Here is a 72,089-nt window from a genome sequence, read left to right as displayed (position 1 = left end):
GGCACCCCCTTTGTTGGAACAACGAAGGAGTTTCTTGAAAAACAGCTGAACTGTCTACGTATCAGATGCAAGGATCTAGATGCAGCTTTACTAGATAAAACACGGGAGCTGGAATCATTTAAAAAGCAGTACAATGACATGGTAAAGTCTTCCGAGTACGCTTTATTCCGACAAAGAGAGGAGCTCATTGGACCAGTGAACCAGATTATCCAAAAGGCTGCCAATGAAGAAAAAGAGATAGGTCATCTAAAATCTAGAGTGAAAGACGCTCAACTCCAGCTTAAATTAGAAAAACAGAAAGGACAAAAGCTGGCATCGTTGGACCATAGAAGCATGATGGGGAGATGTTCTGAGGAGACTCCGTCTCAGATTAATCCTCGTCCACTTCCAGGGAAAACTACATTTATTCAGGTACGTCCAAGACACCCTGGCAGAAGTGCAGGTATGGCTTCCCCAGTGAATCCTCCTGTAGAGTCTCCATCAACACCACCTTTCCTCAATTCTGATGATGGATTACCACCAGTTGATTGTTAAAAATTAACTGCTAAAATAGGCCATTAGAAGTATACTTCATCTTGTCTCCCTATATCATGGGTGGGCATTCTCAGTCCACGAGGGCCGGTGTCCCTGCAGGTTTTAGATCTCACCTTGGCTCAACACACCTGAATCACATGATTAGTTCGTTACCAGGCCTCTGGAGAACTTCAGGACATGTTGAGGAGCTAATTTAGCCGTTTAAATCAGCTGTGTTGGTTCGAGGACACATCTAAAACCTGCAGGGACACCGGCCCTCGTGGACTGAGATTGCCCACCCACCCCCAACCGGTCGCAGCAGATGGCCGCCCCTTCTTGAGCCTGGTTCTGCCGGAGGTTTCTTCCTAAAGGGAGTTTTTCCTCCCCACTGTCGCCCAGTGCTTGCTCAAAGGGGATCATTGGATTGTTGGGGTTTTCTGGCTTTTACTGTAGTGTTTTTACCTTACAGTATAAAGCAGCTTGAGGAGACTGTTGTTTTGCCATGATGCAATATAGTATTAAATATGACTACATTTTAAAAACATCTATTATAGCATCAAAGTAAAACAAAAAAACTAAATGAAATGAATCAAAATGTCTAATCTGGCAAAACAAGAAAAGAAAAAAGGTTTCACCTTTAAATAAAAATCCAAATCACAAACACATTCTGATTTTTGTTGTGTGTTTTTTTTGTGTGTGTTTTTTTGTGTATGTTGTCACGTATAAAATCTTTGCACTCTGTCTCGGTGTCTGCCCGGCCGGCTCCGCAAGGCTACATATGTTTATTGTGTTGCTGCTTTCTTCCACTCGTCATTCTGCCTGGGCGGAGCTCAGGCCCACGCACCTGTCTGCAATTACGCTGCAACGTGTCCTGTCTGTATGGAGACTGAGAGCTGCCAGAGTAATAATGTAGATACAGGCCTCTTTCTCCTTCTGTTCATGCTTTTATTCCATTGATGTTGCTATCATTTGTAAATATATTTATTTGCTCTTATTTTATCAATTTACTGTCGTTCATGTATTTAATCTTCTTTGTATTTAAATATGATTTTTTTTAAGTAATGCCGCGAGATGGACAGTTAAATAAAGGTTTCATTGAATTAAAAAAAAGATTTAAAGATGACTGGTGGCGGAAGCAGAGCACAGACTGTCTGTGAGAATCTATCGCCATCGTGTGGTGCAGAGATATATTGCCATTGAATTTAGACAACGAAAGCTTGGCTCACAGAGCAGCTGCAACATGAACAAAAAACATTAAATAGCAACATGATATATTATATTATATTATATTATATTATATTATATTATATTATATTTATAGCTGTCGAAATTAACGCGTTAATTGCGATAATTAAATTTTGGAATTAATTACGTTAGAATATATAACTATTTAGCGCAACACGCAGATAAGTCGCTCCCATAATTCCACTTGATTTGTTTACCGCGCCACTGAAAATGGAGAAGCAGGAAGCGGATGGCCTTCTGGATGGGGAATTTAAATACAAGAAGAACATAGATGGGACAATAAACAAACGCGTTGTAATTTGCACTCACTGTAGTAAAGAGTTTCAATTTCACCGTTCAAATTCGACCTTAAAATACCACCTTAATGCCAAACACGCGTTTGTCGGGGCAGCAGCTTCACCCGGCCTGCGTCAGACCACTCTTAGTGAACGCAGGCCACTCGGTAAGTCTTCTTTGGACAAACTGACCGACAATATAGCCAAATGGATAGCAAAGGACTGCAGACCGCTAAGCATTGTGGAGGACAAGGGCTTTGCGGATGTTTTAAAGGTTGCATCTCAGGACGCGTCCTACAAGCCCCCAGCGAGAAGCACAATAACAATTCGAATCCACGAACTGTATGAAACGGAGAAAAAGAAAAAAGAAGAGGCTTTAGTTCACACAGAATGCGTGGCTCTGACAGGAGACCACTGGACATCATTGAGTAATGACAATTACCTGGGAGTTACTGCGCATTTAATCACTGAAGCCTGGGGTCTGACATCCTTTGCGCTGACTATAATGAAAACGGAAGAGCGGCACTTTGCGGAGGCTTGTGCAGAGCAGTTCCAGACTGTTGCTCGCAGGTGGAGAATTGAGGAGAAGGTGACAACAGTAGGCACGGACAGTGCGCGCAATATGATCGCCGCGGCTCGCATCATGCCATTCAATCACATGCCGTGTACCGCGCACATTCTACAGAGATGCATCACAGTGAGTCTCGCAGACAGTGGCTTTGTCACTGCGCTGGCCAAATGCCGCAAAATTGTTGGCCATTTTAAGCACAGCCCAGCAAACACAGCAGAGCTGAACGCAGAGCAGGTGTCACTGGGGCGCAAGCAGGAGCCGTTGGCCCAGGACGTGCCTACGCGCTGGAACTCCACGCTGGAGATGGTGAAGCGCTTGATCCGCAACCAAACTGCAGTAACCGCGACTCTGGATAAACAAAAGCATAAACTTGTCCTCCTGACGCCTCCAGAGTGGGACAAACTCCAGAGACTGGAGACACTTCTAGAGCCCTGCAGGTGAGCCTGTCATTGTGACCATAATTGTAGGTTTAGATTAAATGTATCAAACATACATCTTAAATCAGTTTTGTTATTATGAAAATGTCTTATTTAAAAAATAAATGAAATCAAATATTTTATTAATATTACCTAGTATTAAAAAGCTTTTTTTAATTTGCTGTCTTATCTGTGTGTGTGTGTGTGTGTAAATGGCCTGCATTTGTATAGCGCTTTTCTAGTCCATAGGACCCCAAAGCGCTTTACACTACATTCAGTCATTCACCCATTCACGCACACATTCACACACTGGCGATGGCAAGCTACATTGTAGCCACAGCTGCCCTGGGGCGCACTGACAGAGGCGAGGCTGCCGGACACAGGCGCCACCGGGCCCTCTGACCACCACCAGTAGGCAAACACGGGGTTAGTATCTTGCCCAAGGATATTTGGCATGCAGCCAGGAGGCAGCCTGGGATCGAACCACCGACCTTCTGATTAGTGGCTGACCTGCTCTGCCACCTGAGCTACAGCCACCCCATGTGTGTATGTGTGTATTCCACTGCAGATATGTGACTGAACTGCTGGGAGGAGAGGCCTACGTCTCCTGCTCTGTAGTTCTACCAGCCTTCTGCCACCTGCGCCGTGTCATGGAAGTAACTGATGAGGACCCTGCATATGTGGTGAGGTTTAAAGAGAAGTTTAAGGAAGACCTTGCTTCCCGCCAGGAACATACCAACTATGCATGGCTCCAGATCGCAACTGCACTGGACCCACGTTTTAAAGACCTACGCAGTGTGCCCAAGACTGACAGAGAAGCAGTGTGGACCACACTGGCAGGCATGCTGCATGAAGACTCTCCTAGAAGATCACACACTGCAGAAGAAGGTCCAGCCAAGAAGAGGCTGAGCCTGCTGCAGATGGACTCTGACTCTGAGTCAGAGGAGGAGGTACAGCAGGACAGAGCCATACAGCGCTACAGAGCAGAGCCCTGCACTGCCTTAGAGGACTGTCCCTTACAGTGGTGGGCAGCTCATGCAGGAGCCCACAGCCAGCTGGCCCGCCTTGCTCGCAGATACCTGGCCACTCCTGCCTCCACATTTTGCCTGTTGAATTAGGCCTATGTTCTGTGAACTTGAAGATGTATATGGATAAAACAATGTGCTAGATTTAAACGGGTGGAAAACATTCAGTAAAAATCCCTCACAATTATTTGAAGCCCTGTTCTGCTTGTACTGCTTGTACTCACAATTAATAATAAATAAAACAAACAAGTGTGTTAAAAACCACTATCTGTCCCGATTTTTACACATATATACACACATATACACATATATTTCGAGTTGCGATTAATACATTTTTAGGCTGTGATTAATTCGCTTCCAGCACAACACCCAGCCTACGTCAGACCACGCTGAGTGAACGCAGGCCACTCAGCGTGGTCTTAGCATTAAATAACACTAACAAGTGTGTAAAAATCCGCTATCTGTCCGTATGTTTGCACACATTTTGGTCATATTTCGAGTTGTGATTAATCATGATTAATTAATTTTTAGGCTGTGATTAATCTGATTAAAAATTTTAATCATTTGACAGCCCTAATTATATTATATTATATTATATTATATTATATTATATTATATTATATTATAGTGCAAACAGTGCAGGCTTCAGCTCTGGGGAACAAGCTGTTCCTCAGTTTGGGTGGATTCCGTCACTCACAGCGTTGTTAGCCCTCTTGTGCGCGCAGACTGCAACCCCCCCACTGTGCTTTGCCCTGATATCTGCAGTGTGAGGTTGGATCGCTCATTCTCATCCTCACACTGATGCCACTTATTTCGGTCTTTGTTTGACATAAAAGGGCATATTTGTCACTTTATTGCAACTATATTTGCACTCTTGAGCTCCTTCATTCACTGACTGATCATAAAGTTATTACTTGCGTTATGTATTCATCCGTTTGAACATAATTAATGAAGCCACATGTAATCACTAAAATTTGTATTTTGGGTACAATAAGAGAGTTTCAGATGGAATGCTGTTTTGTTTTGTTTAAATTTCACCAACTTGCTGATGCCCACGGTTGTGAGTGCGGCTTCTTGCTGTACATGGGTGGATGGTTGTAAATCACATCACAGATGCCAAAAACCTCTCAAACCAAGCCCCCTTGCCGGTGATGCTGTGCGCAACCTCGTGACGGAGTCAAGCATATTCAAAACACCCCCTCACCTCCCGTGTCAAACTCAAATGTCAGCCTATTTCATGTGTCACTTTTGGAGCAGTTGCCATCCCGACGAGCCATGGAGAAGTTCGTGTTTGTGTTATTTTACTTATTTGGTGTTCTGGTGTGTTTGGGCACCGGTCAGCACCATCGTGTTGAGCACGTGTTGGACCGTGGACACACCGGATTCAGTGGGAGAATAACGGTCAGGTGTACAGTTTACTGAGCACTGGGACTCAGTATCGTTTACCAGCACAGACACGGAGACGCGCTCAGCTTCTATTGAGAGCAAACAACCAAGTGAACCCTCCGGCTGCGTCCAGTAGACGAGACACACCGTCTGGGCCGGGAGCTTTCCGAGCATTCAGACTCTTAAACTGCTTCCTCGCATCTGCTTCATGAATATGAAGGGTTGTGGTGGGAGGAGGTGGTGTGAAATCCTCTTTTGTGTGGGGTGAGGAGGGGGGTGTTGTAAAAGTCCCCAAGAGCAATGATGAGAGAGTCCGGGAATGTCCGCTCCATGTGCAGTATCTGCTCCGCGAGTGCGCACTGAGCTGCCTGCGCATCCGCATCTGGCGGGATGTAAACAGCGGCCAAGATGAATGAAGCAAACTCCCGCGGAGAATAAAACGGTTTGCAGTGAATAAAAAGGTATTCCAGAGAGGAAGAGCAGTGCTGAGCAATCACTGTTACATCTGTGCACCAGCCACTATTAATGTAGAAGCAGACACGTCCACCTGTGGTCTTACCAGAGAGAGAGGCCTGCCGGTCCGCGCGCAGCAGATGAAAGCCCTCCAGCTTGAGCGCGCTGTCCGGGATGTCCTCACAGAGCCACGACTCCGTAAAACACAAGACACAGGAGGAGGCAACGTCTCTGTTCATGCTTCTCATCAGGGCCAGCTCGTCCATCTCATTCCTGAGTGAGCGTACGTTGGAAAGGAAGATCCCAGGAAGAGCAGTTCGCAGTCCGCGTCTCCTCAGACGCACGAGTGCGCCGGCTCGCTTTCCTCGCTTTCGGCGTCTCACTTTCCTGATCAGAGTCTGCAGTAAATCTGCCGCAGATGCGACAAATATTGGAAGTAAATCCACAGGTGTTGTAGTCCTGTAGTTAAGAAGCTCTTCTCTAGTGTAAGAATATCCAGAGGAGTGCCCAGACACAGAAGTTATGCACAAAAACAAAACAGAAGTAACGCACTGAAGCACCGGGGCATCCATACGCGGCGGCGCCATCTTGGAACAAGGGACTTGTCTTTGAAAGGTAGAGTGTTAATTACTAAAGCTGAAGGGATATCCCGATGAACATATGCTGCTCTCTCCTTACATCTGGATAAGAAAAGTAGTAAAGATATTGACCGTATGCTCTTTAATTTTATATGGAAAAACCGTACGCACTATATTAGAAAAACTGTTGTGATGAATAAGTACGAATCAGGTGGGCTTAACGTCTTAGACTTTTCTACTTTAAATAACACTTTCAAAATTAATTGGGCCAAACATTTTCTTAAAACCCTACCTCTATCTGGAACTTTATACCATACCACATTTTCTCTCGTTTTGGTGGCTTTACTTTTATTTGAAATTGTAATTACAATGTTGAGAAAGTCCCTGTAAAGCTTTCATCCTTCCATAAGCAGGTCCTCTTAGCGTGGACCCTCATTTATAAACACAACTTCTCACCTCACAAATACCTTATCTGGAACAACAGAGATATTTTATAGAAAAATAAATCACTTTTCCTGGAAACTTGGCTCCAAAATGGGATCCTATTGGTGGCTCAGCTGGTTAGTAAAGAGGGACAACTACTTACTTACAACGACTTTATTGCACTATATAATTTTCCAATCAGTGTTCCAGATATCAAGCGGAAGACAGTCTGGATGGTCCCCCATAAATATTTGATTGTAAATAAGGTGAAAGAAGTCTCTTTTAAAATTCGACATACATGTTATCCAGCCAGTCACTACATGGTCAAATTCAAAAGGGACATAAATACTAATTGTACTTTCTGTGGGGATCATCCAGAAACGGTGACACATCTTTTTTGGTACTGTTCTTTTACACAGAGATTCTGGAAGGAATTTAGCAGCTTTGTTATTGTCCATATTTTAAGGGAGTTTTCTTTACGATGGGAAAATGTTTTATTCTGTTTCTTTAAGTTCCCCAAGAAGTATGAGAAATGTTTTTTATGATAAATTTCTTAATACTTTTAGCTAAATTTTTTATCCATAAATGTAAGTTTACTAACAAAACACCATATTTCTGTCATTATTTTAAGGATGTGCACATGCACATACAATCAATATCAGACTGCACCAACAAAAAGGCTCTCACAACAATATATGTATGTGAATTTTTGCGTGTATTCTTATAATTGTTACCTTTTTCTTTCACCCTTGGCTTTTTGTGTTCATGTTCTGTTGTATACTTCATCTGTTCGTATGTTGTATACGCATTGTTTGTTTGCATTTGGCCAGCGCAGTGACAAAGCCACTGTCTGCGAGACTCACTGTGATGCATCTCTGTAGAATGTGCGCGGTACACGGCATGTGATTGAATGGCATGATGCGAGCCGCGGCGATCATATTGCGCGCACTGTCCGTGCCTACTGTTGTCACCTTCTCCTCAATTCTCCACCTGCGAGCAACAGTCTGGAACTGCTCTGCACAAGCCTCCGCAAAGTGCCGCTCTTCCGTTTTCATTATAGTCAGCGCAAAGGATGTCAGACCCCAGGCTTCAGTGATTAAATGCGCAGTAACTCCCAGGTAATTGTCATTACTCAATGATGTCCAGTGGTCTCCTGTCAGAGCCACGCATTCTGTGTGAACTAAAGCCTCTTCTTTTTTCTTTTTCTCCGTTTCATACAGTTCGTGGATTCGAATTGTTATTGTGCTTCTCGCTGGGGGCTTGTAGGACGCGTCCTGAGATGCAACCTTTAAAACATCCGCAAAGCCCTTGTCCTCCACAATGCTTAGCGGTCTGCAGTCCTTTGCTATCCATTTGGCTATATTGTCGGTCAGTTTGTCCAAAGAAGACTTACCGAGTGGCCTGCGTTCACTAAGAGTGGTCTGACGCAGGCCGGGTGAAGCTGCTGCCCCGACAAACGCGTGTTTGGCATTAAGGTGGTATTTTAAGGTCGAATTTGAACGGTGAAATTGAAACTCTTTACTACAGTGAGTGCAAATTACAACGCGTTTGTTTATTGTCCCATCTATGTTCTTCTTGTATTTAAATTCCCCATCCAGAAGGCCATCCGCTTCCTGCTTCTCCATTTTCAGTGGCGCGGTAAACAAATCAAGTGGAATTATGGGAGCGACTTATCTGCGTGTTGCGCTAAATAGTTAAATATTCTAACGTAATTAATTCCAAAATTTAATTATCGCAATTAACGCGTTAATTTCGACAGCTATAAATATAATATAATATAATATAATATAATATAATATAATATAATATAATATATCATGTTGCTATTTAATGTTTTTTGTTCGTGTTGCAGCTGCTCTGTGAGCCAAGCTTTCGTTGTCTAAATTCAATGGCAATATATCTCTGCACCACACGATGGCGATAGATTCTCACAGACAGTCTGTGCTCTGCTTCCGCCACCAGTCATCTTTAAATCTTTTTTTTAATTCAATGAAACCTTTATTTAACTGTCCATCTCGCGGCATTACTTAAAAAAAATCATATTTAAATACAAAGAAGATTAAATACATGAACGACAGTAAATTGATAAAATAAGAGCAAATAAATATATTTACAAATGATAGCAACATCAATGGAATAAAAGCATGAACAGCAGCAGAAGGAGAAAGAGGCCTGTATCTACATTATTACTCTGGCAGCTCTCAGTCTCCATACAGACAGGACACGTTGCAGCGTAATTGCAGACAGGTGCGTGGGCCTGAGCTCCGCCCAGGCAGAATGACGAGTGGAAGAAAGCAGCAACACAATAAACATATGTAGCCTTGCGGAGCCGGCCGGGCAGACACCGAGACAGAGTGCAAAGATTTTATACGTGACAACACACACAAAAAAACACACACAACAAAAATCAGAATGTGTTTGTGATTTGGATTTTTATTTAAAGGTGAAACCTTTTTTCTTTTCTTGTTTTGCCAGATTAGACATTTTGATTCATTTCATTTAGTTTTTTTGTTTTACTTTGATGCTATAATAGATGTTTTTAAAATGTAGTCATATTTAATACTATATTGCATCATGGCAAAAAAACAGTCTCCTCAAGCTGCTTTATACTGTAAGGTGAAAACACTACAGAAAAAGCCAGAAAACCCCAACAATCCAAAGATCCCCTTTGAGCAAGCACTGGGCGACAGTGGGGAGGAAAAACTCCCTTTAGGAAGAAACCTCCAGCAGAACCAGGCTCAAGAAGGGGCGGCCATCTGCTGCGACCGGTTGGGGGTGATGGAAAGAGAATAGAGGGAGACAAGATGAAGTATACTTCTAATGGCCTATTCCAATTGGTGGTAATACATCATAAGAATTGAGGAAAGGTGGTGTTGATGGAGACTCTGGGGAAGGCCTTCGTCTGCCAGGGTGTTTTGGAGCCACTTGAATAAATTTAGTTTGCACTGGAGGTGGACGAGGTTTAATCTGTGGAAAGATCTGAGACGGAGTCGGAGTCTCCCCATAACATCTCCCCATCACGCCTCTATGGACCAACGGTGCGAGCTTTTGTCCTTTCTGTTTTTCTAATTTAAGCTGGAGTTGAACGTCTTTCACTCTAGATTTTAGATGACCTATCTCTTTTTCTTCATTGCCAGCTTTTCTGATCATCTGGTTCACTGGTCCAATGAGCTCCTGTTTTTGTTTGAATAAAGCGTATTCGGAAGACTTTACCATATCATTGTACTGCTTTTTAAATGATTCCAGCTCCCGTGTTTTATCTAGTAAAGCTGCATCTAGATCCTTGCATCTGATACGTAGACAGTTCAGCTGTTTTTCAAGAAATTCCTTCGTTGTTCCAACAAAGGGGATGCCTTCCACACCGTCTACGTATTTCTTTTTCAAGTTGTGGAATATATCCCTAAATTCCACCTTTTCTTTTTCTCTGAAGTGACCTGCATGTGGAAATGCCTTTTCAAAGGACAAAACGCACTGGTACAATTCCTCTTGGAAGTGGCGCTTTTTCTTTTCCAGGCAATTCGTTTTTTGTGTGAATATTTCTGTTTGCTTTTTTGTGGCGCGCAGTTGCTCTTCCAGTGAGATCTTTTCAGCCAGTGCCTGATTGTGTGCCGTTTTTACTTTATACCTGTCCACTGCTGTCTTTCTGTGGTTTTCCTGCTCTGTGCTTAGGGCCTTTTTTAGGTCTTCATTTTTCTTTTTCAAAGAATCAACTTCATCTTCGACCATAGCCTTCATTTTCTTTTCAAAGGCCAGAGCCCTAATATTTCTCTGACATTTCCGTTTGATCTCCATATTCTGGGCCTTTTGGTTGTCTATTACTTTGCCCATTTGATCTTTCTCGTCTGTTAATTCTTTCACGGTTTTATCCATCAATTCATTTTCGTCCTGTAACTTTGTATTACGTGTCAGAAGACCCTCAATCCAACACTGCGAGGATTGATGTTGTTCCTCGCGTTCTTTAACCGCATTGACGGCCACACCTCTACTATTTTTTACTGTTCTCTCAAGCTTTTCTATTTTGGAATCATACATTTCCATGACCTCTTCTAACTTTCTGTCTGCAGCATTGGCTTTGTCTTTGAGTTTTTTTTAGTATTTTCCTCGTAAAATTGCTGCATCTTATTTTTTTCCTCTTTGTGGCGTTTCAATAATAATTCAACAACTTGGCTGTTGTGAAATTCCTGACGTACCACCTTTTCTTTTGCTGTTTCCAGCAGTCCTTGCAGGACTTCGACTTCGTCCTCATCATCTGTGATTAGGTATTGAAACAGCTGTTTACTCCCCAGATGTTTGTGTCCTCAAAGAAATTCCATTTAGATTTATGTGAATGTATTGTGCAGGTACTTTCTCTGCTTCGCCCTCATTGCTTGCTTTATCTGAGGACATAATCTGCCTTCTTTCAGCTTGGGGTAGGCCTCAGTTTATGTTTTAAATTAAAAAGCTTGAAGACAAAGTGAACTCTGGACAGGCGTGTGGCCTACCTGAAGCCCAGGTGGGCTTGTTGATAATCACATTTTCACACTCATCTCGGGGCACATCCGTGGTGTTCTGGTGCCAGCCTGTCCCCTCTGTTTTTGTGGGGGTCTTCCCCACATACGAAAATGGCCGCTTCTGCCTGGAGGGAGTTTTTTATTTTTGCTTTGCAGCTGCACAGGATCTGTATAGAAGTTTTAAACACTTCTATTTTAGGCAAATTTATAATATTTTAGACGACAGCACTGTTACGAGTTCAAAAATTGGGGATGGAGACAAGAGGAAAAACCACAATAACAACACTGGTCCGGCCGGGTTAAGTCAAACGATGATTTTAATGATCACACGCGTGGGAGATGGACACTGTATGCAGACAGCCTCAGATCTCAAAATGGTGGAGCATTGATAAAACTCTTATAGCCTCTGGTGCCCCCACCTTATCATAAAAGCCTAAACATTCACATGCTTTCTCTCACACGGCGCCTAAGCTACGACCTTGGCTCCCTGTTTATCTGCTCCTGCTGAGATGGGGCAGAAAACTCCAGCATGTTCCGTTCTCTTCTAATCAGACAAATAAGGCGATGACTTTTCTGCAAACAGTATTTCTTATAACTCAGCAGTATAATGCATCATGAAACAATATCATCCATTCACAATAAATCAGCAGTGTAATGCAAATCAGTTTAACAAATGCAATAGTTATCACCCTCTCCTAATTCAGGAGAATAATGCAAACTAAAACTACATAATAATTCACAATCTTTAATTAGGGGTCTAACATGGCATAAAATAATATTATAAATCTCACAGCACATAAAACACTGTTTGCTTGGATGTGTGTGTTTGTGTGTAAATAGTGAGATGTTCAGAGGTCTTGCTTCATGGTATCGAACAGCCCACACAAAACAGGTTCTGTATGATTTAATTTAAGTGCTGATGTAAACCACAATGTTCAGCAAACATCTATCAGGTCATTGGACTGTATTTTTTTAAAGCTTAAGTATGCGCACATGGGATATATTAAAAACTGACAAGCCGTTTGAACACATGATGTGAAATCACTTAATCAACCTGCTGGATTTTCCAAAAGTTAAAATATTTATACTACTTTGGCACATTGCTCTTAACTTATTAAGGTGGCTATTAGTGAGGGTCATGATAATCAATTCAATTGAGCAGAAGTGACATTCTTACTTCGATTCGTCCAAATTCATGTGAGTTCCAGTCTGTTCAGCCTGTTTCTGTGTAGCACCAAGCAGTAGACCTAAACCTGGATGTGCTTCTGGGTTCTGCCTCTAATGAAAACGGATGAGTGTAAAATGCAACCATTGTTTGTAGTTTGCTGCCACCTACTGAGTGAAAAAAGAACTGAAGTTGTAAAAAGTCAGTATTCCTAATGATAGGCTTCGTTTTGTTTCAGTTTCAGTTCACTATACAGCTCATCAAACTGTTTTCCCTTTACGTTTTGATATACATTGTGAAGTTTGGGTTGTCATGTCTACGTCTCATTATGTTTCCTGTTTTATTGTGAAGAGGTCTGGTGTTTCTGTGTTCATCGTGTTCAGTTTTACTCTTCCCCTGTGGCGTTGTTATGTTCATGTTGATCTACTGTGCCTTTCTGTTCCATGTTTCAGATCCCTATGTTCTGTCTCCCCCAGTCTGTTAAGTCCACATGTCTTGAGTTCCGTCAGTGTGTTTCCTGTTTTACTTTCACAGTCTGTTCTATGTTAATGTTTCTAGTTTTGCTTCCCTTGCCTCGTCCTGCTTAATTACTCTCAGCTGTGCTCTCCTCCTGTGGCTCATTCCCCCTCGTTATCCCTCAGTGTATTTAAGCCCCATGTTTCTCTTTGTCAGTGTTGCGTCCTCCATCATAGCTGTGTGATTTTTCCCTGTGGCTCCTTGTGCTTTAGTTTTTCCCAGTTTAGGTTATTTTGTATTGTTTTTCGTGTCCCACTCCACGCCAGCAATAAAGCTGTGTTTTTTGAGTTTAACTTTTGACTCTGTGAGTTTGCGTTTGGGTCCTTCTCCTGCCTGCCACACAGCCGAACTGTGACACTAAGTAAAGAGAAGGAAGAACACAGAAAGACAGCAGTGGACAGGCATAAAGTAAAAACGGCACACAATCAGGCACTGGCTGAAAAGATCTCACTGGAAGAGCAACTGCGCGCCACAAAAAAGCAAACAGAAATATTCACACAAAAAACGAATTGCCTGGAAAAGAAAAAGCGCCACTTCCAAGAGGAATTGTACCAGTGCGTTTTGTCCTTTGAAAAGGCATTTCCACATGCAGGTCACTTCAGACAAAAAGAAAAGGTGGAATTTAGGGATATATTCCACAACTTGAAAAAGAAATACGTAGACGGTGTCATGGTCCTGAGTCTGAGGACTCAGTGTTTTGTGTTTCCTTATGCTTTTGTTCATTCCGAGTGTGTATTCTGTTGTTATTTTGCCATTTGTTAGGTTTCTGTTCTTTGCCTGCCTGCTCCCACTTCTCTGTGTTCCCTCTGTCTGTCCATGGTGTTTTTGTGTCTGCTCATGAGTCTGCCTGTCAAGTTCAGTGTCCTGTCTGGTTCTCTGTCTGTTAATTTCCTGTTTTATTCTGAAGGTTCATGTCTGATGTGAGTGTGTTCAGTTTACATTTCCCCTGTCCCGTCAGCTCTGATTTCTCCCAGCTGTGTTGCCCTCCTGTCTCTTATCCCCTGATTACTGGTGTGTGTATTTAAGCCCTGTGTGTTCTCCTGCCTGTTGCCGGTTCGTCTGTATTACTCCATGTAAGTCCGCGCTTTTCTGCATTCATCTGTGTCTCTCTGCGTCTCTGTATCCTCCGTCAGTCTGCGTCTCTCTGCCTTTCTCCCCGTGTCCTGTGGATTTCTAGTTGCTCTTTAGTTTTCCCAGTTTAGGTTTCCGTTAGTTTGTCTCATTATTCGTTTTCTGTTCCTGCCACTGACACCTTGTAAATAAACTCCACTAATCTTTTCATACACTGCTTGCTCTTGGGTCCTTTTTCCAACTCCACACGGCTCGCCTCGGCAGCCGTGACAGACGGTGTGGAAGGCATCCCCTTTGTTGGAACGACCGAGTTTCTTGAAAAACAGCTGAACTGTCTACGTACCAGATGCAAGGATCTAGATGCAGCTTTACTAGATAAAACACGGGAGCTGGAATCATTTAAAAAGCAGTACAATGATATGGTAAAGTCTTCCGAATACGCTTTATTCAAACAAAAACAGGAGCTCATTGGACCAGTGAACCAGATGATCAGAAAGGCTGGCAATGAAGAAAAAGAGATGGGTCATCTAAAATCTAGAGTGAAAGACGTTCAACTCCAGCTTAAATTAGAAAAACAGAAAGGACAAAAGCTCGCACCGTTGGTCCATAGAGGCGTGATGGGGAGATGTTATGGGGAGACTCCAACTCCGTCTCAGATCTTTCCACAGATTAAACCTCGTCCACCTCCAGTGCAAACTAAATTTATTCAAGTGGCTCCAAAACACCCTGGCAGACGAAGGCCTTCCCCAGAGTCTCCATCAACACCACCTTTCCTCAATTCTTATGATGTATTACCACCAATTGGAATAGGCCATTAGAAGTATACTTCATCTTGTCTCCCTCTATTCTCTTTCCATCACCCCCAACCGGTCGCAGCAGATGGCCGCCCCTTCTTGAGCCTGGTTCTGCCGGAGGTTTCTTCCTAAAGGGAGTTTTTCCTCCCCACTGTCGCCCAGTGCTTGCTCAAAGGGGATCTTTGGATTGTTGGGGTTTTCTGGCTTTTTCTGTAGTGTTTTCACCTTACAGTATAAAGCAGCTTGAGGAGACTGTTGTTTTGCCATGATGCAATATAGTATTAAATATTACTAAATTTTAAAAACATCTATTATAGCATCAAAGTAAAACAAAAAAACTAAAGTATACTTCAATGAAATTAATCAAAATGTCTAATCTGGCAAAAAAAAGAAAAGAAAAAAGGTTTCACCTTTAAATAAAAATCCAAATCACAAAAATTCTGATTTTTGTTGTGTGTGGGGGTTTTTGTGTGTGTTGTCAAGTATAAAAGTTTTGCACTCTGTCACGGTCTCGATGTCTGCCCGGCCGGCTCCGCAAGGTTACATATGTTTATTGTGTTGCTGCTTTCTTCCACTCGTCATTCTGCCTGGGCGGAGCTCAGGCCCACGCACCTGTCTGCAATTACGCTGCAACGTGTCCTGTCTGTATGGAGCCTGAGAGCTGCCAGAGTAATAATGTAGATACAGGCCTCTTTCTCCTTCTGCTGGTGTTCATGGTTTTATTCCATTGATGTTGCTATCATTTGTAAATATATTTATTTGGTGTTATTTTATCAATTTTCTACTACTGTCGTTCATGTATTTATTTTTTTTTTGTATTTAAATATGATTTTTTTAAAGTAATGCTGCGAGTTAAATAAAGGTTTCATTGAATAAAAAAAAGATTTAAAGATGACTGGTGGCGGAAGCAGAGCACAGACTGTGAGAATCTATCGCCATCGTGTGGTGCAGAGATATATTTCCATTGAATTTAGACTACGAAAGCTTGGCTCACAGAGCAGCTGCAACACGAACAAAAAACATTAAATAGCAACATATTATATTATATTATATTATATTATAGTGCAAACAGTGCAGGCTTCAGCTCTGGGGAAGAAGCTGTTCCTCAGTTTGGGTGGATTCTGTCACTCACAGCGTTGTTAGCCCTCTTGTGCGCGCAGACTGCAACCCCCCCCCCTCCCCTGCCCCCCCACTGTGCGTTGCCCTGATATCTGCAGTGTGAGGTTGGATCGCTCATTTTCATCCTCACACTGATGCCACTTATTTCGGTCTTTGTTTGACATAAAAGGGCATATTTGTCACTTTATTGCAACTATATTTGCACTCTTGAGCTCCTTCATTCACTGACTGATTATAAAGTTATTACTTGCGTTATGTATTCATCCTTTTGAACATAATTAATGAAGCCACATGTAATCACTAAAATTTGTATTTTGGGTACAATAAGAGAGTTTCAGATGGAATGCTGTTTTGTTTAAATTTCACCAACTTGCTGATGCCCACGGTTGTGAGTGCAGCTTCTTACTGTACATGGGTGGATGGTTGTAAATCACATCACAGATGCCAAAAACCTCTCAAACCAAGCCCTCTTGCCGGTGATGCTGTGCGCAACCTCGTGACAACCACATGACTGATACTAACTCCTGAGCTGACTGTATGCTAACATGCGCCACAAATAAGGGTCATATTTGGATTTAAAACAATCACCGAGAAGCTTCCACTGAATGCTACTTTCCCCTGCATGACACTGAAATCATTAACACATACTAACCCTCCATACCCTGTAGGAAACTCACTTGCTTGGAATAACATTTCAACAGGGAAAGAGTTGAGAGCAAATGTCCTTCTCTTGAACCTTCTGTCAGTCAGACAAGTGTAGCTTGGGCTTTTCTTTGCACAGGACAGGATTAACAATGGCGACATAAACGAGCTAAGGAAGCATAGAAACTGCAGAAAGGGCGTATGGCTCCTGTGTCAGTGAATCCAAACTACCTCTATGTTTGAACAAATCCAGTTACACAGCTCAAGAAAATATTACTCTAACGGAAGAAAAAGGCAGTATGTGTCTCAGTAGTACTAAAAAGCTATTATATCAAAACGTAAAGGGAAAACAGTTTGATGAGCTGTATAGTGAACTGAAACTGAAACAAAACGAAGCCTATCATTAGGAATACTGACTTTTTACAACTTCAGTTCTTTTTTCACTCAGTAGGTGGCAGCAAACTACAAACAATGGTTGCATTTTACACTCATCCGTTTTCATTAGAGGCAGAACCCAGAAGCACATCCAGGTTTAGGTCTACTGCTTGGTGCTACACAGAAACAGGCTGAACAGACTGGAACTCACATGAATTTGGACGAATCGAAGTAAGAACGTCACTTCTGCTCAATTGAATTGATTATCATGACCCTCACTAATAGCCACCTTAATAAGTTAAGAGCAATGTGCCAAAGTAGTATAAATATTTTAACTTTTGGCAAATCCAGCAGGTTGATTAAGTGATTTCACATCATGTGTTCAAACGGCTTGTCAGTTTTTAATATATCCCATGTGCGCATACTTAAGCTTTAAAAAAATACAGTCCAATGACCTGATAGATGTTTGCTGAACATTGTGGTTTACATCAGCACTTAAATTAAATCATAAAGAACCTGTTTTGTGTGGGCTGTTCGATACCATGAAGCAAGACCTCTGAACATCTCACTTTTTACACACAAACACACGCACGCAAGCAAACAGTGTTTTATGTTCTGTCGTCTAAAATATTATAAATTTGCCCAAAATAGAAGTGTTTAAAACTTCTATACAGATCCTGTGCAGCTGCAAAGCAAAAATAAAAAACTCCCTCCAGGCAGAAGCGGCCATTTTCGTATGTGGGGAAAACCCCCACAAAAACAGAGGGGACAGGCTGGCACCAGAACACCATGGATGTGCCCCGAGATGAGTGTGAAAATGTGATTATCAACAAGCCCACCTGGGCTTCAGGTAGGCCGCACGCTTGTCCAGAGTTCACTTTGTCTTCAAGCGTTTTAATTTAAAACATCAACTGAGGCCTACCCCAAGCTAAAAGAAGCTAAACCTATACACCATGGACAGAGACAGTCTGATTGAGTTTTATTTTAGGCTGGGAATGAGCTACAAACGCATTTTGAAAAGCCTGGCAATGCAAGGAACCATCATTACGGAGAGACATTTAAACCGGATATTGAGAGCCAAGTCGCTTTACAGACGTAAGTACGACCTGGACGCCGGGATAGATTTTATTGTGAACCAACTGCAAGGGCCTGGGAAGGATCACGGTTATCGGTGGATGTTTACAAAGTGCAAACAACACGGCACTGCGATCAGGAAAGAAGACGTCAGGATCCTCATCTCTTTACTGGACCCATTAGGTTCCCAGGTTCGCCAGACCACACGTCTCAGAAGGAGGCAATATTTTGCTCAGGGGCCTAACTTTGTGTGGCACATAGACTCTTATGACAAACTAAAGCCATATGGGATATGTATTAATGGATGCATCGACGGTTTCTCACGCAACATCATTTGGCTGCGGGCCGCACACACTAACAGTGACCCAAAGGTTATCGGAGGTTACTTTGTGGAAGCAGTGGAGAGTCGTGGGGGTTTCCCCAGGCTCGTACGAACTGACATGGGCACTGAGAACGTGTTGGTCAGAGACCTCCAGCGTTATTTACAGAGAAATGACGGGGATGATAGAGCAGGAGACAGAAGCTATGTCACAGGAGCAAGTACGGCAAACCAGAGAATTGAGAGCTGGTGGGCAGTGATGAGAAAAGAAGGAGTCGAGTCATGGATCAAGCTTCTAGGAGAACTGAAGGACGAAGGATTCTTCTTTGGGGATTTCATTGACAAAGCTCTGTCACAGTTCTGCTTCATGTCAATCATTCAGGTAAATGACCCATATTATGATAACCAGTGGTGGTAATTAATTACATTAAATTACGCTGTTTTAGCAGTAAGGGTAACAAAATAATCGTTTACATACCGTAGTTAAAACGACATTACCTTTACCGAACGGTAAATGCAATGTATTCCTAACGTTGTTGAAGTAGGTCAACTGCACTCTGTATGTGCGTAATGGAGGCTGAAGCATCGACCCAGCCAAAGTTTTTAAATCAGGGAACACTTTGCCAATTGAACTGATCAGAAGTCAGCACGACTTAAATGTTGTTTTTTTCTGATCGGAGGACATTATCCTTGTCTGCGCTCATTCTGCATCAGCAGTTATGCTGCAGCTACCGATCTGTCACTGCCAGTCTGTCAAAAGCAGTCAGAGGCTTCACGCATCAGTAACTCTTCAGCGCTCTATCATTGGTACATTCAGGACTCAGATGATATTGGATCCCCTCATGGGATTGAAAAATATTGATTTTGTCACCTGTATTATGCGCATAAAGTTGAAAAGCTTTGCGCATCCGGACCAAGATTAGTATTAGTATTAGTATAAAGCCCAGATCCCACAACTCAGTGGTTTGCCTGGTGTGGTTCTTTCTTTTCTTTTTTTGCAATCACTCCCTCTTCCTTTGGTTTTCATTAAACTGCATCCAAACATTGCTGCTTTTCAATTCATTTAAGGATGCACCACACTTATTGTCGACCATTTTAAAAATGCCTTGTATTACAGCTCTGACCTAATTCTTGTTTCTTCATCAGGAGGTATTGAATGACATCCGGAGTGTTTGGAATGCTCACCGTATAAGGCCCTCAAAGAATAACAACGTGCCCTGTGGGATACCTGATGTCATGTACATGGCCCCTCACCTTTGGGGTGCAGAAGACTGTCTCGTTCCACTGACAGAAGATTTGACCTTGTGTAAAAATAGCTGCACTTTTGTTAGTTCAGTCCCATGTGATGTGCAAGTGTTTGATTTGTGCACAATAATAATGGAGGAATCAAGCTTGGAATTCCCATCTACCATGTCCCAGGCCCTTGATTTATATTTTCATCTCAGGGATACAGTTCGTTCACAGTTATTTGAGGCTACTTAAATGGACACAAACATACAAATGTAGTACATTTTGTACTTCAGTACGTATTCCTACAGCTTAATGTACTTATTATTAAGTAATTATTTTTCTCCAGTGTGTACTTATCTTGTCTTTGTATCAAAATTATCAGAAAAGACTGTATAACATAATTTTCATTTTATCCATGTCAGTAAATTAACTCATCATGAAGTGTTGCTTGCTCTTGGTAGTGTTAAAATCTCCCAATTCTTTGAATCTTTGGGCTGAAGGAAGGACAATACTCGGTGTATAAATGCTCAATCAACAATCTTTTATTTCCATACAATCCAACACTTTATGAGCATAAGCCATCATGATGGGGAGACATGCATGAAGAGGGTCACAGCAAATCTCAAAATGGTGACGGGCTACTCCGCTTCTTATAGCCTCTAGTGGCCCCCACCTAGTCGTAAAAGCCTAAACATTCACATTCTTTCTCTGTTACGGCGCCTAAGTTATGACCTCGGCTCCCTGTCTTTCTGCTCTCTGTAAAGGTGGGGGTATGGAATGTGGTCTGTCTCTTCTATTATCGGCACAAGGTCCTCTGCACACAACATTCTCTTCATGATTCAGCAGTATGAAATGTCAAGAAACAGTGTAACACATTCACAGCAGATCAAGGGTACAGGGTAATCCACACCTGTCTAACAAATCCAAAAATGGTCACATTCTTTTAACCTAAAAATATAAGGGAAACTAAGCTACATACTTTGCACACAATCTAGACTAAGGGATACATATATGTTCTACAGCTGTTAACATAATTCAACTACTTTAACTACAGATATAAGATAACATATGATAACAGAATAATCTCACAGTAGCTACAAAGCGTGGAGTATTAAACTAAAATATGATACAGGTTAGAAAAAAATAAATCCTTTTGGGATTGAGTTAAACTTATCAAACTGTTAAAGCATCAAAAGTTGTTCATAATAGTTTTTGGTAGCAAAAATGTGTTCATTTCTAACAAAAACAAGAGCACCTTGGATAACAACCACATAGACTGGCAATATAGCTAATGTTGTGATCAATTAGACAAGAAGACCAAGTAGGCTAAAGTGTAGAATCATAGTTGTGTCACCAATGCTCCAAATGTTTCTTGAGCCTATATTTTTGTTATTGTGGAATAGATTAAAGCAATCCCATGTTTGATAAAGAACGGCTTCTTTTCTTAAAAATCACAGCACGTGTATGACATTATAGAATGAGTAATTAAATAACTTTCAGCGGTGTCATTAGACATGTTCATGTTTAAAGATGTATAGAATGTAACAGAGAGGACAATGTTTTGTACAAATGAGAATGGTTTACTGGTGTCTTTCAAAATACACCATACTCAAAAACAGGTTGTATTTTGCATATAATAACAGGCTAAAATAACAGTTACATTGTGAAGAGGTTATACAAACCTCTTCACAATGTAACCAATCTCTGTAATTGACAACTTTTCTTCTAAACCCATTAGGAACATAAAGGTTCACATTCTTGTTTCTATTAAGATTTCTGCAAACATCTGAAATACTTTAATATAGAACATGCTTAATCAGTTGGAATATGGTATTTGTAATGGTGTTGTACTTATGTTTGTATATACAGTAGACAGCACTCAGCAATCTTCCAGTTTGTAGAACTGTTACTGTATGCTATATTGGAAATATTTGTTACTCTTCCTGTAGTAAAAAAGTATTAGAATGTTAAAATTAGTCATTTATTTTGGCACTAGCCAAAAACACAGTAACAATGTGTGCAGCAGGAACAGATGCACTTCTATGTTTAGTGTACGGATTCCTGCCAGGTGAAGCACTGAAAATTAAAATCATTTAAATATGTATATGTATTTTCAACTGGTGTTGTTTTGTGGTCTCATTCCCCAAGCAATTTGTTGCCTTATTTTGTCCCCAATATCTAACTGCTGCTTCTGCAAAGTCAGAGTGCTAAGTGCTGTCTACTACAGGCAACTCCACTTCAAATAACCTGAACATTCCCTTTAGCTTACTATTTTAATTAGCGGGAGAAACTAAGAAAGCACTTACTGACCAGATGAAAAAAAAGGCTGCACATGAAAAAGGCACAACGGGCTACACCGTTAAGAGAACTTAACGGCCCAGTCTATTGAACATTCACATTCATTCCTTCATGTTACTGTTAACTACACCCGTGTTTCTATGAACTGTTAGGGTGGAAAACCTAAAACGTGTAGGGCAGAGTGCCTTGAGGACCATGGTTGGGTAACACTGACCTACACCACATCCATCACCCACATAGAGCTTGCGAGAATGCTGTTAAATTCACTGCGAAAGTCTGGTTAGCTGTGATAACCAAGGGGCAGCTTTAGCACACATCCACATGTGTGGGATTGTGGTCTGCGGAGGAAATCTGTAGTTTCTATGAACTCAATTAGTATGGCTTTATCGAACAGATTGGATCCTGTACAGAACCGCAGGAAAAGCTGAAGATATCAATTTCTCCAATGTACCTTTTCAGGTAACGAGAAACTGTTGACTGGGCAGCTGTCATCTCCTCTGGAAAGATTAGAAGCTCCTTCACTGTTTTTACAGTTGGTTTTTTTTCTGCAATGAAATGATGCAGTCCTTCTGGTGGGAGTAAACCAGCTACAGAACCCACAACGGGACGCCAGCACTTGATTACAAACATTGGGGCCTGAATAAGTACTTTGTGTCCTATCTGTGATATTGACCTCAGATGAAATAATGTTTGAGTCCTCAAAGGCACTGATCAAATCAGTAAGACAATGACCTCTTCTAACAGTTAGTATTACGGGACAAGATCGTGGTTCAGGGGGTGCTTGGTCAGGAATATTGGCCTCTCCTGTCAGCCCCGGTGAGAGAGACAATGTGTGATGAGGTGGATCAGACTCTTTTTCTGTAAACAGTGTTTCAGGGTTTAGTTCAACCACACTAATATCCACCCTGTTATCCCCACTAATAATAACAACTGCATCAGAATCTTCACTTTCACCTACATTTGGCAGACCATCCCATGGTAATGTGTCATTCAGTTCCAAATATCCACTTATGGAAGCTCCATCATTAATTACAAAGTTTGATGGTTCTGAATTCACGTTTTCCACCAACAGATCATCAGCGGCCTGATTAGGTTCATTGTCAGTGAGATCTACCACAGAGGGCTGGGTTATTGCATGATCGGCCTCTACGTCTTGAGGCTGCTGTTGTGTTTTCTTTCTGGTACACAGATAAAGTCGCAGAATTTTGACCTTACTTTGCTTATACAACTCATCAACTGTACTGGAAGCATCCACATGCATCTGTGAGCTCTCAATATGAGTTGAATAGTGTGAAAGACTTTTGGTTTTTTTTGAGGTGCCATTGGGGAAAAACTGATTTTCAGCCATAAGTTTGATATTTGACACTGTTTCATTTTTATCTACAGATAAATGCCTTGTTGGGGCGACCATGGCTCAGGGGGTTGGGAAGCGTATCTGGGATACCAGAAGGTCGCCGGTTCGATCCCTGGGCTCTCTGTCCTGGTCGTTGTGTCCTTGGGCAAGACACTTTACCCTACTGCCTACTGGTGTTGGCCAGAGGGGCCGATGGCGCGATATGGCAGCCTCGCTTCTGTCAGTCTGCCCCAGGGCAGCTGTGGCTACAACTGTAGCTGCCTCCACCAGTGTGTGTGAATGTGAGAGTGAATGAATAGTGGCATTGTAAAGCACTTTGGGTGCCTTGAAAAGCGCTATATAAATCCAATCCATTATTGTTCCACCACCACTTACACACGTCACCTGTTTGAACCCACCCTTCTCCTCATCAAAATCCATCCAGCCAACCTCAATTCGTCTCACTGTTCGTTTTGCATTTGTATTTTCTGCCCACTGAGACAATTTCTTTTTAGGAGGCATTCCCTCAGCTCCTGTCAGTCTTTGTCGTAGCCTTGAGAGTATAGATTCTTTCCTGGATGGTGACGTGTTGCTTGTCTGCAGAAGGCCACAGTGGAGACTCTATCGCCAACTTTGGGGATGTACTTTGCCAGGTCACTGTCTGTCATTAAGGGAATGAGAGTTTCATCAATCTGAAAAATATAAATAACAAATTAATAAAAGTGTCAATATTAAAAAAACAATGAATACATACAACTGCATATTTTAGAGTTGTTTTTTGCTATCTACTTTTGATAACAGATACTTTTGGTAATGTGGTACACATTTGTCCAACATAAGATGAACAAAAATTACTTTTTAAATTACTCTTTAAACATATCATGTCATTAATTAATGTCATTGATTAAACCAAAATATGAAATTCAATAATTTATTTTAGAATGTGCATAGTAAATTGTGGATTGCGGCTCTCCGTTCAAAAACAAACACACAGACACACGCACACAGCAACAGCTGCAGTGGCTTACATTCTCATCTTCAAGTTTCTTGATCACATCTTCTTCAACTTTACGCTCTGTTAAAAATTCTCGCAGCCGAGTATCCATAGCTGACCTCCAAACCACATGAAAATGAAATTAGTATTTTTACACTCGGTTATAAATTTTATGTAGCAGATTTTTACATGATAGCCTACCTATAAAATCACTTTATATATGGCAAATCAGAATTTGATAATGATTGTTTTATTACTTAGATATTATCTATGGTAATGAGGAATGGAGCGATTGTCTACTTGGAGTTTAAGTAGTTCAGTATTAGCAATGGCAACCTGCATCAATACAAAATCATTCTGATCACTGTATGCTTTATTAGTTCCCTTGGCAACGTGATACCTGCAGTGAGCTACTGTAACTGCAAGGCTTCATCCGGTGATGCATTGAAAGCTACGGCTCATTTAGCATGCATTACCTTGACAAGTGTGACTCACATGATGCTACTTTCAAAGGAGATGTTCAGCGAAAAAAAGAGGCAATTTTAAGATGCTTTCCGTCTAAAACTGTTATTATTGTCCAGACCAGATTAGTTGCACCAGCTAGTATGGTGATGTGGCCAGGGTAAAAGAGAGACAACTTCGTGACACAGAGAACTAAGGTTTTATGTTGAACATACCTCGTTTATTAGTAGCCTTCAGCCTTGCTCTACTTTGAAACGTCCTACAGTTAAAAATGAGTTTACGGCTACATATTAGCACAACAAAACAACGTGTAGTAGCAACATGAGGATACAACATTTGAAACGTCAGCAGATACAATTTAGAACATAGTAACAATATAGGTCTGAATAAATAACTGCCGAATTGCGGGATAACAATATGAAATAAATATAAAATATAATACACTCACCTTAAGGACATCACCAACAGCAAGGACTCCGTACTATGGCTGACGCAGGCTCTAGTGAATGTGCCCTGGGATGATATATATATATCATCAAGTGTTTCGTGGGCACGTTATACCTATTTCGTGGCCTTGAAATGGTATTTCGTGGCCACAATTTATTTATTTTTTGTACCATGTCATCAGAGGGGCTCCGTACAGATCAGCTGCCTTTACACAGAGAAATGTGAATGCTCTAGAGTTATGGGCAGGGATAGCTCAGTAGGTACAGTGGTGGCCCTATGATTGGAAGGTTGGGGGTTCGAATCCACTGAACGGCTCCCCCGAGGTACCCCTGAGCAAGGTGCTGTCTCTACGCACTGCTCTTTGGGTGCCCAGTGTCTTCCCACTCCTTCTCTGAGTGAATGGGTTAAATGCAGAGAGGGATTTTCCCTCGGGGATCAATACAGTATTCATTATTATTATTATCTTATTAGTATTGGGCTAGGATAAATCAAGCTAGAAGCAGTCCATGAGCTAAAATGAGTGTGACGCTCCTGCAGTAACTGATCACCTACACACAGCTTGAACTGGATTGCCAAAAGGGTTGAAATTACATACAGAGTAAAGAGAGTGGTTCTTATATACAGAACATGCCTCATTCACCCATTCATAAAAGCAACTTTTCTGTGTTTTTTATCACACTCTGATGAATGCATCAGAAAGCAATTCAGGGTTCAGTATCTTGCCCAAGGGATGCAGCCAAGGACTGAACCACCAACCTTCTGATTAGTGACCTGCTCTACCTCCTGATTAACAGTGCACTGTGTGAATTGCCTGTCTGTGTGAATCTCAGGTGCTACTTGTTGTTTTCAGGTGAACACAAAACTTCACAAGACAAGAAGCTGTGGAGTAAACCAAGTGGAGGGGGGTGGCCCAAGGACATCGACCCTGCTGACAAGAAACAAACCAGCCTTTTCAGGAATAAGGTCGAAAAGGACGAGAGCTACATCAACAGTGTTCTGCAGCTGTGCAGAGTAAGATTCAAATGAATCCACAGCAGTCCACCTAGTCTTACTATGATGCATGCTGTCTGGTTGGAGTTTTGGGTTGATGCATGTTGGCTGGATGGTTGCTGGCTTTATGGATAGTTGGGTTAATGCAGGTTTGTTGGTTGGATTGATATTGAATGGATACATGTTGTTTATGGATGTTGTGTAGCCCAGGGTTACAAACAGATAAAAGTTAGAAACCTTTTGTTAGAATTATTACACAAGTTGTTAATGCATTTAAGTTAAAACATTCAAAGCTAAAAGAGCAACACTGGTTACGCTGGTGAGGCTGCTTGGCTCTACACTTGCTGTAGCTGTGCCTCTGACGTAAGAGGAACATTGTTGCTGTTGAAGCAGAGAAGCAGGTGAAAGCGTAATGTGTCTTTTGTTAGCTAGTAGATCTGGAGACTTGAAGCTCTTTCCTTATAAATACACAGTGTTTGCACTAACAGTTACAGCTGCTTAAATGTTAAAGCTGTTCACTTGGTAAACAAATGTCAAAGATTACAGTTCTATGTGATTAGCTAACTGGTGCTGTCTAAACTCACACTCCTTTGTGTTGGTGTTTTGGTTTGGAAGTTGAGTTGTTGTTGTGAGTTGAAAGCAAATGAACATGCATGCCTATTTGCACTGAGTTGTTTTAAAGTAGTGTTTTTGTTTACCACTGGTGTTATTAATTGGTATAATGAATAGAATATAGCGAGTTTGCTGCCTTAAAGGAGCAGTATGGATTAGATCTATGAAACGAATTAATTTAGTTTCACAATCGGTAAGGACCATATTACTATGTAACATAAAAAAATGAATTTGATAGTTGTACAACACATTAGAAAAAAGAACTTGCATTTAAATGTATTGTCCTTAGTTCCTTAAGCAGCAATTTATGGATTATTGGTAGCATGCGTGTGAAGTAATCGAGTGGTGTCGTTATAGCAATGTGGCCAAATATCGCATCAATCACAGCAATCACATCAATCTGTTCCCAAAGTCAAGGTGTGTGTCACGTGTCACGGGGTGGAAAGGGACAAGTTATCTAGGGTTTTTTACTATGCATGTTTTGCTGTGTTTTACCTTTTCAATATTTTAATATTGTACACTGGTTTATTTTTATGAGTTTTACTGCATGTTTTTTATGGTATTTATTTGGTGACTTGTCCTGGAAAGACTCCGCCCCTACCTGATTATAAACCTGATCACACCTGGGAGGTCACAGAGGCCAATAAGAGGGCCTGGCAGACCATGGAGAAAGAGGCTTGAGAGACGGGCAGGCGTGAGTGGTGTCAGGCGGCGGCGCCTGCAAGCCCGGAGGGCTGGTGGAGCTTGGCGTTCAGGAGAGGAGGATACAGTGCCAGCAACACGGAGCGAGCGGTCCGACTGCTGCAGCAACAGGAGGCCAGATTACGTGTCTGCAGGGAATTAGAGGCGGCGAGGCGGGCCGGTGCCGATTGGCGGTTACAAAGAAGCGGCGGGCAGAGTTAAGAGCTCTGCCCACCCGGGGTAAGTCTTTTGACTTGTCCCCTTTAATGAATTATAGCTGCCTAAAAGAATAGTGACTACCGCTGCCTTCCTTTCTTTAGCGCACCGGGGCGCAGAACGCGGAGAGGAAGGCGAGGACGCCGCCGGGTTTCCCTCCTGCACCGCTTCACTGGATTTTTAATTCTTAGTGACTCTTATACACTCAAAGTGAAATTTGGTGGTTTATTGCATTTACAAGACTCTAACATGTAATTTGAACACAATGAATTTATGTTTCTAAGGTGAACGTAATAAAATCATATAAGATCTACATGAAATTCACCAACTAGCACCTCTTAAATTCTTGTTGATATGACATGATAAAATCTAACAAGAGTGGTTAGCTGCCTTAAAGACTCGCGATATCACAAGATCACGTGAGATTCTAAACAAGAGGCAGGAAAGCACATGGTTTGCTCCACAGTCCTCTTGGAAAGGTAAGAGTGAATCTATCTTCATCCATCTTGATGAAAATACTTTTTGCACAAAGGTATCATTAGTTTGTCGATTCTTTTCAGTTCTATTTATTCACATTTGTTCTTTTGTTGTTGTTGTTGTTGTTGTTGTTTTTTTTAATCTGTTTATGCCATTCTAGCTAGCTAACACGGCAGCACGGTGGTTAGCACTGTTGCCTCACAGCAAGAAGGTCCTGAGTTCAATTCCAACATCAGGCCGGGGTCTTTCTGTGTGGAGTTTGCATGTTCTCCCCGTGTTTGCGTGGGTTCTCTCCGGGTACTCCGGCTTCCTCCCACCGTCCAAAGACATGCAGCTTGTGGGGATAGGTTAATTGGATAATCCAAATTGCCACTAGGTGTGAATGTGCGAGTGAATGTGAGTGTGAATGGTTGTCTGTCCCTGTGTGTTAGCTCTGCGACAGACTGGCGACCTGTCCAGGGTGTACCCCGCCTTTCGCCCTATGACAGCTGGGATAGGCTCCAGCGCCCCCCGCGACCCTGAAAAGGATAAGCGGAAGCGAATGGATGGATGGATGGATAGCTAGCTAACACATTAGTGCAAGAATATAGCACAATGTCATGCTAGCATGATAGCCTAATATGAAAGACTTAGCTACTCCAAATATAGATATTGTTTATAACTTAAACTCTGCACATAAGCTAGTTTGGCTCTACCACAGAGACTGTTGTGATAAATTTACATTTTACGTGTGGGTTGTTGAAATTTGTAAGTTGCAACTGATGGAGAGTGGTTTATTTAACAACTTGTGTTTTTAGTACACTGAGGAGGAAAGACAAAACATGAACAGATATGTTTTCCTGTTTTGTTTTTTGTTTTTTAAATTAAATATTTTTCTACTTAAACTTAGACTTGCAGTTCCCTCCTGTAAAGATAATAAATGTTTAATCTTATCAGGTGGTGAAAGGTCTGGAGAGCTGGCAGGCCCGTTCATCAAATTCATGGTGAGCTAATATTTTTCTTAAATTATCACATTCCCATGTTAAAAATTTAATATATTCATTTGTAAGTGACATAGTTTTGAGACCAAGAAAACATTGCATTCTGATTTTATGTACACATCATCTAAACTTTCTTGAATTGGGGGTATGGCATGATTAAATTAATACAAAGTAAAAAACAATATTAGAATGACAGAATTGTCTAAAATGCATGAATACTATTTGAAAAGATTAAGACTGTAAAACAATAGCCTCTGTATTTCTCACAAATTCCTGGTAATTCAGTTAAAAGTTCTTTAATCCCACTGCTAGGTCGTTGAGATGGATTTCCGTATATATTTGTTTCCCCCCCCCCCCCCCACTCTGTGTACTGATGCTGTTGAAATCAGAAGAGAATACATCGCCAAAGGTCTTTGCGTGTACCTGAATGAAGATCCTGAGCTGGTGAAGGATTACCTGGTATGTTAACTTGCCTGTATCCTTAACTAAGGAGATGATCAAAGATAAGCTTGAACTACATGCAAAAAGTTTCAGGGGATGGGGTTTTCCTATAAATTACCGGTGGCTGTAAAAAAAATAGCTTTTAAAATGGGAAAAGTAAGAGCTTTAAGTTTCTCACTGGATACTACACGTAGGGCTACTCGATTATGGCAAAAATGATAATCACTATTATTTTCACTGAAATTGAGGTCTCGATTATTTGACGATATTTATTTAACCCTTTAAGACCTACTATAGAACAAAGTCCGCCAGAGCTTATATTATTTTTTTACATGTTATAGTGCCATTGGGAGCATTTCAAGTTGCTATACATCAATACAACTGTTATAGCCCATATTTTAATAATATGTATGCATTAAGTCCATAGTAACTACATTAAAATGGAGCACTGTAACAAAAAATAATTTCCCCCAGGGATCAATAAAGTATTCTGATTCTGATTAATTGCAAAAAGTGCAATAAACTACAAAAAAATTGAAAATCGTTTTTTACATATATTTCTACTTGGAGAAATTTAAGAGGTTTATCCCTCAAAACTTTAAATGCAAAAAATAGTTTACAACAACAGGAAATTTATTTTGAGTGTCTTCATAGTTTTATTTTGGAGATAAAGCAATTTTTATATACTGCAGGGAAAACAATCCTATGATTCAAATTTGCAAAGAAAACAGCATGTGCATCAAAATAAACTATTTCCAGCAGTGCAATATGAGTTCTAAGCATCCCAGAAACTATTCAGTAAAGTCTAACATGACTTATAAAAACACCAGTATAGGTGTTTAAGGCCTACAAGTAAAAAAACTACAGTTTCCGCGAAGATGACGTCACTTCGGGTTTCTGGCAGGAAATGGCGGACGTGCGATAGTTCGCGCTGACGTCTGTTTCAATGTGGGAAGTGTTGCGAACAGCTGATCAAATCGGCAAAGCGTGTTTCTGGAATATTATGTGTTTGTTCCTGCTAGTGCGTTTTGTGCAATTTTTGCAACCGTGACCTAGGACAAGCTGATAGCATAAGATGTAAGTACGACTCCTCTGGTTTCATATGCAAAAAATTATTGCGCTAGCTTACGCGGTTCCGGTTCTACAGGGATTTAAAAATAGTTACGCAAAACGGAGCATGCCCGCTCTGACTGTAAAGGTTAACAATAACAATGTATTGAATAATGACTTTAACAAATAATATAAAATAGTGTGCAAATACTGATAACAGTGCAAATGTTTGCAATATAAGAAATAAATGTAAACATCTGTTTAGTGAACTTTGCAGTGGTGCAGCTACAACACCGTAGCAAAGTTTACACACGATGTCTGACTCGGCGAACCCATAATGTTTCCACACCACTGAAGTTTTTTTTGTTTTTGTTTTTTTACCCCTCTTTTCAACCAACGGCAGTCACTCTCCTCTCCAAATAACTTCTGCTTAGCTTTCCGAGCTTCCCTCGGGTCCTCTTAATTGTTGTGACGCGTGTTGGAAACAAGAGGTGCGCTCGATTTGCCACACGGAGCAGCGCGAGAGTAAAGCACGAGGGAGGGGCTAATAATCGGCTCAGTCACTTTTAATGATCGTTGAAAGCCCAGATCGTAATCGTGATTAAAATTCGATTAATTGAGCAGCCCTAACTACACGCACCATTCTTGAGTGTTTTATACTATCATTATTATAATATCATTATAACCTCATTCATACAAGATTTTTATGTAACATTTACACTTCAATGGATGTATCAGGAGCAACTTGGGGTTCAGTGTGTTACCCATTGATAGTTTTAGTATCAGATTAGAGAAGCCAGGGATTAAAGCAGTAGACAACTTGCTCTACCTCCTGTGCCACAGTCACCCCTATCACAACTCAAGATTTTGAAAGACAGAACATTGTTGAGGTATTGAATGAACTTCTCTTGAGTGAGGAAAAATATCGGGCAGTCATTTTTGATTACATTTACATTATTATAAGGCTTGAATGAATAAAGCTTTTAGGTATTTTACATTAATGTAAAACAGATGTACTTTTAAAACTGTTTGCAATGGACATTAGTGAGAAATCATTATCTTTTTTTTAAATTTGTTTGTTTTATTGTCACAGGAAGTTGATAGAAAGCATGGCCACTGCCATAGCAGAGACAGTCTTTGGAATCTGTGTCATTCGGTCAGAGGGTGCGGAGCCAGCGATGACCCTCAGGATGTTATGATTGTTCTAGAGGGGGTGGAAGTGATGGGTGAGTTGGGCAATGTAGTTTTTGCAGTGACAATGTTGCTTGGTCTGGTCTATTCACTGAACCTGAAATTTGCTAGAAATTGGAGAAAACAAAAAGATGTGTATGACAAATTTGTATTTACCTTTTAGATGTAATAGTGAAATGTATGTTAACCAGACTCTAGACTTTGTTAAATGCTCCAAAAAATTACTCTTTAAATTAACTTCAAATAATCATGGAAAGAATTTCCATGTGATTAAAGTGTTTTCTATTAGCATTAAAGACTTGTGTTGGAATAACTTAATTTGTATGAGTTGGTTTAACTCAATTAACTTAAGCTGGGACCAAATTTAGTAAATTAGTTGGAGAAAACCTGAATTGAGTTGGAACAAAACTCTTTGTTGGATCAACACTATTAAAATATATTGGATCAAAATGCAGTAAATACATTGATGAATCAATCTTTAATTAAGTTGGTCCGACTTGAGTGCATTAAGTTGGAGTAACAGAATTGCATAATGCTAAAATAAAGCAATTTAATCACGTGGAAATTCTTTCCATGATTTTTTTTTTTTTTTTTTTTGTTCATTTAAAGAGTTGTTTTTTTGTTTTAGTGTACCGTGGCGGACGCCACTGGACTTTTAATGTTGTGTTTTATTGATTTTTATTGTGTTGTCCCCTGGCCAGGGTTGTTTTAATTCATTTTATATTTTTAACTATAAATATCAATCTGTCAATCCTTTCCGTGGCCGGGTGAGGTTTCCCATGTTGAGTCAAATTAAGCCGCAGGCTCCACAGTTTTTAATTTGTGTGCTTTCCCTTGGCGACTCCACTGCTCTGTCCGTTTGGAGGAAGGTTTCCCTCCTTTAAAAACACTGTGGAAAAAATAAAATCACCTTTGCTCCGTTACACACGCAGGAGCGAACCGCAGCCTTGGGCTGTATATTTTGCCCCTTGGTTTAATTTCCAGTGGTCTTTGGCTATTGCATTGTGCATTAGCATATGCGAAGGGCCTGTCCCCCAGCTCCATCTGTCCTCCTCAGAAATGGCAGTAGTGGCCCTCTGATGCCCTCTACCCAGTCGGTGTAGAATTACCTGGCAGACATTGTAAAAACAGCCCCTTGCTGCTGCTGCTGCTGAAGGTTGAATGGCACTATTTGGGCCTCCCCCAACAGAAAAAGCAAGAACTGCGACTGTTCTCGCTCCCATCGGCTGCTCATGGTGCATGGCAGTCCGCAGCTCTCTCCTCCAGGCCCCAGCGTTCCAACTGAAATAGGGGAGGCATGATTGAACAATGGCTGCCAGCCATGCTGAACCCACAGCACCACCCCTGGATGTTGCCTTGCATGGAGGGAGAATAAATAACAGACTGTGACACTTGCACTTCGATTAGTTGATTAGTAGTGTATGATAGCAATAAATCAACAAAAGGATCAATGAGTGCATTTCTGGCTCTGGTCACACCCCTCATTCTATGATGTCATTCTAATGGTATCATGTTGTCCAGGTCATGGAGGATGCCATCAGACTGAACAATGCTGTGGACACTCATCCGGAGTATTTTAAGGATGAGGAGGAAGTGGAGGAAATTCAGGAGTCACCATAAAACGCGAGGTTTTTTCTGCCCTTTATCCCCGTCCCTCTTCTCCACTGTTTCTCCCCCCTCTTCCTTTCTCCCTTTTCTTTTCCTCATTCAAGTCAGTCCCGTATCTAGCGAGTGAAAATAAAAAATATAAAAAATAAAAAATAAGATGCAGCAATTTTACGAGGAAAATACTAAAAAACGAAGACAAAGCCAATGCTGCAGACAGAAAGTTAGAAGAGGTCATTGAAATGTATGATTCCAAAATAAAGCTTAAGAGAACAGTAAAAAATAGTAGTGTGGCCGTCAATGCGGTTAAAGAACGCGAGGAACAACATCAATCCTCGCAGTGTGGATTGAGGGTCTTTTGACCTGTAATACAAAGTTACAGGACCAAACTGAAGATTTAACAGATGAGAGAGCAAATGGGCAAAGCGAGTGAAAATAAACCATAAAAGATGAATCAAATAGACCATTACGGCAAGGCTGGGATGGTCAATTTGGTAAAGTAAATCCGTTGGGCATCTTTTCTCGCCTTCAGACAATAATTCTGATGGCCAAAGAACCAAACGGGACAGGCAAAAAAAAAGAATAAAATGCACTTGAGTTTGAAGTTGAGGAATAACTCAAAAGAAGCTATATGACAAGGAAGTGAATTATGGAAAAAAGAAAAAGTGATTGAAGTAGTTTTAAAAGAGTGACTTAGGAGTGCCCTCGTACTGAGTGATCAAAACCAGTGAAAGAAATAAAATAATTTAACAAGGTGGTAATGTTTGAACATGTATTTGTCTTGTCACAGCAACTTATTGAGAGATGACTGTGTGTGTGTGTGTGTGCGCCTCTCTTTCAGGAGAGGAAGCATAGCAGATTTGGATAGGAAATTTATAGTTTAGTGTTGATACGTTGTTGTAATGGGGTTATCTTATGCTGAATCTAAGTATGTTAAAGTGCATAAAGGGGGCGATTGTTGTGTGCAAATTGTGTGGTTTTAACAAGACTTTCGGTGTATTGAGGAGGTGAAATTACATGAGTTGACCTGGGAGTGTCAGGACTCTGGTGGCACAACTTTTTGTTTAAGATTTTTGAGGTTGTTGTGGAGATGGGTTGATTCTGTCAGTTAGGTTTGGGTTGTTTTTGTTTTTAATAGAGGGAGTTTTATTAAACATGGACGTCTAAGAAGGGGCCCATTATTTTTGTAACAGTGCACTTAAAGAAAACCTGTCAGGTGCTTTGATGAGCTAATAATCAGCTCTTTTTTTTCTCATTTTTGTTCTAAGCAGGCCTGCAACAGTGAATAACAGCGGTGACAAATTCTCGGGAGAGCAAATATAAGGTGGGCTTTCCAGATTACAACTGGCTGAGGAGAAGGCTACCAGTGGGGACCTGATCAGATTGAAAGTCCCTGTCTAAAAGGAGGTATGGGTTCCCCAAGCGAATTCGGTCAGATAATGGGACCCATTTTAAAAACAAAGATTTGGCGGAGGCAGAACAGAGGCTGGGGGTGCAACACACGTTTGGAACTGTGTATCATCCTCAGTCCCAAGGGAAAGTAGAAAGGATGAATCTAAATTTGAAGAACAAAATTTGTGCTCAGACGGGGCTAAATTGGGTCGCATCCCTGCCCATTGCATTAATGATCATAAGATGTTCTGTTAACCAATCCACAGGCTTCACGCCGTACGAGCTGTTGACAGGACGACAGTTTCCAGGTCCCTGGACGGCAGTCCCGGCTGAAGAGAGTATAAAAAGTAACAGAACGCATGCAGAATATTGGAAAGAATTAAAAGCTCTTGTGTCTAGTTTCACACAACAGGTTGCAGCAGGAGTGACCACGGTGGACAGGTCCGACGCCAAGGTGGTGTGGCTGAAGGTCATCAAGCGAAAGTGGAAAGACCCGAGGTGGACGGGGCCATTTGAAGTGAACGCTCGTACCACAACAGCGGTCCAGTTGAAGGGGAAAGGCCAGACCTGGTTCCATTGGTCTCAATGTGCAGTGGCAGACGAGAGCTTGGTGGAGACAAGCTCATCCCCAAATAGTCTACCTGGGAAGTCGAAGAAAGAAGAGAAGGATCCGGGGCGTCTCTTCACTCAAAGAGGAGGTGCCAAAGAGGCGTGAAGCGTGATAGGCTGGGGCTCCAGCCTAGAGTTAGAGGAGAGTAGGGGAACCAAAACCATGGGCTTGTGGGGAGATTGGAAAATAACTGGGGTGTTGGCGTGCGTGAGTGTTCTAATGTTTCTTTGTTTTTTGGCAGACAGGTGAATTGCCCAGACGCAGAAGTCTACCCGCTTCAGAGTCCAAATTGATTGCGTTGCCAAGGAAGGTTAAGCGTGAAGTCTCAGGTAAAAGGGATGAGTGCCTCAGCATATATGGTGGACTAGAATTAGACTATGTTAATGGGTCCACCACTTCATTCACGTTTGATTTGTGCAACGTTTTTATCTGTAAGGGAGCTGACAGTAGCTGGAGGGGATTTAATGTGTGGGTGTGTTGGGATTATGCTGTGAACACATATTGTGAAAGGGGAAGTCGTCCTTATGCCAATTGGTGTCGGAACTGGGATCAGGTAAAAGGTTACACTGGGGAAGATTGGGAGGCGTCAGAGCAGGGGCCAGAGAATGAGCTAAAACTTCAGAGAGATTATAGTCCGGCCCAGAATCCATTGACCTTGTCAATGGGGAACTGGTGGCGTCAAAATTCCTTATATTTAGTTCTGGGTGTGGAAACTGTAGGGATAGATCCAAAAAGGTTAATAAAAGTTAATTTTCTTAGTAAAGCTAAACCAATGAGGCCTGTAGTAAGGGACAATGGGACATCACTGATAAAAATTAACCAAAACTCAGATAGGAAGGTAGTTGCAGTTGACTACACTCGCCTGAAAAGATTTAATTGAACGTGCCACCGGATTCAGTGACAGCAATCTCTGGCTGGATTGGGTGGCTCAAAATGCTAGGGAACAGCATGTAGATGATTGTGTTGCCTGTGCTACAGCTAGACCTCGTTTGTTTACTGAGCCTGCGCCTCTGTATCCAGAGGATGAGTGGGGTTATAATTGCATGTTGAGATTAACTAGAGAAGCTGTGGCCACGGGTGACTGCATCACACTGTCAAGTTTATATCCACCAATTGACAAGCGTACGCAGACAGGTTCATTCATACCTAAACAAAATAATTACACCTGTTTTGAATTTTCTACGGACGCCGTGAAATACACTCTGGGAGAAATTGACCCTAGTTGGTGTGAGAGGACGCTCACGGGAAGGACCACAAATAATGTAAGTGACCCAAACACCATAATAGGTACATGGGCTAGAGGTGGGTTGTATTATTACTGTGGACATCACACCCTTTTGGTGCATGTTCCTTTGGGGAGTGTGGGGACATGTGCTATGGTGCGGTTAGGAGCACCATTGATGCTAATAGGGAGTAGGGTAAAAGCCATTCCACAACATGACACGCGTACATTGACAGTCAGATGTAGGAGACGCATGTTGAGGGAAAGAAGCACAACGGGTACACAGATTTATGACCCGAGAACTGACTCGCCTACCTGGATTGACTCGATTGGAGTTCCCAGGGGAGTTCCTGATGAATATAAATTAGTTAACCAAATAGCAGCAGGATTTGAAAGTGTGTTCCTATGGATAACTCCAAATAAAAATGTTGATCGCATTAATTATGTTCATTATAATTTGCTGAGGCTCTCAAACCTTACCAGGGACGCCATGGTGGGCTTTGCAGAACAACTGGGGGGGGAACATGCATGTTGTTTTTCATCTGCGGTGACGCATATTACTGGTCATCATATGTATGTTACACCCCAAGTATTGTTCGGGGAAGATCGCCGCTGTTTGAGTGATCGTGCTCTACTTCTCCCCCCCCATATATATTTCAATAAAATCCTTGTTTTGACGCACCTTATTGGGACTTTGTAGTCGTTTGTCTTTTCTTCAAAATACGAATCGGGACAATAATAGCGAGTCAATCCAGTCCAAAAGCATAAAGAACTATTTTACTATGACAAATAAAACAAATGAATGAGCTCATTTTGCTGAGAGTGGAGAATCTGATTACTTGCGCGGGAGGCTCCACTATTAGCAATACCTGGTGTGAATACATGGTGTGGATGTGTGTGTGACTGGATGAAGGTGGGGATGAATAAATGTGGACAAACCACTTGCCATGCCAGCAAGAGAAAGGGTTTGCTTTGCTTTTGCCATAAGCAAGGGGAGTGGAAGGCTTAATTCTGGCGATGTTGATTTTGGGTTGCTGATGTTTGCTTTGAGAAAATTTCTGTTTTATTGACTGGGGTTAGATTATGGTATTATAGTATATTGTTGGGAGAATGCTAAAGGGGAAACATTTTTTTGATATAACTCATGTTACCATTAACTGAAGAAACACATGACTGATAACTGTTCTAAGTTTATTTTTATAACACAGATTGGATCATAAGGGGGAAAACTGAGTATGGAATGTGAAGTTCAGGTTTTGTTTTTAGGAAGTTCCAAGGATGCAGGCTGTGGATAGAGCCGGGAGTTCGAAAAGATGTGACATGATGATTAAATGGATTTCATTCCTTAAAGACAGGTTTGCAGGGTCGGAGCAAATATACGAGAGGAGGATTGCTGAGGTGTTTTGAGGGATGATATGACTAACTGTATTTTTCTTTTAATTTCCTAAGCTTGGGTGGAGCATTTTTAGTTTGACACATGAGATGTGTCAAAAAAGGGGGAATTTAAGGTTTAATTTGAAATGGGTTTTAGGATTATTTTATAACTTTTGGGGTTTTTGATCATTTAGAGATGGTAAAACTGAAGCAGAAATTGTTACTCTAACGGTCCTAGGGACAGAAAATGGTCCCGCCCGATCAGCGGGCGAAGCCGCTGCTGCACGCCGGAAATGAGGCTTCATTTCCCGCAGGTCTGTCAAAGCAGCCCGCTGTTGCTCTTGCTGTTTTCCAGCCCCGGGTCAAATGTGGAGCAAGGGCGCCACCCGGTGGACAAATAAAATTACAATTCTAAGGCCTCTTGTCCAAAACAAAAACGAAACCTAAGCCGTCACCCAGATGTTAACGGTAATAATTCTGCAGTGAAAAATAGCGTTTATAATGGCTTTCAATGGGGCACAAATCGACCCTAAGCCCAATAGTGTAAGTTTATTTGTAGCTTAGCCACTGAAGCTGATTGAAGGAAGTCGGACTTGAATTTTGAAATAAAATCGTATCAAACTTTTTTTTTTTTTTTTTTTTTTTTTGGAGAATTTGGCTATAGTCCATTCAACACTGTGCAAATGGCATGTAATCAAAATTTGAAAATAGCCACAAATCGACCCAAGACCCTCCAGGGGTAAGGAGCAAAATGAAATAAAAAGGCTATACCAAAAACGGGTTATAACATAGGAAATGTGAGTGTTAAAATGAAGTTGGTGTTAACACACAGGAGTTGTTTTTAGGCAGCATTTAGCTATGATAAAATGTATGCATGAGTAATTGCTTATATGCTTAAACTTAATTGATTAAAATGGTTGTTCTCTCTTGGATCTTTTAGTAGAATAGGCGCTTATAATGATTTTCTTGTGAAAGGTGACTTTAGATCAGAGTTAAGGCACTTGCAGCAGCGACAGTTTTGTGTACAGGATGTTGATGATCAGATAAGGCGAGCAATAGGAAACATGCAGGGACGTGAAAGCAGCGCTTAAAATGATGAGTAACGTTGAAGAGTATATATATATGTGTGTGTGTGTGTGTGTGTGTGTGTGTGTGTGTACAAATACAAGTCAATAAGTCAAGAACATAATTAGGATCATGCTTTTGATTAAAGAGTCCCAAACATAAGTTAGGGAGGCGCAGGAAAAGCTGTTTTGTTTCCTTTGCAGAAGGTCTCGGCGACCACAGGGGGGTGAGGATCCTGGAGGCCCGAGGCCTGATGGACCACAAGAGAGGGACGCAGAAAAAACCTAATCTTACGCATGGAGTGTTCTCAAGTGGGAGCTGGCATTTTATTATTGGACCACCTAGATGACATGAGGTTGTCTGATTTGCTGAGCCAGAGGATGGATGTCAGAGAAATGAAACAAGTAAAGTGTAGTGACCCTCTTTTTAGGGAAAGTGGGTCAAAAGAGGGAGTGTGGAGATCAGGGAAATTATTTTGCTGCTATTGTTAATAATCATCATCATTACCATTGCATTAATAATATAATCTACAGCACTGATATTGCATTCAGATGTTTAAACATATTGGCACCCAATTAGCCTTTGTTACAGGTGCAGTTATAACCAATTTAAACTGAGTTGAATCTATAATAAATGCTTTTGATTGAATGCTTGTTATAATCTTAAGTGTGTATGTGCTGATTCTGTTGATTCTGGGTACACTCTGTGCAAAGTCAGAGTGACAGGAAACTCCGACTACTCCCCCCACGCGTGTGTTCATTAAAATCAATTGTTTGACCAAGCTCTTCTGGACCATGGTTGTTTTTACTCTCCTTCCTCAATATTTGAACTCTTAACAGTTGTCAAGTATAAAAGTTTTGCACTCTGTCACGGTCTCGATGTCTGCCCGGCCGGCTCCGCAAGGTTACATATGTTTATTGTGTTGCTGCTTTCTTCCACTCGTCATTCTGCCTGGGCGGAGCTCAGGCCCACGCACCTGTCTGCAATTACGCTGCAACGTGTCCTGTCTGTATGGAGACTGAGAGCTGCCAGAGTAATAATGTAGATACAGGCCTCTTTCTCCTTCTGCTGGTGTTCATGGTTTTATTCCATTGATGTTGCTATCATTTGTAAATATATTTATTTGGTGTTATTTTATCAATTTTCTACTACTGTCGTTCATGTATTTAATTTTTTTTGTATTTAAATATGATTTTTTTTAAAGTAATGCTGCGAGATGGACAGTTAAAGGTTTCATTGAATAAAAAAAAAGATTTAAAGATGACTGGTGGCGGAAGCAGAGCACAGACTGTGAGAATCTATCGCCATCGTGTGGTGCAGAGATATATTTCCATTGAATTTAGACTACGAAAGCTTGGCTCACAGAGCAGCTGCAACACGAACAAAAAACATTAAATAGCAACATATTATATTATATTATATTATATTATATTATAGTGCAAACAGTGCAGGCTTCAGCTCTGGGGAAGAAGCTGTTCCTCAGTTTGGGTGGATTCTGTCACTCACAGCGTTGTTAGCCCTCTTGTGCGCGCAGACTGCAACCCCCCCCTCCCCTGCCCCCCCACTGTGCGTTGCCCTGATATCTGCAGTGTGAGGTTGGATCGCTCATTTTCATCCTCACACTGATGCCACTTATTTCGGTCTTTGTTTGACATAAAAGGGCATATTTGTCACTTTATTGCAACTATATTTGCACTCTTGAGCTCCTTCATTCACTGACTGATTATAAAGTTATTACTTGCGTTATGTATTCATCCTTTTGAACATAATTAATGAAGCCACATGTAATCACTAAAATTTGTATTTTGGGTACAATAAGAGAGTTTCAGATGGAATGCTGTTTTGTTTAAATTTCACCAACTTGCTGATGCCCACGGTTGTGAGTGCAGCTTCTTACTGTACATGGGTGGATGGTTGTAAATCACATCACAGATGCCAAAAACCTCTCAAACCAAGCCCTCTTGCCGGTGATGCTGTGCGCAACCTCGTGACAACCACATGACTGATACTAACTCCTGAGCTGACTGTATGCTAACATGCGCCACAAATAAGGGTCATATTTGGATTTAAAACAATCACCGAGAAGCTTCCACTGAATGCTACTTTCCCCTGCATGACACTGAAATCATTAACACATACTAACCCTCACTTATGCTCTTCAGTTTTCTCAGAAATGGATTAAGCCTACACCTAAACCAACGGATATGTTCACTGACTTTTTCTCTTAGTCTGGAAATACTTAGTCAGCCCATTACGCAATTGAATTGATTATCATGACCCTCACTAATAGCCACTTACTAAGCTAAGAGTAATGTGCAAAACCCATTAGCCAAAGTAGTATAAATATTTTAACTTTTAGCAAATCCAGCAGGTTAATTAAGTGATTTCACATCATATGTTCAAACAGCTTGTCAGTTTTTAATATATCCCATGTACGCATACTTAAGCTTTAAAAATAAAGAAAAGTGCAATGACCTGATAGATGTTTGCTGAAAATTGTGGTTTACATCAGCACCTACATTAAAATACAAAGACCCTGTTTTGTGTGAGCTGCTCGATACCATGAAGCAAGACCTCTGAACATCTCAGTTTTTACACACACACACACACACACACACACACACACACAAGTGCAAGCAAATGGTGTTTTATATGCTGTTGTCTAAAATATTATAAAATAAACCGTCTCTTTTTATATGTGGGGGGGGGCACTCAAAAAACGGAGGGGACAGGTTGGCACCAGAACACCACAGGTCTGCCCCGAGATGAGTGTGAAAATGTGATTATCAACAAGCCCACCTGGACTTCAGTTAGGTCGCACGCTTGTCCAGAGTTCACTTTGTCTTCAAGCGTTTTAATTTAAAACATAAAGTGAGGCCTACCCCAAGCTAAAAGAAGGCAGATTATGTTCTCAGATAAAGCAAGCAATGAGGGCGAAGCAGAGAAAGTACCTGCACAATACATTCACATAAATCAAAATGGAATTTCTTTGAGGACACAAACATCTGGGGAGTAAACAGCTGTTTCAATACCTAATCACAGATTGTGCTCTCTGTTTTACACGTTTTTAGTAAGGCATAATTAACTAAAAGGCTAGAGAGATGAAAGGATGCCAAGCTGATACCAGGCCTCAGTCACATGGATTGTTTCTTAAATTCTGAAATTAAGTGGACATGCAAAAAGATCTGGCACTTCATATATTAAACTGAGAAGCTGTGCTGACCCAAGAAAGCGCCCAGAAATTTGGGCAAATGTCTGCTCTGAAGTTTTTAGCCAAACCAAACTGCAGGTCAGTTTAAAGCGCAAAATTGTGCAAGTAGTCCAAACTAAACCGTTCTTGAGATGCAGAAATGTTGTCACACACAAAAATCAGACGATTGTGCCTCCAAACAAATTGCACTTACAAATGCTTGTAACATAAATGATGAAAATAGTAACTGCAAAGTTGAGACTGAACAGTGTTTCAGTTAAAGTGATAAGCTAGCCATTCAGCTGACTCATTGGTGATTGCAATGATTGCAGGTTTCATTATAGAAGAATATCAAGGAGAAGACAGATGGCAGGGAGTCAGAAACGGGGGATGGAAATGCAAGATATTGAGGACAACTTATGAGCCCAGGCGTCAGGTGTGAACAACAACAATAACTGGGCTGTATTTAGGTGTACAGATCACATGACCATCAAAAGAGCAGTGTAGGAATGAGAGAAGATCAACAGGGGAGCACACAAAGAGGTTTATGGACACAAACTGGGAAAGGTGGCATGCTCAGTTGATCAGTAGAATACCACACTAGACTTTCTTCCAGGACGGTTGAGGACCCTGTTGTGGGGGCGAAGCTTGGGTCCAATGTTCCCTCTAATTTTTCATGTGTCTGAGCGAACACACAAACTCTCTGAGCGGTCCCTTGGACCACTGTGAGCAACAGCAGGCGTGTGCACTGTGGTCACGTCAGCATTGAATCCATCCAAGTTACATGGTTTATTAAAATAATCAAATTACAACATTTAAATTTATGTTAGACTTTTTTTTAATTAACTCCTTTAGCCCACTTACAACAAAAATTCAAAAAAAAATCTTGTTCATGACCTGTGTAGTATGTTAACACTATTGGAAGTAAAAATAACTTGAACTCCAATTTTGAAAATGCAACTTTCTTTTTTAAAAAAAAAAAAAAAAGCTCTGACTTGTATTATGAGTATGAGTCTGTGGTCTGGGAGAGAGTCCTGTAACTCTCTGTCTGCAAAATACAGTATATAATGACCAATGTTGGGCAATTAATTATATAATTACGTCTTCAAAAAAGTAACTGATCTATGCAAACAAAGTTTTTTGCAGCTGTTTACTTAAAATGCAGCCAAGGCGTTTTTTTAAATAAACATTTCAAACTATTTACAGAACAATCAGCTGTTCTGCATCAAATTTGATGCCACACAAATTATTTGTGCCACTCCAAAAATAATTTCAAATCAAAATCAAATCAAATCACTTTTATTGTCACATCACATGTGCAGGTACATTGGTACAGCACATGTGAGTGAAATTCTTGTGTGCGAGCTTCACAAGCAACAGAGTTGTGCAAAATACAATAATGTAAACAAGCAAAATACAAGAATGGCTACATCTGAAACTAATAAATATATGTACAATATATAATAGTATATGCATTTCTGGATGTGTATACTAAATATTTTTCTACGTGTGTGTGTGTGTGTGTGTGTGTGTGTGTGTGTGTACACATATTTTACAAATTAAATAGAGTCAACAATAAATAAAATATATAAAAATATACAGAGTTGAGACATGTGCAAAACAGTGGCGTTACTGTACAGTATGGAGTGCATAATGTTAAAGTTCCAGTAGTGAAGCTGAGGTGTCTATGAAGTGTTCAGCAGTCTGATGGCCTGATGGAAGAAGCTGTCTCTCAGTCTGCTGGTACGGGACCGGATGCTGCAGAACCTCCTTCCTGATGGAAGCAGTCTGAACAGTTTATGGCTGGGGTGACTGGAGTCCTTGATGATCCTCCCCGCTTTCCTCAGGCACCGCTTCCTGTAGATGTCTTGGAGGGAGGGAAGCTCACCTCCAATTATCCGTTCAGAGCACCGCACTACTCGCTGGAGAGCTTTGCAGTTGTAGGCGGTGCTGTTGCCATACCAGGTGGTGATGCATCCAGTGAGGATGCTCTCAATGGCACAGTGATAGAAGGTCCTGAGGATGCGGGGGCTCATGCCGAATCTTTTCAGTCTCCTGAGAAAGAAGAGGCGCTGCTGCGCCTTCTTCACTGTTTTGTTTGTGTGTACTGACCACGTAAGATCCTCAGCCAGATGTACACCAAGGAACCGGAAGCTGCTCACTCTCTCCACAGCAGCGCCGTTGATGGTGATGGGGGTGTGTACTTCTCTGCACCTCCGGAAGTCCACTATCAGCTCCTTTGTCTTTGCGACGTTGAGTGTGAGATGGTTGTCTTGACACCAGTGGGTCAGGGCGCTGACCTCCTCCCTGTAAGCCGTCTCATCACCATTGGTGATAAGACCCACCACTGTAGTGTCGTCCGCAAACTTCACAATGATGTTGGAGTTGTTAGTGGCTGTGCAGTCGTAGGTGTAGAGTGAGTACAGGAGAGGGCTCAGTACACACCCCTGTGGGGCACCAGTGTTCAGTGTGATGGGGGATGAGGTGATGCTGCCCAGTCTGACCACTTGGCGTCTGTCAGACAGGAAGCTAAGGATCCAGCTGCAGAGGGAGCTGCTCAGTCCTAGATCCTGCAGTTTCCTGTCCAGCTTCGAGGGAACGATGGTATTGAATGCTGAGCTGTAATCTACAAACAGCATTCTCACATACGTGTCTCTCTTCTCCAGGTGTGACAGGGCAGTGTGTAGTGTCAAGGCTATGGCATCATCAGTGGACCTGTTGTGGCGGTATGCGAACTGTAGAGGGTCCAGTGACCGAAGCATTTGCTTACGATGGGGGTCAGGGCTACAGGTCGCCAGTCGTTCAATGAGGAGATGGTGGAGGATTTGGGTACAGGGACGACGGTGGCCATTTTGAAGCAGGCTGGGACTACAGACAGAGAGAGGGAAAGGTTGAAGATGTGCGTGAACACTGCAGCCAGCTGAGCCGCGCATGACTTGAGGACGCGGCCGGGAATCCCGTCCGGACCAGTAGCTTTGCGTGCGTTCACCTTCCTGAAGCACTTCCGCACATCCTCCTCAGACACAGTGTGCGCACTGACGTCATCCGCGGTGCGCACACTGTCCGGTCTCATGGTGTTCGCTGTGTCGAATCTAGCGTAGAATACGTTTAGATCCTCACACAGAGAGGCCGTGGTCTGCGGTGTGCTGGTTTTCCCTCTAAAGTCTGTGATCGTGTTTAGTCCCTGCCACATACTCCGAGGGTTGTCGAACTGTTGCTCCACCCTGTCCCTGTACTCACGTTTGGCTGCTTAGATAGTCTTCCGGAGTTGGTAATGTGCGTGTTTGTAGTCCGATGTGTTCGCGGAGGCAAAGGCGGTGCTCCGTGCCGCCAGTGCCGCGCGAACATCTCCGTTAATCCAGGGTTTTTGATTTGGGAAGGATTTAACTGTTCTGGATGGGACGACATCTTCCACGCATTTCCTGATAAATCCGCAGACTGAGTCTGTGTACTCGTCAATGTCCCTAGCAGCCACGTGAAACATTTCCCAGTCCGCGTGATCAAAACAGCACCGCCCTCCGGGTTGGAGCTTCCTGTTTCAGCTTCTGCCTGTAGGCGGGCAGGAGCAGGATGGAGCGGTGATCTGATTGGCCGAATGGGGTGCGGGGGAGGGCTTTGTACGCATCCCGGAAAGAGATGTAGCAGTGGTCGAGTAGCCGGTCTCCACGAGTGTTAAAATGGATGTGTTGGTGGAGTTTGGGTGAGACTTTCTTCAGGTTTCCCTTATTAAAGTCTCCGGCTGTGATAAACGCTGCCTCTGGGTGTGCGGTTTCCTCACTGCTGATCGCGCTGTACAGTTCCCTGAGTGCTCGGTCAGTGTCGGCTTGTGGGGGAATGTAAACAGCCGTAATAATCACTGCTGTAAATTCCCTCGGTAGCCAGAATGGCCGGCACTTAATCATCAGGTACTCCAGGTCCGGTGAGGTCCAGGTCCACTTATGCTTACTCCAAGCACCGCTGCGAGTTTGGCCGTCAGTGTCAGTTTTCGGATTCGCCTGCTGAGCTGCTGGTGGAGATCCACCCGGACCCAGTGGCGTGTCTAGAAAATTTTTGTTGGGGGGCCAGGTAGGGGCACAGATTTGGAGAAGGGTGGCAGATGTAATTGGCAGATAATGTTTTAAAAAAAAAAATCTACCAACCGTTAACCATAATTCAATAATCCTATAAACCTAATAACCGAATGCGCTTTTAATTCTTATTAGAATGAGATTTTAACCACTATGGTGCAAAGTTTTTAGATACTGCGTTGATAAAGTACAAGAGATACAATCAGTGCTTTGTCAGTGTTTACTCAGCATTCAAGGACAGCAATATTTGCATAATATTTTTACTGACATATAGTGCACATATGTTTTGGGCAAAAACATTTTTGAATATTAAAATACGAACATTTGTAACAAAGAATTGACAAATTAGCCAATGCCAATGCAAAACCAATGCCTATTAAAAAAAAGAAGATAATCTTCTCACAAACTGGTGTTTGATTTTGAAACAGGAAAAAAGTGGGGAAACAACTGAAAAGACTAACATTTGAATAAAACCTGAAAGCAAGTAAATACTTTCTATGCTGCCTTATGGTAAACTTTGGTAATATTGATCAAGAACAACACTGGCTGATGATGAAATACAGTCAGCTGGCATGGTGACACTGCCAGTATTAACCTGCAGGGCTGGACTGGGACAGAAAATCAGGCATTTTGACTAGAGACCGGCCCACCAGGTATTAAAGCCATAAAGACTTTGACTGAAAACAAATGCTGTTGTGACAGTGATGTACACTGTCTTGTTGGTATATGTATGATTTCTATACATTTTACGTCAGATAAAAACTTTGGTTGTAAGATTTAGATAATTATTTAATAAAAGCTAGATATTTTAAATGAGAATAAGAAAGAAAAGTATTTCTTTGTGCCCCACCTTTCCCTGTTAATGCCCTACCTGGCCCCCTGGCAAAACTTTCCTAGATCCACCCCTGCACAGTTGCCAGCTGTCAGCTACATAAAAAAGGATCCTGGTGTTATTTGTGTCTCAGAAACAGTTCATAACTTCCCTTCAACTCATTCATGTGAACTAAAAGGTAAACCTGTTTCTCCATCACCTGTTCAGCTCTGATGATTCAGTAAGGACATCTCCTGGTTTCATCTTCATGTTTCCCTCTCACCACATATCCAAACCGATATCATGACCAGCAGCTTTTACAGCTGTGACTCCAGCAAACATCAGCTGATACTAGAAAGTAATATCAAATAAATTCTAACAACAGCTGATCAAGCTTAAATGTGCTGCTGTTGTTTAGCGCGACATCTGCTGGTTTCCTCTTTCTGGCGCAAAGTGGGCGATAAATAAACAAGGGAGAAAAGCCAATCAGCTGATCATTGATCAGTTTCATGATTGAAGTAGCAACAGGAGAGGCAGGGGAGAGGATGAGAGGAGAAGAGGCAGCTGTGCAGCGTAACGACAGAATAACTCCAGCTTTGTGTCTTTTTTTCATTATAGCGAAAGTCCGGGACAAACTGTGTTCCTTCTCAGCTCAATACGAAACGTGTAATATTTTCTCTGAATGAGGGACCATTCCATTTTTTTAAAGAGCCGTTGGCAACTCTACTAACTAACCTTATGAATAAAATAAAGTTCACTATCAGTAACGTCATAGCACCCACCCAGCTGTATATAAACTCTGTCAAGCTGGCTAGAACCAGTACTAGTTATTGCAACTGAGGGTAAAAAGTCAGCACAACGAAAATAAACTCCACCTAAACTTGGTTTATATCTGACCCAGATAGACTGCAGGTCATAACTTCTTACCTGAAGTTCAGTTCACCTGACACTCGGACTGGCGGTGTTCCAGATCTACTGGCGTTTAGATCAACTGGCGTTGGTCGAACAGATGTGTGGCAGTCTTGCGTTTCAGGAGCTGCTACCGACAAACCAGCAAAAAAACGCCAAATGTGTCATCTGTGACACTTGTGAGGTTATCTCAAACACACTCCGTCAGTCTTGATGCTGTTGAACAACAAAATGTTTAAAATGTGGCGAGTTTATCTGGTGATATCCTCATTCGCGACGCGATCGCGAAAACAGCAAACAATTAACACCACGCCGATGTTGTTCACAGGACAGCAAGAGTAAACGATCGGGAGACTCTTGTCGTCGTTATCGTTCCGCTCGCACGGTTTATTTCTCCGATTTCAGCGTTTTTGCTTCACAACTACAGCGAGCAGTTTACTTTGTGCACTAACATGGAGTCGAGTCAACCAGCGCCACCTCTGGCCAAGTGCCACAGCCTACAGCCAGATCAACCTGTGACACACATCTGCACCACGTTTGAATTCGTGTCATGCACATTTGTACCTTTCAACTGTGTCTGTTTGTGCGTCATGCAAATAAACCTTTGAAAAGAATGAAATGACACTAATATTTCACTAGTGTTGTAACATCACATGTCGTTAGCGTAGTCTGTCTGTGTCTTTTCTCTGCGAACAAACATTTTAGAGTTGGTTGTTATATACAGTGTGGTTAATCTAATAAACATTTGTAAGGAGATGGCAGTTACTGTGAATGTACAGCAGGTGATTAGTAATAAACAGTCAGACAATGACTCTGACAATCTCATTCAATCTTGCAGATTGCACCTTCTGTGGAAAGTGGTACCACACAGTGTGTGTGGACTTTCCCTGTGCCGAAGGCGACTACAAATGTTGTGGGTATTAAATAAACAGTAAAAATTGATCCCTGTTGTCTTTGCTTACTGATTGTTTTTAGTGTTGACAATCCACATTGCTGCCATTGCATCTTTCAACATGTTTGTGGGTAGATTTGGATGTACCCGGGGTAAGTGCAGCCACTCAGCCTCTACTCACTGTGATCATAGCAGCAGGTGCAGATGTGTCACAAGTTAATCTAGTAGTAGGCTGTGGCACTTGGCCACAGGTGGCAGCAGTGGACTGACCCCCATTTGAAACTGCTCCAGCTGCTGTGTGATAGTGGATCTGCTACAAATTGAAGATCATAAGCAAGTTTTGGAAATGAACCCTTGTATTATGTTGAAGAACAAAAAAATGACATTTTGTTGCGGGTCATTTTGACCCGTACTGTGTAAATCCACTCAGAATTATCCAAAAACTGCAATAAAACAATAGCACCTTTATTTTCGATTAGATAAACATGTAGAACACAGACATACAACAGTTAGACTTTCCATAACTATTTTAGGAACAATTTGGTTTTTCGTTCTTACAAACACATTTCTTTTGAACTTGCCCAACGTTCTCAGTTTTTCAATGCTCAACATTTTCGATTTTGTCCACATGATGGACAGAATGTAACGGTGTGCTTTCTGCAGATGTACTTCTTGCATTTCTCACAAAAAGTGCTTGTTTTCAAACAGGAACCTTCCTAACTAAGATTTAAAACAAAAGATTTCTACGTCTCCTACAGTCTCACAAACAGATGACAAAGCAAGCGACACACCTGAGTCACTGACTTTCTTATATCAGAATCAGAATCAGAATGGGTTTTATTGCCAAATGTTGAGCGGGTTTACAACATTAAATTCAAAAATTCAAATTCAAATTCAAATTTTATTTGTCACGTACACAGTCATACACAGTACGATATGTAGTGAAATGCTTGGACAACTGCTCGTGACCTAAAGAGAACAAAAAAGGAAAAGGCTATGAATAAGATAGGAAATAAATATGAAAAATTAAAAAGGGTAAATTTAACTAGGAAGGAATAAAATATAAATTAAGGTTAAAAATGAAATAACTGTACAACAAAATACACAATATAGAACTATATAAGAATGTATGAAGAAATCTAAATATAAATAAATATATACACAATAACAGCAGCTGTACAAGTATTAACCGGAAATGAAGAATATAGTGACCAGTGTTGTGCAAAAACAATGTCCAGAAAGTCCAGTGTGTGTGTAAGAACCATATGTGTGGGTCAGTACTGTGTGGTGGTGTGATTGAGAGACCGTATCGCCTGCGGGAAGAAGCTCCTCCTCAGTCTCTCTGTGTTGGTCTTCAGGGAGCGGAATCGCTTTCCTGACCTCAACAGAGAGAACAGTCTGTTGTTGGGATGGCTGAGGTCCTTCACGATCTTCCTGGCCTTGGTCCAGCACCGCCTGCTGTAGATTGAGTGCAGGTCAGGGAGCTCGGAGCGGATGGTGCGCTCAGCTGACCGCACAACCCTCTGTAGAGCTCGTCTGTCCTGCATGGTGCTGTTCCCGAACCAGGTTAAGATGTTTCCCGCCAGGATGCTCTCTATGGTGCACGAGTAAAAGTTCCTGAGCACCTTGGAGGGCAGTTGGAAGTCTCTCAAGCGTCTGAGGTGGTAGAGACGCTGTCGGGCCTTTTTCACCACGGTGTTGATGTGACAGGACCATGACAGGTCCTGCGTGATGTGAACTCCGAGGTATTTGAAGCTGTCCACTCTCTCCACTGGCACCAGTTTTCCAGATTCCTAATCTCCTTCAGGTAGGCCGTCTCGTTGTTATCAGAGATCAGGCCCACCACGACGGTGTCGTCAGCAAACTTGATGATGGTGGTGGAGCTGGTAGTGGCCACACAGTCATATGTGTACAAAGAGTACAGCAGGGGGCTCAGAACACACCCCTGGGGGGCTCCAGTGCTGAGAGTGGTGGAGGCTGAGACATGTCCGCCCATCCTTACTGCCTGTGGTCTGCCAGTTAGGAAGTTGGAGATCCACTGACACATAGATGAGCTGAGTCCCAGATGCTCCAGCTTGGTGGTGAGTGTGGAGGGAATTATGGTGTTAAATGCAGAGCTGTAGTCTATGAAGAGCATTTTAACATAATTCCCCCTTCTAGTTAGGAGTTAGGATATTAGGAAATTGCTGCGGTGCTTCAGTGCAAACATACTGTTATAAATTAAGCTTAAATAGACATGAAAATAAAAATAAGAATTAAAAGTGCTAAGTAGATAGATAGATATATACATGAGTGCAGGTGGTGATCAGTGCCAAACATGGAATGATGCAGTGAACACAGCGTAGGGCCATGTGTTAGTGGTGGGAACAGTCATATCCACTCACACTCACTGACTGTTTATTACTAATCACTGTGTAACTGCTGTGAATTCACAGTAACTGCCGTCTCCTTACAAATCTTCATTAGATTAACCACACTTATACAGACTGTATATAACTACCAACTCTCCAGCCATGTTGATGGATTGCCAATATTGGCTGGAAATATTCATTTCCAGGGAAAGGACACAGGCAGATGATGCTTACAGGATGTGATGTGACAACACTAATGAAATATTGATGTGTCATATTTGTCCAAGGCGTATTTCATTGTTATGGAAAAAGAGAATATCAAAATCATGATGACCAATTGGAGTGGTGATGTCTATGACTTTGTGTATATAATTTGGAATTTTGTACAAATGTAGGCCAATAAGGAATATATGATATCATTTCATTCATTTCAAAGGTTTATTTGCATGACGCACAAACAGACACAATTGAAAGGTACAAATGTGCATGACACGAATTCAAACGTGGTGCAGATGTGTGTCACAGGTTGATCTGGCTGTAGGCTGTGGCACTTGGCCAGAGGTGGCGCTGGTTGACTCGACTCCATGTTAGTGCACAAAGTAAACTGCTCGCTTTAGTTGTGAAGCAAAAACGCTGAAACCGGAGAAATAAAACGTGCGAGCGGAACGATAACGACGACAAGAGTCTCCCGATCGTTTACTCTTGCTGTCCTGTGAACAACATCGGCGTGGTGTTACTTGTTTGCTGTTTTCGCGATCGCGTCGCGCATGAGGATATCACCAGATAAACTCGCCACATTTTAAACATTTTGTTGTTCAACAGCATCAAGACTGACGGAGTGTGTTTGAGATAACCTCACAAGTGTCACAGATGACACATTTGGCGTTTTTTTGCTGGTTTGTCGGTAGCAGCTCCTGAAACGCAAGACTGCCACACATCTGTTCGACCAACGCCAGTTGATCTAAACGCCAGTAGATCTGGAACACCGGCGCGAAATTTGATTCCCTGGTAGCTGAATGCAGTTTACCGTTAGTGTATTAATGGTTTAATAAAATCACGTTTTTACATCCATTCCAAGGCCATTAACACACATGGGCAGCTGATAATAACGTTTAAAGGAAATATCTTGACGCCGCACTTGTTTAAAATATAACAAGGGTGTCGCAGCTGGGGTTTGATAGTCGCGTTTTAAGCAATGTGGGAACTTTTTCAGCATGTAATCTGAGCTTGTAATACGGTGTTATCACTATAAGTAATCGGTCTGAAAGAACAGACGGCAGAAACTGTCGGAAATCTGGAGAAAGGAGTCACCTTAGTAGTGAATATTAACACATTACAGCATTCTAGTCTTTTTTTTCTTCCAAACTTGAAAGGGCACAAAAGCATGCTCAGACTCTGCTCTCCTGTGTCCAGTAGTCCCAAACAAACATCTAAATTTAAAAATGAAAACTTTGCATATCGAGAGGATTCACTCTAAAGATTTGGTTTATTTTATTTAATTTACTGATTTTTTTTAAATGAATATTTCTTTGAACTGAAAGAAGTTGTACAAAAGGTTTTAATGTGTGTGATATACGGTTTTTACCCATGTAAAAATGTGGTGATAAATATCCTTACATTGAATTTAGAGTTTGTACTACCATTTATCTTGCAGACAATGAGGTTGATGGTGACACAGTTGACTGCGGTCTTACTGAGACTATGGTTGCATACCTTTTCCAAGGATCCTTCAAAAAGCAGGTTAAATTCAACCAGTTTGTGTCAAGGATGAAGGAATCTTCAGTCAGTCTGACTCTACAGACTGTCTCTCCAGAAGACTGGCAACCATCTACTTCGTCAACTTCAATAAGGTATTTTCTTATTTATAATGAAGTTAGTATGTCTGAAGCATACATGTTGGCCGTTATGCACTTTTAGGATTTAGTTAATATGATCATTGTTTCTACCATATGTATTGTTACTGTAGTGTTTTATACTTCAATTCATGCAATAAAAACAAACACTTAACTGTTTTCACAGCAATGAAAATACTTTGAGACTGCCAGCCTCTTTTGAAATTCCAAGATTTCCCAAAAATCTGCAACTAAAACTGGACAACAAAGAACCGTGCCATAAAAATCCAAGGGACAGACACACAATAATCAGAGTTCTATATGAAGCTGTGGCACAGTATACTATGTAAGTTAATCAGGGTAATGTTAGCTTGTTGCTTTAGAAAAAGCTGAATCTGTCATATTGAAAATAAACGCTACATTACTAAGAAACAATAACTAACACTTGATAAAGTTTGTTTGTCAGCAGTTGCTCTAACACTTCTGTTTCTTCTGATATTACAGGTATCCCACAAATTCTGAATATGTGCAAGCTGTGAAGACGCTGGTAACGAAGTATCCTTTCCTCAAGGATCATGAGGGAAATGGTTATGTAAGTTAAATTTAAAATTAGCATAAGGTTCCTTCAAGATTACAAAGTAAAAGTGAAGCTTTTTTCGATCTTGTTTTGTTAGTAAGACAATCTGTAGCCTCTCAGTAGGTTTGTATGAAGTATGTGTTACGTAAGGCCCAAAATGGCCTCCGTACAAGAAAGTAGTAGCTCTAATATTGACCAGTAACGAACCACCACACGCACACTGTAATGGGTTACACAAGATTTATTTGTTCTTTCTCCGGGTAAAACTACTGGCTGAAGACACAACTCTGGCCAGGAATCCAAGGCCCAAAGCCACCGCGGTCAGGGTTGTTAGCCTTTTCAGGCCTGACTTCGTTCGAGGCTGGGTCTCCAGATCACATCCTGGGAGCTGGAACTTCCCCAAAACTGGTCCAGTTTCCTTGTCAGGGGCACAGAGAGTCTCCAGTCCAGTGTTTGTTTTCCTGCCTTCCAGCACATCCACTCACATCCCAATAAGAATGAGTCCTCCCTCCAACATCCTCAGTTTATTTTAAAAGCAAAACCAGGCCAGGTTAAAAATCTTTTCCATTAAAATGTGCACACTTCATCCTGGATCTTCGAGGCTTCCCTGCTTCACCAGTGTCCTACTAAAAAAAACAACGACAACCCCTACTTCCTGTTTCCTCTCCCCTTTATAGAGAAGGGCTCCAATCCTCCCCAATCAGCTGCTCCCTGTATTCAACTCCAAATAGCTGGCAGCTGGACTAGAGTAGAATCTCCACTCCCACATGGGTGTGGCCCACACCTCACATCAAACACAAAAAAACACCAAAGCATGCAATTAATACAAAACAAAATCTAAAGAAATGCCAACCCAAAAGCTTAGTGGGGGATTCTCTCCATCCTTTTCCACCATGCTATACTCTGTAACATATGTTTACTGATTCTTTGTTGGGTGTATTTTGTGTAGATTGTTTTTACAGTAACTTATGTTTCTGTTCAACAAGCACACATGGCATATGTCTTTGAGACGTAAATTCAAATCAGAGCGGGCACCACTAGTCGACAGTGAGGCAGTGAGGCGTTGTAAGGAGAAGTTTGGTTCTACGAGGAGAGGGCAGCCTAATAAATGTCAACGAACAAGTCAGAGAAATGTTTGTCAGGTTGGTGTGAGGGACACCTTGAGCTATAAAATGTTCTTGCCTCTGTTATTACATCTAAAACTAAGGATTAGGGATGCAACTGTACCTTTTTTCAAACCGAAACAATACCAATACTTGGATTAGAGCACTTGCTAATACAAAGTACCAGTGCTAATACTTCTACCTCACAAAAAATTATTAATTGGAAGGCGCTAAAAGAGGGTGAACTAGATTTAAAAAACAAAAACAAAAAAAACCCATTTTAAATATGACTCCAAAACTAAAATTTCAAGTTAACAATTAAGATTTTATGTGAAATTATTTCAGAGTTTCCATATTTTAAATATTGGTTCATGGTATCGGTTAACTTTAACCGATACGAGTTCTTTGTGATGCACAGATCGTGTCAGCTCTAATTGTATATTTAGTCTTATGTTGGGTTTCTAATCTGTTTTGACTTTCTCTTCTCACTCTTGCTTTCTTTCAAGGGACCATGCGTCCAAGGAGAGGATTTATTATCCATAGACGCCCACTTAAAGGTCATACAGTGCCAATATCAGAAGATGCAACCAGATACCATGGTGGTTCATAACCGTATGCAGCAAACGTTTGCTTGGCGGCAGAAAGAAATTGCAAATGGTATGCCTGTGGAAGATGTGTTGAAGAAGTACCCCTTCTTAGGGATGCCTACTGGTGTAAGTCAGAAAGCTGAATTGAACTTGGAAATAGCTGTCACATTTAACATGTTTATAGTAGTATATTTTATTTGCCCTTGACCTTGCTTTCTTCATCTGTCCCTCTTTCCTTTTTTTGTATGTTCATGTAACTTCTTACAGTATTGTTGTTAAATTCTATAAAAAAAATAATTATGCAGCACCATACATAATTAATATCAACTTTAGATTATTTCATTTTCATACACTGTTATTTTGTACTGAAAATGAATTTTTTACTTGTAGCTGTGCAACGAACTCAGGTGGATCCAACCAACAACGGGTAATGTAAGCCAGCGAAGGTGATTGGCCTTACACGAGGGAAAACCCCACTCTACCAGCTCTACCTTGATGCAAGAGAGGAGGCTCTCACTGATGACCTACCAGGTATTTGCTTTTTTTTTTTAACTTCAAGGCTTCCATTTTATATAATTTTTATAGGTAACTGGAAATGCCAGATAAAATGCATGGGTGATCTTGTGTTTTGTTGTTTTTTTGGCAGATCTTGACACAAGGGCTGCACTTTTATTCCTGCCATACGTCTTCAAGGAGAAACTGGATCTCTTTGTCATACTTGGAGAGGTGTGTGTATTAAAATATTTAGTCTATATAAAAGGAAAACAAATGTATCTTTTGTTAAGAGACTAAGATATTGCTTTCCTCTACCTTCTCTTTTGACTTCAAAGGTTCATCCGAAAACCCCCTATCCAACTGTTCAGCTACTTCATGAAGACTGGAAACCAGTGTTCTCCAGAAGCGCTCCAAACATTGTGAAGTTGGATGGCAGTGAAGTGTGCAGAAGCTCGTGTATTTTTGAAGGAATCATCTCTTATTTCTGCTTGTATTTTGTCTTCAACCTTGCTTATCCAAAACATCTGAAGAACACCCTGATTTTTCTCCAAAAGTACATTGTGAAAATAGATGAGGGTGAGGACCGGCCTCTGCCAATCACAGTCACCAGACAAATAAATCTTCTGTATTGACCACCATGCCTCAGCCATATCAGTGCTCCAAATGTGGCAGAAGAACCTTTAGTTTGACAAAGCTTATTCAGCACATAGGACTTATTCATTCCCATGATGCCAATTTTGATATAACCTGTGGACTCAGTGACTGCTGTTCTTCCTTCAAAAAATATGAATCTTTCAGACGACATGTGTATAGGAAACACAGAGAGCAAGTGTTGTGTCCCCATAAAGACTTAGATGAAAATGAGCAGGAGGTAGTCAGTCCACACCCAAATGAATTTGCAAATGACATAACTGAAAATATTGAAACCCCTCCATCCTGGGATGAATTTTTGATAAATTTCAGAGACAATCTTTTCAAGTTCATTCTTAAGTGCAGAGAGAAAAATTCTTTACCGGTCTCTGTTCAGGAAGAAATTGTGGAAGACGTAAATTTTCTGATGTGTTTTTTCAAGGAGAACTACGATGCTTTTATAGCATATCATTTAGAGAAAATGGGTCTTGACGTGTCTTTGTGTCCAGAGGTTAAAAATGTCCTGCATTCAAATGAATTTTTTGAGAAGGCTTCAACAGCTATTCGATCTCCTTATTTAGTCAAAGAACATTGCAAATCAAAGATCAACATGACAGAGCCTGTTCATTGCAAATTAAGAGACTCTGTGGGTCATACAGTTAGCTCGTATTCATATGTGCCTGTTGATAAGGTGCTAAAAAATTATCTTTCTCATGAAGACATAAAAGATCACATTTTTTCAAGTGGCAATTCGGAAACTGATGAATTTCTAACAGATTACTCTGATGGAGAAATCTTCAGACATCATCAATTCTTCAAGGATAACCCAAATGCACTGCGACTCCATTTTTATGAGGATGAATTTGAAGTACTTAATCCTCTAGGATCTAAATGATCCAAACACAAACTTAGTGCATTTTATTACACTGTAGGCAATTTGGACAAAAGGTACACTTCTCAGCAGAGGCACATTCATCTAGCGTTATTGGTACGCTATTCTTTCGTTAAGCGGTGTGGTTGGCATGTTATCCTTAAACCTTTGCTTGATGATTTGGAAAAACTTTCCACTGATGGCTTTACTTTTACCATTGATAAAACTGAACACACTATTCATGCTGCTCTTGCAACTTTATCTTGTGATAATTTATCAGCTCACATGATTGGTGGTTTTTCTATGTCATTTAACACTGGTAGAATTTGTCGGTATTGCATGGCTTCTTATGAAGATATGAAACAATCCTTTGAGGAAGAAAGCTTTGTTTTAAGAACATCAGAGGTTCACCAGTATCATCTTGCACGAATCCAAGAATTTCCGGATGATAAAACAATATATGGTGTAAATAGTTCATGTCCTTTTGACAGACTGAGTTATTTCAGTGTTACACAAGCTTTACCACCTGATGTAATGCATGATCTGTTGGAAGGTGTAGTTCCTCTAGTTATGAAACTAGTGATTTGTAAAGCCCACACTGAGAAGCATATTACAATTAGAGAGATCAATGAAGAATTGCAAAAAATGCCCATTGGTCAGAATGACAAAACAAACAAACCAGTACAGTTATCAGAAAGACTACAGAGTGTTGGTATTGTTGGATCAGCATCTCAAAAGTGGTGCCTGTTCAGATTGCTGCCATTTCTGATGGCAGACCGTGTGCCACCTAATTGTAAATATTGGCATGTTTTTCTTCTATGTCGTGAAATAACAGAGATTGTAATGGCTAAAAAAGTGCGAAAAGAGAATATTTTATTGTTGAAGTTGCTTGTCCATGAGTTTCTCACAAAACTGAAAAGTGTATTTGGGGATGTAATTACACCAAAGTGTCATTATTTAATCCACTATGCAAGACTGATTGAAATGTTCGGCCCTCTACGTTTGTTATGGTGTATGAGATTTGAAAGTAAGCACCAGTATTTCAAAACGTTGTCCCGCAATTGTAGAAATTTTATGAACATTGCTACAACTTTGAGCAACAGACATCAGTTCAGACAGTGCTGGGAGTTTTCTAACAAAAGTTTACTTGGTGAATTTGAAAATGTTTTTGGAAAAAGTGTGACTACACCATTTTTGTCATTACCACTGGAACTGCAACAAGCACTGACAGTCTATTGTGGCTTTTCTGAAGTTGATAGTGCTAAGAAAGCTTTCCAGCGTGTGTCAGAAGTAATTGTGAACAGTGTCAAATACTGTGTAAGAGATGTGTTTGTCATTGATGTACTGCATTCAGAGAAGATTCCTCTGTTCTGGCAAATTAAGTACATATTTAATATTGACACAATGTGGGTCTTTTGTGGAAAAATTCTCATTCCTCTGTTATATGACAACCATTTTCATTCATACAGTGTTAGAGTTGATAGTGAATGGACGTTGCTAAAACCTGGACAGGAAATTGATGTTGCAGCTTATGACACATACTCTGTTGATAACAGTTTGTATGTAACAGTTAAGCAATGTATTTAAGAAGGTAATAAATGTGACAAGTATTTTTGACTTTGTATCTTCAATTTTTCAAATCTTGAGAGGAAAAATGTAGGAAATCTGTGTTTAGATACTGAACCTTTAGAAAGACATTTTTGTACTCCTTTTAAGGGTTCTTTTTTGTACTTTATACTAAGGGTACAACTTTGCCCTTTAAAGTACAGGTTTGACATGTAAAAGGTACAAATTACAAGGGTACAAATCAGTACCCACAGTTTAGGGTACAGAACGGTACCTTAGAGGGTACCACCCCAGTGACAAGCCATTGTACCCCTATAGGTACATTTCTGTACTTTAATTTCTGAGTGTGAATGATTGATGAAGTTGAAAAGCTTAAAACTGAGCTTGACTAGGCCTTCCCCAGAGTCTCCATCAACACCACCTTTCCTCAATTCTTATGATGTATTACCACCAATTGGAATAGGCCATTAGAAGTATACTTCATCTTGTCTCCCTCTATTCTCTTTCCATCACCCCCAACCGGTCGCAGCAGATGGCCGCCCCTTCTTGAGCCTGGTTCTGCCGGAGGTTTCTTCCTAAAGGGAGTTTTTCCTCCCCACTGTCGCCCAGTGCTTGCTCAAAGGGGATCATTGGATTGTTGGGGTTTTCTGGCTTTTTCTGTAGTGTTTTCACCTTACAGTATAAAGCAGCTTGAGGAGACTGTTGTTTTGCCATGATGCTATATAATCTTAAATATAACTGAATTTTCTAAACATCTATTATAGCATCAAAGTAAAACAAAAAAACTAAAGTATACTTCAATGAAATTAATCAAAATGTCGAATCTGGCAAAAAAAAGAAAAGAAAAAAGGTTTCACCTTTAAATAAAAATCCAAATCACAAAAATTCTGATTTTTGTTGTGTGTGGGGGTTTTTGTGTGTGTTGTCAAGTATAAAAGTTTTGCACTCTGTCACGGTCTCGATGTCTGCCCGGCCGGCTCCGCAAGGTTACATATGTTTATTGTGTTGCTGCTTTCTTCCACTCGTCATTCTGCCTGGGCGGAGCTCAGGCCCACGCACCTGTCTGCAATTACGCTGCAACGTGTCCTGTCTGTATGGAGACTGAGAGCTGCCAGAGTAATAATGTAGATACAGGCCTCTTTCTCCTTCTGCTGGTGTTCATGGTTTTATTCCATTGATGTTGCTATCATTTGTAAATATATTTATTTGGTGTTATTTTATCAATTTTCTACTACTGTCGTTCATGTAATTTTTTTTGTATTTAAATATGATTTTTTTAAGTAATGCTGCGAGTTAAATAAAGGTTTCATTGAATAAAAAAAAGATTTAAAGATGACTGGTGGCGGAAGCAGAGCACAGACTGTGAGAATCTATCGCCATCGTGTGGTGCAGAGATATATTTCCATTGAATTTAGACAACGAAAGCTTGGCTCACAGAGCAGCTGCAACACGAACAAAAAACATTAAATAGCAACATATTATATTATATTATATTATATTATATTATATTATATTATATTATATTATATTATATTATATTATAGTGCAAACAGTGCAGGCTTCAGCTCTGGGGAAGAAGCTGTTCCTCAGTTTGGGTGGATTCTGTCACTCACAGCGTTGTTAGCCCTCTTGTGCGCGCAGACTGCAACCCCCCTCCCCCGCCCCCCCACTGTGCGTTGCCCTGATATCTGCAGTGTGAGGTTGGATCGCTCATTTTCATCCTCACACTGATGCCACTTATTTCGGTCTTTGTTTGACATAAAAGGGCATATTTGTCACTTTATTGCAACTATATTTGCACTCTTGAGCTCCTTCATTCACTGACTGATTATAAAGTTATTACTTGCGTTATGTATTCATCCTTTTGAACATAATTAATGAAGCCACATGTAATCACTAAAATTTGTATTTTGGGTACAATAAGAGAGTTTCAGATGTAATGCTGTTTTGTTTAAATTTCACCAACTTGCTGATGCCCACGGTTGTGAGTGCAGCTTCTTACTGTACATGGGTGGATGGTTGTAAATCACATCACAGATGCCAAAAACCTCTCAAACCAAGCCCTCTTGCCGGTGATGCTGTGCGCAACCTCGTGACAACCACATGACTGATACTAACTCCTGAGCTGACTGTATGCTAACATGCGCCACAAATAAGGGTCATATTTGGATTTAAAACAATCACCGAGAAGCTTCCACTGAATGCTACTTTCCCCTGCATGACACTGAAATCATTAACACATACTAACCCTCCATACCCTGTAGGAAACTCACTTGCTTGGAATAACATTTCAACAGGGAAAGAGTTGAGAGCAAATGTCCTTCTCTTGAACCTTCTGTCAGTCAGACAAGTGTAGCTTGGGCTTTTCTTTGCACAGGACAGGATTAACAATGGCGACATAAACGAGCTAAGGAAGCATAGAAACTGCAGAAAGGGCGTATGGCTCCTGTGTCAGTGAATCCAAACTACCTCTATGTTTGAACAAATCCAGTTACACAGCTCAAGAAAATATTACTCTAACGGAAGAAAAAGGCAGTATGTGTCTCAGTAGTACTAAAAAGCTATTATATCAAAACGTAAAGGGAAAACAGTTTGATGAGCTGTATAGTGAACTGAAACTGAAACAAAACGAAGCCTATCATTAGGAATACTGACTTTTTACAACTTCAGTTCTTTTTTCACTCAGTAGGTAAGAGATAAGATAAGATAGAACTTTATTAATCCCTCGGGTGGGTTCCTCTGGGAAATTCGACTTCCAAAAAGCACAGCAACGACCGAAGTTACAGTTACAGAATTGTTATATATATATATATATATATATACACACACACACACACACACACACACACACACACACACACACACACACATATATAAATACAGAGACAAATATAAATAAAATATACAAAGGGGATAAATAGAATAAATAGGAATAAAAAATAAAAATACAAGTGAATTGCACATTTCAAGTATTGAGTCTATTGCACTGTTGACTATTTACAAAAAGTATTGCACAAGGTATTGTACAGTGAGGTGAAGAGGCACTACAGCTTAGTTGTTCCCCCCTCCTTTGTCCTCCTGTTTCCCCTCCCTCTCCCCTCCCGAGAGGAGTTAAACAGTTTGATGGCGTGTGGGACAAAGGAGTTTTTAAGTCTGTTAGTTCTTGTCTTGGGGAGAAGCAACCTGTCACTGAACAGACTCTTCTGATTGTTTATGGCCGTGTGCAGAGGATGCCCAGCATTGTTCATAATGTCCATCAGTTTCTTTAGGTGGCAGCAAACTACAAACAATGGTTGCATTTTACACTCATCCGTTTTCATTAGAGGCAGAACCCAGAAGCACATCCAGGTTTAGGTCTACTGCTTGGTGCTACACAGAAACAGGCTGAACAGACTGGAACTCACATGAATTTGGACGAATCGAAGTAAGAATGTCACTTCTGCTCAATTGAATTGATTATCATGACCCTCACTAATAGCCACCTTAATAAGTTAAGAGCAATGTGCCAAAGTAGTATAAATATTTTAACTTTTGGAAAATCCAGCAGGTTGATTAAGTGATTTCACATCATGTGTTCAAACGGCTTGTCAGTTTTTAATATATCCCATGTGCGCATACTTAAGCTTTAAAAAAATACAGTCCAATGACCTGATAGATGTTTGCTGAACATTGTGGTTTACATCAGCACTTAAATTAAATCATAAAGAACCTGTTTTGTGTGGGCTGTTCGATACCATGAAGCAAGACCTCTGAACATCTCACTTTTTACACACAAACACACGCATCCAAGCAAACAGTGTTTTATGTGCTGTGAGATTTATAATATTATTTTATGCCATGTTAGACCCCTAATTAAAGATTGTGAATTATTATGTAGTTTTAGTTTGCATTATTCTCCTGAATTAGGAGAGGGTGATAACTATTGCATTTGTTAAACTGATTTGCATTACACTGCTGATTTATTGTGAATGGATGATATTGTTTCATGATGCATTATACTGCTGAGTTATAAGAAATACTGTTTGCAGAAAAGTCATCGCCTTATTTGTCTGATTAGAAGAGAACGGAACATGCTGGAGTTTTCTGCCCCATCTCAGCAGGAGCAGATAAACAGGGAGCCAAGGTCGTAGCTTAGGCGCCGTGTGAGAGAAAGCATGTGAATGTTTAGGCTTTTATGATAAGGTGGGGGCACCAGAGGCTATAAGAGTTTGATCAATGCTCCACCATTTTGAGATCTGAGGCTGTCTGCATACAGTGTCCATCTCCCACGCGTGTGATCATTAAAATCATCGTTTGACTTAACCCGGCCGGACCAGTGTTGTTATTGTGGTTTTTCCTCTTGTCTCCATCCCCAATTTTTGAACTCGTAACAGTGCTGTCGTCTAAAATATTATAAATTTGCCTAAAGTAGAAGTGTTTAAAACTTCTATACAGATCCTGTGCAGCTGCAAAGCAAAAATAAAAAACTCCCTCCAGGCAGAAGCGGCCATTTTCGTATGTGGGGAAAACCCCCACAAAAACAGAGGGGACAGGCTGGCACCAGAACACCACGGATGTGCCCCGAGATGAGTGTGAAAATGTGATTATCAACAAGCCCACCTGGGCTTCAGGTAGGCCGCACGCTTGTCCAGAGTTCACTTTGTCTTCAAGCGTTTTAATTTAAAACATAAACTGAGGCTTACCCCAAGCTAAAAGAAGCTAAACCTATACACCATGGACAGAGACAGTCTGATTGAGTTTTATTTTAGGCTGGGAATGAGCTACAAACGCATTTTGAAAAGCCTGGCAATGCAAGGAACCATCATTACGGAGAGACATTTAAACCGGATATTGAGAGCCAAGTCGCTTTACAGACGTAAGTACGACCTGGACGCCGGGATAGATTTTATTGTGAACCAACTGCAAGGGCCTGGGAAGGATCACGGTTATCGGTGGATGTTTACAAAGTGCAAACAACACGGCACTGCGATCAGGAAAGAAGACGTCAGGATCCTCATCTCTTTACTGGACCCATTAGGTTCCCAGGTTCGCCAGACCACACGTCTCAGAAGGAGGCAATATTTTGCTCAGGGGCCTAACTTTGTGTGGCACATAGACTCTTATGACAAACTAAAGCCATATGGGATATGTATTAATGGATGCATCGACGGTTTCTCACGCAACATCATTTGGCTGCGGGCCGCACACACTAACAGTGACCCAAAGGTTATCGGAGGTTACTTTGTGGAAGCAGTGGAGAGTCGTGGGGTTGGCCTACCCCAAGCTAAAAGAAGGCAGATTATGTTCTCAGATAAAGCAAGCAATGAGGGTGAAGCAGAGAAAGTACCTGCACAATACATTCACATAAATCAAAATGGAATTTCTTTGAGGACACAAACATCTGGGGAGTAAACAGCTGTTTCAATACCTAATCACAGATGATGAGGACGAAGTCGAAGTCCTGCAAGGACTGCTGGAAACAGCAAAAGAAAAGGTGGTACGTCAGGAATTTCACAACAGCCAAGTTGTTGAATTATTATTGAAACGCCACAAAGAGGAAAAAAATAAGATGCAGCAATTTTACGAGGAAAATACTAAAAAAAACTCGAAGACAAAGCCAATGCTGCAGACAGAAAGTTAGAAGAGGTCATGGAAATGTATGATTCCAAAATAGAAAAGCTTGAGAGAACAGTAAAAAATAGTAGAGGTGTGGCCGTCAATGCGGTTAAAGAACGCGAGGAACAACATCAATCCTCGCAGTGTTGGATTGAGGGTCTTCTGACACGTAATACAAAGTTACAGGACGAAAATGAATTGATGGATAAAACCGTGAAAGAATTAACAGACGAGAAAGATCAAATGGGCAAAGTAATAGACAACCAAAAGGCCCAGAATATGGAGATCAAACAGAAATGTCAGAGAAATATTAGGGCTCTGGCCTTTGAAAAGAAAATGAAGGCTATGGTCGAAGATGAAGTTGATTCTTTGAAAAAGAAAAATGAAGACCTAAAAAAGGCCCTAAGCACAGAGCAGGAAAACCACAGAAAGACAGCAGTGGACAGGTATAAAGTAAAAACGGCACACAATCAGGCACTGGCTGAAAAGATCTCACTGGAAGAGCAACTGCGCGCCACAAAAAAGCAAACAGAAATATTCACACAAAAAACGAATTGCCTGGAAAAGAAAAAGCGCCACTTCCAAGAGGAATTGTACCAGTGCGTTTTGTCCTTTGAAAAGGCATTTCCACATGCAGGTCACTTCAGAGAAAAAGAAAAGGTGGAATTTAGGGATATATTCCACAACTTGAAAAAGAAATACGTAGACGGTGTGGAAGGCATCCCCTTTGTTGGAACAGTTCAGCTGTTTCTTGAAAAACAGCTGAACTGTCTACGTACCAGATGCAAGGATCTAGATGCAGCTTTACTAGATAAAACACGGGAGCTGGAATCATTTAAAAAGCAGTACAATGATATGGTAAAGTCTTCCGAATACGCTTTATTCAAACAAAAACAGGAGCTCATTGGACCAGTGAACCAGATGATCAGAAAAGCTGGCAATGAAGAAAAAGAGATAGGTCATCTAAAATCTAGAGTGAAAGACGTTCAACTCCAGCTTAAATTAGAAAAACAGAAAGGACAAAAGCTCGCACCGTTGGTCCATAGAGGCGTGATGGGGAGATGTTATGGGGAGACTCCGACTCCGTCTCAGATCTTTCCACAGATTAAACCTCGTCCACCTCCAGTGCAAACTAAATTTATTCAAGTGGCTCCAAAACACCCTGGCAGACGAAGGCCTTCCCCAGAGTCTCCATCAACACCACCTTTCCTCAATTCTTATGATGTATTACCGCCAATTGGAATAGGCCATTAGAAGTATACTTCATCTTGTCTCCCTCTATTCTCTTTCCATCACCCCCAACCGGTCGCAGCAGATGGCCGCCCCTTCTTGAGCCTGGTTCTGCTGGAGGTTTCTTCCTAAAGGGAGTTTTTCCTCCCCACTGTCGCCCAGTGCTTGCTCAAAGGGGATCTTTGGATTGTTGGGGTTTTCTGGCTTTTTCTGTAGTGTTTTCACCTTACAGTATAAAGCAGCTTGAGGAGACTGTTGTTTTGCCATGATGCTATATAATCTTAAATATAACTGAATTTTCTAAACATCTATTATAGCATCAAAGTAAAACAATAAAACTAAAGTATACTTCAATGAAATTAATCAAAATCTCTAACCCTACGGTGGCCCTGAGAGGCCAAACGGACACCAGCAGTAAGAAAAATGCTGCAAAAGCACACAAAACACAACGGAAATAGGAAAAACAAAACAGCATTTTTCTTATCGCTGGTGTTTTCTAAAGTTGCAGTCCGTTTGGCCTCTGAGGGCCACCGTACTAACCTGACCAAAAAAGAAGAGAAAAAATGAATAAATAAATAAAAATCCAAATCACAAAAACCTTCTGATTTCTGTTGTGTTTTATTGTGTTGTATGAAAGGACTTATATTGCAAGGTAAAATCCCCAATATATAAACCAGAAATCCCAACAATAGCAAGTCATTTCACACTTGCTAGAATTCCAAAAACGTCCAAATCTTTTGCGTCTGTGTGAGTTTTTGATACAATTTTATATCAGCTTCAAAAGAAACAGAGCGATAAAGTTTTTCTCTTGAGTTCTGCATCTCCCTGCCCTTTTACAACATTTTTGTTTTGGTGGCTGAGTGGCAATTTAGAAAGCTAGCATGTGATTGACAGTTTCCAATTGGCTGAAAGAAGAGATTTAAATTAAGTTTGATAAAACCTTATCTGGTTTCATAATTTATGCTGCTAGTTTGGTGAGTTAAAGTTTATGACGCACTCATCTGATAATTCATCGAGATAACTTTTGACTTCTTTCCTTCTTTATTATTATTATTATTATTATTATTTAAAGGAACCTATTAAATCTTTTTTGTAATGAAAATCAATCAATAGTAATTGTCGATAGAATGAAAGTCAAAATGGAATTTCTTTACAGATTTGTTGTCAGCTCTTAAGGATTTACGTATTACATGATTTATGACTCATTACATTTTTGTTATTGTTGGAGCTATTTGTTCTTTCTTTATTTTTTTTGAAATTAGTTAAAGTTTGTTGTTAGTTTACTTATATTTTGGGGTTTATTTGTCGGTTAATATTTTGTTTTAACCCTTGTATGGTGTTCGGGTCTGTGAGACCCGTTTTCAGTTTTTTTCAAAAGAAAAATTAAACAATTAATTATTTTTTCAACCTGAAATTCATTGGCTTTGGCTTATTTTCTGTGAAGAACATAAATCCGAACTAATTTTCAATGGCCTCATACTGTACCTCCCCCCACACATTTACATTACATACAAGGTGTTCGGGTCCACTGGACCCAGGTCTAATAAAAGTGTTGAAAGTGCAGGTCCTGTGTTCCCACACTCTGTCTTCCTCCTTTCTGGTGCTGCTGATAGTGTTTTCTTCCCCTCCTGCTCCCGCACAAAGTTGCAACATTGTTGAAAATTCAACTATCAACACCGTCTGCTCTTACACCTCACACATTTTACCCTCTTTCTTGAGGGATCCAAATTTTATTCTCTCATACCCTGTCCCACACTGGCAAATTAGGGGCATAAATATTATAAATAAGACTTTGCCAGTGTGGTTCTTTATCACAACTGAACAAGATGGCAAAAGATGGCGAGGGCCATCCAATTGATTTTGGAAGAGAGAGGGGCTTTTTATAACATTTTATAAAAAAAAGAAAGAAAGAAAAAAGAGAAGCACATTAATTCATAAATGTGATCTAACAAAGGTAAAGGGAAAAAATTAACCATGTTTGCTGTTCATATGGCTTGTAATTGGGATGAAGTAAACATCTGTTGAGTAATTTAACATAAAATTGTTTGATAGTGTTAATTTGGAAAGCCAAAACTCTAGCGGGTCCACCAGACCCATGAACACTGGCTGAGTAATAAAGATATGAACACCACACAAGGGTTAAATGATTTGTTTTGTTTGTTGTTATTTTGTTAAATTAGTAAGAGCTGTAGGGCCATTTTGTTTCTATGAATAAAGAGACTGGTATAGGACCAGCATGCATTGGGGTGGGCCTGTGGTTTTTTACCAGAGCAGGAGAAGCAGCAGGAAGGATCTTGTTATTGCTTGCCAAGATGGATAAATAAACCAAAACTCTCAACTAAAATGTTTGGACAATGGACTTCTTTTGCCTGCGTACGAAATATTACCTCAATGCAGCAGTGGCTTGTGGACTTTAAGTTGTGGGACGTTTGATCTTTCAAAAGTAAAGGAATTGCAACTACAGTTATGATTTATAATGTATGCATAATAATTTATTATAAAAACCTGTATTGAATTAAGTAGCAGAATGAAACTTTTGCAAATAAATTAACAGTTTCAAAATTGCAGCACAGACTTCTTATTCAGCTACTCAGCACCCTTACCGTAATCTCGATAATAAAAGTAGCAACCTTATCCTTATGTCGTATGTGTATTTTGACTTTTGTTGCCACGATGCCAGATCTCTCTTGGGAATTAGATTTTTAATGAGATTTTTTTTACCTGGATGAATAAAGGTTTAATAAAAACCAAATTCAAGGTGACTTTGGTAATTGCACTCAACAGACCAGTTTTTCTGACTTGACTTGACCTTTCTGGACTACACAGCCGGGGCTGAGCAGCCGCCTCCTTCTCAAAAATGCGTGTGCTTTTTTCCAGCTCGCTCCCGGCTTGTAGGCCTATTACGTTACAGCGACGCGACAAAGACTGTCCAAATTCGTAGACTCCTCCAAATGCAGTCTACAAATGCGTCCTCCTTTTCCCCGAATTTGAAGGATGGGTCAAGTGATTGTAGGCCTACAAATGCGGCCTCAGGAGGATGCAGCCCATGAATTTGGACAGCCCCACATACAAGGCACCATCATTAATTCAAATTCATTTTAAGGCCAATTACGTCACAGCGACGCGACAAAGGCTGTCCCAATTCGAAGGCGGCTCGAAATGCGGCCCTCAAATGCATCCTTCATTTCCCTGAATTTTAAGGATGGGTATGTGTATCCTTCATGGCCCAACATATCCCAGACTTCATAGCATGGCGGTGGGTGTGGATAATTTTGCCAGAAAAAACAGCAGACGGCTGAAGCTTTCAAATATACTCCGCTCAATAGTCAACCTTAGTCTTACAGAGAATTTGATGTTTTTATGGATAATTAAAGTCAGTCATATATCCACAAACACAACAAGCTGAAAGTCAGTGATGCTGTTCGGTTTGCAGTCCTGAATATCACGGCACAAGCAGGATTCACTGCACTGTTAACTTTAGCTATGTTATATTGCTGCCTCTGTTCGGTGATGTCGAACCAAACAGACTTTAACGTGTCTTTGAACGAGCTGGCGGTTCACTCGTTAAGCTGAAAGAAAGATGCTTTAATCACAGGAGTCACACATGTGTCCACTGAATCATCTGGGAACTCTTCTTGTTTAGCACTTGTAATAACACAAACACCAAATCCTCCTTCTCTTGTGCTGTTTGTAGCAGTGTATACACCTGAGACTGTCACCTGTCTGTCTGTCCTGCACTCTCTCTCTTTGTCTTTCTTTCTGATTGTGTAATAAAAGTATGAACATGTATTTATAAGTTACACTTGTGTTTGAATCCTGCAGCTTCTCACACATTTGATTTCCATGTGTGACAACTGCAGACAGACTGAGGGACCCACTGCTGCACATCATCTGTGAGGCTTTGCACCCCTGATGATCCATCAGGACAAACTCAGCAGTGTGTGAGGAAGCAGAGGAGGAAGAGCCAGCAGCAGCTGACAGATGGAGAGAATAGACAGACTGTTCCCTGTTTGTGAAGGACTGCTAGAAAAGTTTAAAATAACTAATTGTCTGTCCTGAATCAGTCTTATTAGGTAATGTTCAAATAATGTTATCATCCCAGTGTTTTCAGTGTGGGAGAAAGTACTCAGGGCCTTCAAGTTACACACTATGAAAGGCAGCAACAAGTTTAATATTCAGAAACATAAAGTATGTATCAGCAGCAGAATGGACCTAAAAATAAATGTTTGTTTCAGTTCTATGAAGCTTTGAGTATTTTGGATTAGTAGCACTGCTGTGTTTGTTGCATCACATTACTGTAATTGTTTATATGCTTTATATATTCTGAGGTAAGTTGATCTATAGTGTTACATCATATTCTATAAGGATATTATGTGTTTGTATACTTTCTGCCCAGTTAGACCCATTTAGCAGAAGTCAGCCTGTTTAAGGCTCTGATATCTATTCTGTGTGACTTAAAGCAGTTATGACATGGTCTGATTTTCTCACCCAATAAAGGAATATTTAATATATCAGTCTACTCTTCATTCTATCAGAAACAGTTATCACAGCTCGTACATTTTCTTTTTACACATTAATGTAAGCATTGAGCCAACATGTTAAAAGAACAATATTTGTCTCTTATATATAATACATGTGTGTGTATATATAAACTGTGAGAGATACTTGTCTTTGAGTGAAGATTTAAGGTGATAGGAAATATAAATAACTGCAACTTGAATCTTTACTGAAGCTGTAATAACTAATATTGATTAATATAATACTAACTTTAATATTGGCCATATTATATTTACATTACCAAAGTGAGATGACTTTAGTCTCATGAACAACATTAGCTAATTGTTATTTACTAACTAATCCTAAAATGACTGTTCAGTACAACCATGAAGCCCAACAATCATGTTTTACAGTCCTCTGGTCTCAGCCTCAGATACTTATCAAATCACGCAAAGCTCATGTTGACACAAACAAACAAATGAACAAAAGATTTTCTCCTTCATTTCTGTCAAACAAAGCTGTTTGAAACGTTTCCAGCAGTTCATATCATGGTTGCTGGGCAACCTGGGCAGCGCGACAGAGGCTGGACCGTCCCATTTCACAGGCCTCGCACTTCTGGCCTTAGCGGTCTTTGAGTACGCGGCCCTTGTGGACCGTTAAGGCTGCGTACTTTAAGGCTGCAGAGTGCAGACCCTGAATTGGGATACAGCCACTGTCAAACCTAAAATGAGGATGTGGGCACACCTGAGTGAAATAAGTGGAAGCTGAATGAAGCTCCACCCCCTCATGTCACTCATCTGAGAGAAACGAGGAGTCAGGCTGTTCCACTTCTTTATTAAAGACAGATGCACAGAGTGTGCAACAAGTCAATCTAGAGCATTTGCATTAAATTATTAGCAGCAAATGACTGCTTCTTACCCTTTTAATTCCCATGGAAACAGTAACAGTATAGTTTTTCACATACTGCTTCTGCATTTTGACTCAACTTTTGCTACATAAACATAGATGTAGTCAATATGTGATAATCTGAGGTTGTTTTTACTCATTTTACAACCACATGACTGATACTAACTCCTGAGCTGACTGTATGCTAACATGCGCCACAAATAAGGGTCACATTTGGATTTAAAACAATCACCGAGAAGCTTCCACTGAATGCTACTTTCCCCTGCATGACACTGAAATCATTAACACATACTAACCCTCCATACCCTGTAGGAAACTCACTTCCTTGGAATAACATTTCAACAAGGAAAGAGTTGAGAGCAAATGTCCTTCTCTTGAAGGACAATATTTGAACAAATCCAGTTACACAGCTCAAGAAAATATTACTCTAATGGAAGAAAAAGGCAGTAATTAATTAACAATATGTGTATCAGTAGTACAAAAAAGCTATTATGGGGCGACCGTGGCTCTGGGGATGCCTCCACCAGTGTGTGAATATGAGAGTGAATGAATAGTGGAATTGTAAAGCACTTTGGGTGCCTAGAAAAGTGCTATATAAATGCAATCCATCATTATTATATCAAAATGTAAAGGGAAAACAGTCTGATGAGCTGAATGGTGAGCTGAAACTGAAACAAAATAAAGCCTATCATTAGGAATTTAGGAGCAACTTTATTGTAACGTGTTTGCTTTTTACAGCTTCAGTTCTTTTTTCACTCAGTAGGTGGCAGCAAACTACAAACAATGGTTGCATTTTACACTCGTCTGTTTTCATTAGAGGCAGAACCCAGAAGCACATCCAGGTTTAGGTCTACTGCTTG

At 40.9% G+C, this 72,089-nt stretch overlaps 1 protein-coding gene, 2 long non-coding RNA genes and 1 pseudogene across 13 annotated transcripts; all 4 read left to right on the top strand.

Annotated features, from left to right (window-relative positions):
• The first annotated feature begins 2,826 nt into the window (after window positions 1-2,826).
• On the top strand, window positions 2,827-4,309 carry LOC309704077. The gene is made up of 2 exons (XR_014276147.1): window positions 2,827-3,041; window positions 3,252-4,309. It is a non-coding gene; the product is annotated as an uncharacterized lncRNA (long non-coding RNA).
• A 13,429-nt stretch (window positions 4,310-17,738) lies between these two features.
• On the top strand, window positions 17,739-20,072 carry LOC309704390 (uncharacterized protein). The gene is made up of 2 exons (XM_082529520.1): window positions 17,739-18,832; window positions 19,597-20,072. Exons 1-2 carry the CDS (start codon window positions 18,011-18,013, stop codon window positions 19,930-19,932), a joined length of 1,158 nt encoding a protein of 385 aa, XP_082385646.1. The 5' UTR covers window positions 17,739-18,010; the 3' UTR covers window positions 19,933-20,072.
• A 7,355-nt stretch (window positions 20,073-27,427) lies between these two features.
• Window positions 27,428-39,815, top strand: LOC309704400. 10 transcript variants are annotated; one of them, XR_014276240.1, is made up of 7 exons: window positions 27,435-27,737; window positions 27,818-28,192; window positions 29,127-29,173; window positions 29,483-29,629; window positions 31,755-31,887; window positions 33,374-33,480; window positions 34,729-37,367. It is a non-coding gene; the product is annotated as an uncharacterized lncRNA (long non-coding RNA). The 10 variants fall into 10 exon arrangements; XR_014276241.1 differs by having other exon boundaries at window positions 34,726-37,367; XR_014276242.1 differs by having other exon boundaries at window positions 27,443-27,737; window positions 33,374-34,781; window positions 35,116-37,367.
• Window positions 39,816-53,808: 13,993 nt separating this feature from the next.
• On the top strand, window positions 53,809-59,052 carry LOC309704467 (sterile alpha motif domain-containing protein 3-like; annotated as a pseudogene). The gene is made up of 5 exons: window positions 53,809-54,891; window positions 55,359-55,565; window positions 55,830-55,970; window positions 56,086-56,165; window positions 56,270-59,052. The product of its transcript is annotated as a sterile alpha motif domain-containing protein 3-like (transcript).
• The last annotated feature ends 13,037 nt before the right edge of the window (window positions 59,053-72,089 follow it).

This window comes from Aulonocara stuartgranti (genome assembly GCF_965226115.1).
Source record: "Aulonocara stuartgranti genome assembly, chromosome: 4".
Classification (NCBI taxonomy): domain Eukaryota; kingdom Metazoa; phylum Chordata; class Actinopteri; order Cichliformes; family Cichlidae; genus Aulonocara; species Aulonocara stuartgranti.
Note: the sequence above shows the minus strand (reverse complement) of the source record. Positions and strands in the feature narration are given on the sequence as shown.

What these genes read in the sequence shown, in the direction of transcription:
- LOC309704390 (XM_082529520.1), top strand. Translation starts at nt 18,011, where the DNA reads ATGGACAGAGACAGTCTGATTGAGTTTTATTTTAGGCTGGGAATGAGC. An exon ending in GCTTCATGTCAATCATTCAG is followed by an intron (nt 18,833 to 19,596) that starts GTAAATGACCCA and finishes TTTCTTCATCAG; the next exon opens with GAGGTATTGAATGACATCCG.